The 68,794-nt window shown below is 43.0% G+C and overlaps 2 protein-coding genes across 3 annotated transcripts; one reads left to right on the top strand and one right to left on the bottom strand.

Annotated features, from left to right (window-relative positions):
• The first annotated feature begins 14,942 nt into the window (after positions 1 to 14,942).
• Positions 14,943 to 21,629, top strand: TMEM254 (transmembrane protein 254). The gene is made up of 4 exons (XM_059477298.1): positions 14,943 to 15,078; positions 16,613 to 16,716; positions 17,902 to 17,961; positions 20,085 to 21,629. The coding sequence occupies exons 1-4, from the start codon at positions 14,977 to 14,979 to the stop codon at positions 20,203 to 20,205; spliced, it is 387 nt and encodes a 128-aa protein (XP_059333281.1). The 5' UTR covers positions 14,943 to 14,976; the 3' UTR covers positions 20,206 to 21,629.
• Positions 21,630 to 28,949: 7,320 nt separating this feature from the next.
• On the bottom strand, positions 28,950 to 58,501 carry LOC132076386 (L-threonine dehydratase catabolic TdcB-like). Of its 2 annotated transcripts, none has more exons than XM_059477436.1 (12): positions 58,344 to 58,501; positions 54,150 to 54,176; positions 50,674 to 51,016; positions 46,417 to 46,533; positions 45,281 to 45,522; positions 41,114 to 41,279; positions 40,591 to 40,687; positions 39,631 to 39,706; positions 38,880 to 39,005; positions 37,494 to 37,661; positions 37,124 to 37,181; positions 28,950 to 29,473 (listed from the first exon to the last, which is right to left on the bottom strand). In XM_059477436.1, exons 1-12 carry the CDS (start codon positions 58,442 to 58,444, stop codon positions 29,375 to 29,377), a joined length of 1,620 nt encoding a protein of 539 aa, XP_059333419.1. In that variant the 5' UTR covers positions 58,445 to 58,501; the 3' UTR covers positions 28,950 to 29,374. The 2 variants fall into 2 exon arrangements, with proteins under 2 accessions (XP_059333419.1, XP_059333418.1); XM_059477435.1 differs by having other exon boundaries at positions 58,150 to 58,460.
• Between the last annotated feature and the right edge of the window lie 10,293 nt (positions 58,502 to 68,794).

The raw sequence follows: 68,794 nt of genomic DNA, 5'->3' as shown, positions 1-68,794 counted from the left end.
CGTGGCTGTCACGCTGTCACAGGGGAGGAGGCGGCTGGGAAGAAAGGAATGTGATTGCAGGTTCCCGCATCAGGAGCTCGGGACACCCTTCAGTGAATTAGCCCAGCCTGACTAACAGTGACATTGGTGAATTTGGGTCCTCGCTGTCTCTTTGACAAGCTATGTAGAAAATACTTTTTTCAATATTTAGCGTGTAAAATCCTCCCTTCTTCTGTAAACAGGAGTATTTTACAGGCAGTAGAATAGTTCAACTGCTGAACACATTTGGTTCCTGCCCCAGCATCACCTGATCATGACAGCAGAGATGCTGGCCAGTCCAGGGGAGGCTACTATACCATTGCTGTGGAAGTTCCTCCTACGTGTTGAATAAGCATTCTCATCAAGAAGGTATTATGAGGGAGAAGGTATATGTAAATAAATAAGTCTTAATACTTTTTTTTTTCAAAAATTTACTAAAAGAGTCATAGATACAATCATGAATACAATCATCTCTTTGTCCTTCATTCTCAAATACAACTTGTGTTCAAAGTGCCTTGCAGCTATTGTCTGAAGCCATACAGCTGTTCTGTAATACATGAGTTTGTTCCAATCCTTTAGGTCAAAGCAGAAAAGTTATAGCCAGATAAAAATTACTGACAAAAGTGTGGACTAATTTTCCGGACTTCTGTGTACACAACTCCAGAGACAAGTTTGTGCAGGGATATCAATTTTATTAATAAAATAATGCTCTGTGATTAAGTTTTATTGTTACTCTTGTTCAACAAACAAAATAATTGAGTTAATAACAAATGTATTACATTCTAAGCATACTTTAAAATATTCCAGAGCCACATTTTAAACCCAAAAATAGATCTGCATGTAGAGTTTTCAGCATCCTAGGCCTAATACTGCTTTAACACACACCCATGGCAGTTCTCCAGAGGTACACATGAAGAACCTTTCCATGATTACTGTGGTCTTCTGGACAACCATGGATCTTGAGAATTCTAAAAATAGGCTCCATGTACAAATGCAAAGATGAAACACATTCTTCTCTCCTCTGAGTGCAATTCTACAAATTCATGAAGGTAAAAAACCCTTAATTTGGCAACTAGACAATCACAATTAAAAAAACCAAAAAACAAAATCCAACAATTTGCAAACAAATTACACAAAAGAAAATCAGAAAAATATTGCCTTTTGAAAGACTGTAGTAATTTTTAAATGAAAACACTATAAATTAAGTACCCAGGAAAAGACCATTAGTGTTCTTTCTGAGGAACACACCTAAAATGCAAACACACCCAGTGAGATGTCCCCTGCCACCACCAAGGCTACTTTTCACATGCTTGTACCCCTCGTGTCAATGCTTTCTCAACTAAAAGCTATAAATAAGTCTGTTATCTAAGATTCCTTAAGTTAAAATAAGTGAATTATGACCAGAATAGAAACAAAACTCAGTAAGGCCACAGAAACACCACTATAGTGCTAAATCTCCTGGCAGAACAAATCCAGCACAGTCTGAGCACAGAGAGCTCTTCAGTGCTGACACAGCTGTGAAGGTCAGTCTGTGCAGGCAGGTTAGTGTCAGGCTGCCCATAACAAACACGTGCAGGAACACTGCAGGGGTGGTGACAGATGGCCTGGGCTGGGGAGGCACCTCAGGCAGCCCTTGCTAACATGGCTGATCTTTCTTTCCCTCCCATACAGGCTACAAAACTCAGAGCAAGCACTCTGCACACCTAGGCCTGCAAAACCTCTGGCCACTTCAGACGACACTGGCAACTGAGAAAGAAAATCCCATTCATTTTCCATCAGGCAAGTGGACCCACTGCCAGTTTCATGTCTGACCCAAATGACAGACTGAATTCTGGCCACCAAAAGCAGAAAAGTAACTTCTTGTCTGACCTTGCTCTGCATTTTGCTCATTCTCAAGCAGCCAATCTAACCCAATTCCCAAAATTTCATTTCTCATGCCCAGCCAATGAGAGTCATAGTCATTTACTGTCTCCAGCAGCTGCTGCTCATACAGTGGGGCTGGAGTGCCAAGTGCCCTTTGATACCCCCCTTCATGCTTTGGAACTACCAAAGGAGGGCTAGCATTGCTAGCTGCAGCCAGAGGTGAGCTGTGCCTCATCTGCTCGGGCTCGAGCTTGGGTTCCCCCCCATCAAAACTGAAAGTGGAGCCATTCCCAAAGGGAGAAGTGCTTGACTTGGCATACAAACAGTTCTCAACACCCAGGCCCTGGTTAGCACTGAAGTAGTTTAAGACAGGCTTTCTGTACATGTTCTCTTTAGGTGCTGGGTACTGGTGGTCTGTACAAGGCTGGAAAACATCTGCATCTGAGTAGTAGCCTTCAGGGAAGGATTTCTTCAGGTGCGGATACTCCTGTGCCTGCTGCACAGGGAGCGAGAACGGGGCGGCACTCCCCAGGCTCCCCGCCCCTAGCGGGACCCCTCTTCCCGAACAGTCCAAGCCGAAGTCAGCCGGGGTCTGACCCAGCGCTCCAAAACTGTTATCCAAGCTCCTGAAATGCATGTCGAGCCTTGAGTACAGCTGCCCCGAGTAGAACGGCGACTGCCCTCCGAAGCTCTGGCTCCCTCCAGGCAGGCCCGGCTGCGGGCAGAGGCGGCTCCGCTCCGTGCCCGGGCCCTGCTGCGCCCGGGGCCGCTCCTGTCCGGCGCACCGGGGTGGCTTCGGCTTGCCCGGCCTGGCGTAGGCGGCGGCCTCGCTCTTCTTGTGGTTGAGCTGCCGGGCTCTCCGGTTCTGGAACCACACCTGCGGGACCGGCAGACACTGAGCACCCGAGCCGCCGGGGAAGCCGCTCCGCCACCCGCCCGTCCTCCCTGCCCGGAGCGCCCCTCTCACCTGGATGCGGGACTCGGGGATGTCGGTGAGGCTGGAGAGCTGCTCCCGCACAGCGATGCCGGGGTACGGCTCCTTCTCGAAGGCGCGGACCAGCAGCTCCAGCTGCGCCTTGCTGAAGGTGGTTCGCTTGCGCCGGCCGCCCTCCCGCCCCGAGCTGGGGCCGCCGGGCCGCGCCCGGGGCTCGCCTGCGGGGAGAGAACGGGAGCGGCGGTCAGCGGGGCCGGGCAGCGTCCTCCGGCCCCAACGCCGCCAACACCGCCACCACCAATACAGCCAACACCACCACCAACACTGCCACCACCGACACTGCCACCACCGACACTGCCACCACCGACACCGCCGCCACCACCAATACAGCCAACACCGACACCGCCGCCACCAACACCGCCACCACCAACACCGACACCACCAATGCCGCCACCACAAATGCCCGTCCGGCGCGGCTCACCGGTGGCTCCGGGGCTGGGGGCCAGGCTGGCGCTGGCGGGGGCCAGGCTGGCGGAGGGGAGGCTGGCCGGGGGCAGGCTGGCGAGCTCCATGCGGGCCGAGGTCTGCGGGCGGTGTAACGGCACGGGCAGCTCCGTGCCTTAAGAGCCCTCCACCCCGGCCTTTAGCGACCCCCACCCATCGGCCCGGCCCCTCTGCGGCTCTGAGGGTGACTCAGAGCCGTCTCCAACACCTCCATTGTCATCCCATCACCAAAATACACATAATGAGGGCTCGCCCCATCCAAGGAGCCAAAGTGTCTCCCAGCGAAGTCCCCGCTGCTGCCGCCAACCCATCCACCTTTCTTTAATTCAAATGGAGAGAAAATAATTTAATGAAGAAATCTTCTGCCTTTGGTTCATCCTTCTGAGGGTGCTCCCCTTCTCTCTGCACTGCAGGCCTGGAGCTCAGCTGGAAACCCGGTGCTCCCCCAGTGCAAGGAGGCCTCCATAGCACCCTTCTCCTACAGCCAAGCCATCCCAGCGCTTCCTGCACCCAGGCGACAAGTCCTTGTCTTCCCCATTTGGTTACCCTGCTCCTATTCTTATCCATGGGACATTTCTCATTAGCTTTACTGCAGGAAATAAAATGCTGGTGGCTTTACTAGACATTGCATCAACACCCAATGTTCACAGCAAAGGACAAAGCCTCCCCCAGCACACTCAGGTCACCCGGGTCAGATGGAGCAGTCTCCCTCCGGAGTGCATGCTGAACAGCTCAGCAAAGGTTTTCCTTTCCTGGGGCAGCTTTCTTTCCCTCCAGACAGCTCTGCTCATCCAAGTCAGGTACAGAACAAGCAAGGTCTGTGCTATCAGCCCAAGGTGAAATCATGAACAGCATATTAATTCAAAAGAGTGGCCAGAAATATCATTTAAGAGAGCCAAGAGTGACATAAGGGACTTAGAGTTGCAAGGGAGCAACAGTTGCAATTGAAAAGGATTAGATGTTAGAAGAGAAGCAAATCAATTAGTCAGTGTAATAATTTGTCAAATGAGGCCACTAATGGCTGTCACTGAAGATGTTCAAGAATAGCAGCATCATTACATCATTTGTTTTTCATCTCAACTTATCCCCATTCATTTTTCAAGCTTGGGACCTGCTCCAGCTTGCTGTGAATCTGAAGGGTACAGGGACAAAGTGAGTGTGAGCTGGCACACACTGTTTGCATTCTGTAGGGACCAGTGCACCCATCATCCATGCTGCCACTTCTGGGTTGAGCTGCACAAGGGTTTTACCATTACATACACCATCACAGTCCTTCACAACAAAAATGAATGTCCTTGCACACAGGGATGGCAGTCAGCTCCTGTGAGTCTGGTACTCCAGAGACCAGATTCCTTTAGCAGCTTGGTCCATAAGGCTCAGAAACCACTATGCCTAAATGACATCTTCAAGCAGAAGGGCATGTGTATCTGAGTGCTCACATACAATAAGCAGACTTATAAAGCTTGGGGTGTAGTTTTATTGACAGTGTTCACTACAGCAAATTCAGCTTCAGCTGTGAATTCTTGTTCTAGGCATGCAGCCTCTAGCTGCCATGAAGTCCTCACAGGGCTTTGCACCCAGTCGAGTACAAACCATCTCCAGTGCACTCTGGGCTAGCAAAGCTCATGCAGCTGCTCCTTCAAAAAAAGCTGATCACTTTTTCTTTTTTTTTTTGGCCAATTTAGTTTTTGGTGAACTTAATACAAGCATCAGCATGGGACAGGGATGTACAGGGGCAAAGGGAAAGAGATAATCAGGGAGCCTCAATTTGAAGTGGCTCAATAAACTGTGGAATTGCACATGACATTTCCATCTCTGCAATTCCAACAACGGTCCATGGGATAGATGCTACACTGGATCAAGGATACCAAGGAAGTTTGCAGGGTACCAAGAGAGATTACTCATTCAGTCTGGACAGAGGGAATGCTGGAACAAATGCTCAAAATTTTCTTTCTGGATTTCCAGTTTTTATGGCAGAAAAGATCATCTCATGGCACGAAGTACAACACAAAGCTGCCCCTGTAGGCAGCCTGCAATATTGAGCTCAAAAGAACAGGGAAACCACCTCCTCCAACACCCGCATACACACCTTATAGACAGAGCCAGTGCAGAAGAGATAAGAAGGAGCCAGCAGAGGCTTGCACAGACTTGCAGTGCTTGCTAACAGTGCCTGTCCATCAGTACGAGCTCGGCTCAAATAGAACAGCTTTTGTTAACATCCCCTAGCATAGAGAGAGCAGTTCACACTTCCCGGAGTTATTGTTTGAGGAACTCTGCCAGGCAGCCTCTTTACACCCTTCATTTCCAGAGATTTTCTTTGCAATGCTAATCGACAGAGATTGCGAGTTTTGTTTTTAAGTCAGATTCCAGGAAAGAAGATGACAATCGTTGCCTCCCCCTCCTTTTCCTCCTGTTCTGCTAAGGCATATGGACTTGGCCTAACATAAGAGCTAATTTCTGCCACAGCTGCAGAGGAAAAATAGTATTCTGACCCCTACTTTTGATTCATTTCACAAATAGAGAAATGGGAGAAGTGTGGGAAAAGAAGCAGGAAAACCCAAAGCAGCATGCTTAAAAAAAAAAACAGCATCTCTTTGGTTCACAGATTGTCTTCAGACTTCCACAAAAATCCACGGAATTTTGCTACAGTTTTTTTGCTAGTAGGGTCCAAATGTGGAAACCCATTCTGCCAGGGTTCCTTTATGCCCTTTGTGGTACAAGTGCATCTACAGAGGAATCCAAATCACAGGTGGGATATGCTGAGAATAGAACAGAAATGAAGGATACGTAAGTAAAGTATATTTAGGAGCAACAACATTATTATTAGACAAGGACTAGCCTCAGTGCTCTTTAAAATGGCTCTCGAAAAAAGGTTTGCACCAATCCTATGCAGGCTACGGGACGCAGCTCTGTTCTCTCCCTCCTGAGCAGCCCTCATGTCAGAGCTGCCAGGCAGCCCCAAAGTCGTGCCAGCGTGAATGGTGTGCTGAATCACCCAGTGCAGCACGGCCCTGCCACCAGGCGCCTGCCTGGGGAGTCCTGGGACAAACACCCTTCAGAAATCCCTACATCAAACATTTTCCAGGGCAGTACAAAGCTATTGATGTTTGAGCAGAACTTTCAGCCCGGAGGAGTCAAGATCAATTTCACTAGTTGGTCTTCGGACATTAACACCTCATAAAAAGGATGCTCATGCCGTGCTTATCTGGAATGTGTCTTTAATTATCTTCTGGTATACACCTTTTGCAGCCCATTACTTACCAGTCAACACTGCTTTAATTATGGGCTTGGCAGTAACAGGCAGCTTTTACATCGTTGAAATAAAAATGCCAGAAAGCAACCCCGGGAGAAATGCAAAGAGATTTCATGTTCCAATGGAAAACGGTGGAATTCAGCAAAGGGACATGGATTCTCATTCACAAAGATTTCATACCATGAGCAGGACTCTCATGGCCAGGGGCACCCAGGAACCCTCCAGAGAACATGAGCAGACAAGTGCTGGTTGTGCTGTCCCCTGTTCCTCAGGGAAAGGAGCACTTCCAGCAGCCCCTCTTGCTTTGAAAAGTAGTTCAGTGTCCAGACAGGTCCAGTTCCATGGGGTGCCAGCAGGATAAGCAGGTCCATGGGGTGCCAGCAGGATAAGCAGGATGGAGGCACATTTTGCACCTTGAGCAAAAAGAAGACAAAATTTATGACAATCCTTGCTTTTCAAGAGTATTCATTCCCCTGTCCAGAACTGGCTCTTGAGGGAGCTGCCACCAACACTGAGCTTTCCCTAACAGTAAACACCTTTGTTAATCCAAGGCATTGCTCTAGATTTTTCTCCTACCAGAAATAAATGTTGCTTCTAATGCTTGAAAGTGGAGGCAAAAAATATTGCTGAAAACACCATGCACTTTTGGGACATACCAGTCTTGCTCTAGTTCACACTAAAATCTATATGTTTCAAGATGAAAAATGCATTAGGCCCATTTCAGCTAACTTGGAACAATATTACACTTCAATATTTCTTATATTTAAATAAATAAAATAAATAATTTAAATAGTTTATGTGACTGATTGTAATGCTCTGAAATCCAGGGTAATTATAAAAAAAGACTGGATGTCTGTCTCACCTGATATTTAACTCTTCACCAATGATGGAAACTGGATACCTGCCACAGGAAGGTAGGAATCTATAACCAGCTCAGTAAATTACATACTGGGACTTGAAAATTATGATGAAGACCTCAGTCATTTTCAGCCCAGAGTTTCTATTTTGTGAACTTACTCTGTGATTGTCTGAATGTATGTAAAATTTTAGCTTCCAGAGCATCCTTTCACTAGGACTTGTCACATGAAACAGCATTTAGTTTTCTGTGTTCCGAACATGTAACTTGCTAAAATCATTTGGTGCTTGCTGCTGCCCACCCAAGAAAATGGAGTGACCTTCACTGACTCTAGCAGTTCACACTGACCATTTTTTCATACAACCCCTTCTCTCTCTACCTTCAGCCACCTCATTTCCAGACTGAAGACTCCCATCTTATTCATGCTAGCTGCTCCATGCCTTCCTCATTCCCACTGTCTTTTCCAGAGCTTTTTCTGGCTATCCTGTATCCTTTGTGAAAAAAGAAGATAGAGTGACTTTCAGAATTTAAGATCTAGAGGAATAATAGGGTTTTAACTATTATGAAGGTAATGTGCAGGTTTTTTTCCCAATGCTTTCCTAACAGCTAACATTTGCTTTCTCTTTTTGACCCTCACTGAGCTTGCATTGTCATGGAATTATCTATCCAGCTCCAAAATCTCATTTCTGTGTTGTAATGGTAATCTGCTGTGAAACCTGCAAGTTCCTTACTTGTACTGGATGCTGCCTACTGGTGAGTTTTTGAGTCCTGTGGCAATCTAGAAAGAAATTGTCAACCCTGTCAAAGAGAAAGCTGCCTTAAATTTTAAAGGAAGCAAAACCCTAGATAATACCAAAGGTAAAGTATTTGTAAAATTGTGTATTTTATGAAGTGGTAGCCCAGCAGTACCCAACACTGTTCATTTTTTCTGGGCAGTAGGAAAAAAGTTTTAGAAGATGGATGTAGGATAGCTAGGAAAGTGGTGATCAGTGCTCCCAGCCTCGTGCAATAGAATGTCTCCTCCTCTGGTGGAGGAAAAATCTGTGTTCTGTGGGATAGGCCTGCCTCCCACAGCCACACATAACACTGATCTGCAGTTTGGACAGGCTGAGCCTGAGTCTGTCAAGGGTTAGGATGACCACAGGGAAGGACAAATCAGCAGAGCAGAGTCTGCCCCAGTGCAGGAATGGGCTGGAGTAGGATTTCCCTGTTCAATAAGCCTAATGAATAGATTATCAGTATTCTTGACCCCATTGAACACACAGTAGAAAAGCCACACAGCCATGCAGTAGGAAACCTGTAGTCAGTAAAATCCTGCCACAGGAAATATTAAAAAACCATGGATAAAATATCCTCCAGAAATCCAGCCTGGGCCTCCAGAGGTTACTGAGCACCATTCAGTCTGGGAGCCCTCACTTGCTGCAGCACCACTGAGATAAAGATGATTCCTTTAAATGTCGTGGTATTTCATGCCCAGTACAGTCAGGCTCACAGGCTACCTTATTTTATGGTAATCCTTCTCCCTGTGCTCTGTGCCATGTCCTTCCCTGTCTCCTTTCCTTTGTGACAAACCGTCTGTCATCGTCCTCACCCTGCTGTTTATGTAACTGCAGATCTCTCCTGTGACTGATCAGCTCCAGAAGCACTGCTGGACTCAGACATGACAGGATCAGACCTCTGAGCTGCAGATGTCTTAGGAAAAGGACTATCTTTTTCTTGTGCTGACAGAATCCAAGCACACCACATGATAGTATAGAAATACAACAGATCTCAACATGGCAGTCTGCTGAACTTGATTATGATAACTAGTCACCTAAGGACGAGTGAATTTGGCCTTCAGGCTAGTCTGCTGGGACTGGAGACAAGTTGTCTGGAGTCTCCTCCTCCCTGTTTAAAGAACTATTGCTCTAACCTCCCCTGTCAATCCTACTCCTCCTCATCTCCCAAATAACATCCCCACCCATGTGGCTGTAGTGAAACATGCTTCCCACCTATCTCACCATCTGCCAGTGAGTTACCCCATTTCTTGGCTAGATCTGTGCTGGCTTTTTTCTACTGCATTTAGTTTTTCCATCACAAGATTCCTATTCCAGACACATAGGAAAAAATATTCAGGACTATAAAACTGTGTCAATTGATATGACTTGTTCATTAACTGAGGAGCACAAAAAAGATCCATTAGTTGGTCCCAATGGACCCTCAAGAACAGTAAACTAAATGGAAACCTTTGCTTTTTCTCAACACTGCACTCTGTGCTTACTGCCATTCCCCTTGGCAACACAAGGCAGCGTCTTTCCCAGTAGGAAGCAGTAAAAAAGAGTTAGGAATTCCTTCAGAGAGACAGAAGAAATAGTGTCAGATTCCAAACACTATGTATTAAAATACACATGCACTGTCACGAAGTGGTTAAAGGCCACAACAAGGCATCAAAATGCTGAGGGTTTGCTGGATATTTAGTCCTTCATTCTGTTATAACAGTGTATGTGCTGTAGGATGCTGGTGTGCAGAGTCACAGCACTGGACCTGTAGGAAATATGTTTTTGAATAGTCTAAGCTGCTCAGGGTTTTCCAACATGACCAATATGAATAAGGCTGTCTGTCACAATTTATCCTTGCAAAGTACATTCAGTTTTATTATTAAATACCCTCCCCAAATGACATAAAATCTTTCTTTGCTCCCACAGCTTCAAAAAAAAAAATCTTGTAAAATGCTTGTAGTCCATTCATATCCAATTTTTAAAATTCCATCAGATCCATTTAGCATAAATCCAACATTTATAAACTGGGATTTCAAATGGACTTGTTACTTGTTAATACTTCATTTTTAAAAGCTACCTCATAATAAAAAAAAGACATCAGAGATGTCCACAAAATATTTTCAGTAGGACTCAAGTTACTGACTCCCAGCAGATATGGGTGAAAACAAGTAGAGGACTGTAAACTGCACAACTGTGGTCAAAACTGAAGCTCTCTGTACAACCTGGACTTCAAACTGGTGAGCCTTGGATGTTTCTTGACAAAGGCTTATTAAGGCAATGTTGGTTGAAGCACATCATGATAAAGATGGCTGTTTCACCTTCCTCTTCCTCTTTAATAAGAGAAAAAAACCCACAGTGATATTGCTAGGATGAGCATATGGAACTCTGACATAAATTCACCTCTAAAATGCACAAACTGAATTTGTAGTAAAATCAGTGAGAATTTCATATGTTTATACTTTATAGGTGTTACCTAGTTCTAATCTTTGCAAAGAATAAAGGATTTAGCTGGGACCTTTATAGCTGACAATCTCCAAGACTTGAATTATGTTCATAATTGTGTTTAAAATATGATAGAAGAGAAGCAGTTTTATCGAACATCCAAGAAATCCAATGACAAATGAGAAGGATACAACAGACATATGCAAAGGTTACCTCACTCCAAGTTGCAAAGGCTATTCACCACAGTATCAAACAGAATTACTATAGCACATTGTTTCCTATTATGCACATCTCATTACACTCAACATTTCCTGTAAGTACAGGAATCTGCTGAAAATCTTGTCCATTAACCCAAAAATTTGATGCTTGTCAAATTGCAACACAAAGTATTTTAAAAGACCATATACTTTTCCTTAGCTTCTCTAATCTTAGAACTAAAAGATTAAGGTGATACAATTCTGAGTCCCCACTAAAAATTAGAAATGACAGGTTAACTAGCTACATTAGGAACCAGACATTGCTTGCAGTGGTTTCATTATAGCACTGTGCCATTTAGCTCTGATTTTAAAAAGAGTCCTGTTGATAATTCTATTTCCTTTTCCCTGAATGCATCCCATCTCTTTTATACCAGCTTCAAATCCAGTTTAAAATAGGCTCCAGTTTATTTCCAAGTAACTTCCTAAGAAAAGTCCAGTCCCTAAATCCTGACTTTTAAAGAAAGTTACTGTTTAAAGAACTCTAGCATGATGACTCATGCCATAAAATTTGTTCTGAATTTGACTAATCCTCCCTCCTCCCTCTCCTCCTTTTTTTCTTTTTAAGGAATTTTAAAAGACAGGGAAGAGCTAACGTGTCTCTATCTATTCTCTGGCATCCACGGAGAACACCAAACAAAAGAGGCCGACTACCTGGCAAATACCCTTTGTACTTCCCGATGGAAGTGAGATAGCCAATATCTCTAAGTTAGAGATAGCAAATGTTTCTAAACTGAAGAGGCAACAGTTTCCAAAGTAGAAATCTCAGAAGTTATGGTAAAATAGTTTTATTTTCTGTAAACTCAAAGTGAATTTGTTCTGCATTTTTTCAATAATTCACCAGTGTTTGGGATTTGTTGTTTCCAGTTTAGATTATACCTGTCAATAAACGCAGTTCACTGACAAATAACATTCCCAATGTTGAAGCCACAAAGATAACTAATCTGTCAAAAATATGAGGGCAGAATTGCAAACCTTTGCAAAATATGATAGAGCAAGCTTTTCAGATACTCTGGGAAATTACTCCCTCAAAATTAGTCATCAGATGTATCTAACAACACCTAAGAAACACAAGAAAGATTAATCACTGAAAGCTGTGGACTTTCTGTTTTATGACACCTTGAAAGAAAGACAAAATGCCCCTTGAAACGTGTCCTGTAAGTGCAAGTCACTGACCTCTATTCAGAGAAACAAGCTAATATTTAATGGCGTGTGCTGGCCAGACTAGATGATGCTACAGGTCTTCTGCCTTGAAATGATTACAACTGGAGCTATATTCAGCTGCTTACATACTCTAAAGACTCATCTCTTTGTCAAGAGAAACAGTCTGTTTTAAAAAGTCAGGTCAAAGACACTGCTCTGGATCAGAAATGGAATCTCTGAATGCCCAGCGCCCAAGAAAGGCCTGAGCAGGGAATTCATGAGCTATTTCACATTCAGGTCCAAGGCTGCCGAGATGCCAGGGCTGGTAGAGCTGCCCATGACAGTCAACAGGGCTGGCAGCGAGTGGGGGCTGCTGCCCCACGTGAAGAGTATCACTTAATAAAAATATAGATCAATTATTTTTGGCAACAGAGAAGCAAAAGTAAGCCAGCTCCCTGTCCTCTGCCCACGGTGCGGGCGGTCCTCACTGGAGAGTGGCAGTACGGGTGACAGGACACCGTCTCCGGCCCCACCTGGCCACCCAGGCCGGTCTAACGAGGCTCATGCAGCAAGCCCGTGCCTTGGCTGTGAATCCACTGCCCTCTGCAGCCACCGCCGCGCAGCGAGAGCAGCCCTGCAGCGAGAGCAGCCCTGCAGCGAGAGCAGCCCTGCAGTGAGAGCAGCCCTGCAGTGAGAGCAGCCCTGCAGCGAGAGCAGTCCTGCAGCGAGAGCAGCCCTGCAGCCCCGGCCGCCTTTTGGCCGCATTCCCAAGCAGGGACCGTGCTGGGACCGCGGGGATGGTCCGGTCCTGGGCCGGGCACGGTGGGCTCTCCTGGGCCGGGCACGGTGGGCTCTCCTGGGCCGGGCACGGCGGGTTCTCCTGGGCCGGGCACGGTGGGCTCTCCTGGGCCGGGCACGGTGGGCTCTCCTGGGCCGGGCCATTCCCACGCTCTCCTGCCACACAGCTCGGTCCGGATCAGGAGCTCAGCTCCACCTTGGCAGAAGCAATTGTGTAGAAGGTTCTAAAGAGGAAGAAATTAACGAATGGGTTACTAAAAACAAACCAAAGCAAAGCAAACCAAACAAACCCGGGAGAAAAAAAAACACAAAAAGTTTAATTTCAGAAATTTCTCCCAGATACTAAGATGTACGTGGGGCCACACGCTCTTCTCTCCTGCATCAGCAAAGCAACACAGGGAAATTTATGAATCAGGTTTAAGTTCACATAGCCAACCTCACTGGGTTTTGTAGATGGGATTCCCAGCAACAATTTTAGCACAGAAGGATTTTTAACCAAATTATCTTGTAATCCCCAAAGAACACCCCAGAAAAAGGAGGAAAAAAAGAAAAGGGTGGGGGGGGGGGAAAGCACAGGTATGTCATTAACACATAATTAACAGAGCAGTGTGTTTAGCCTTCTTGCAAAGAGAAACGAGAGCACAGCCAACATTTGACATTGTCTCTACACTGTCAGTCATGCCAAGCAAACAAGTAACAGAGCTCAAAGGAAAGCAGAAACCCGCCCAACCCACCCCCAGCGTTTCTACCCCTGAGCACCTTTCCCAAGGCCTTGTTGACTCATCACCGAGACCACATTCCCAAAAGGGCACAGGATAGAAAATGCTGGATTTAATACGCTTTGAATCGCCAGTTTTCAAAAGGGAAGGCACTCTGTAATGTTCTAGATAAAGACTGAACTGCCCAGTGGTGGGAAGGTCAGTAGCTGTTTATTTCCCCCAGGAGCGAGCGCCAGTGCAGTGTGCGCTCCGGGTGTGCTGCGGCCGGGACAGCGCGGCGTGCCCGGACAGTCCGGGGGCACCGGGGACGGCCGGGAGCCGCCTCCGCCCCGCGGCCACGAGAGGGCGCTGCGGGCCCTGCGGCGTGGGCCGGGCCGGGGCTGCCCGGGAGCCGGGCGCGCATCGCGGGCCCATCTGCTGCGATTGATCCCCTTTGCCTGCATTTCCTCACCCCTAGGCAAACCCTGCAGGAAAGCAGCAACGAGTCAAGCTGAAAAGCTCACTGCAACTTCTGTGCTGTTCCACGCTGCGTTCGGTACAGAATCGCAGAATCGATTAGGTTGGAAAAGACCTCTGAGACCATCAAGTCCAATCTGTGACCGAACACCACTTTTTCAACTAGACCATAGAACGGAGTGCCATGTTCAGTCTTTTCTTAAACACCTCCAGGGACGGTCTTTTCTTAAACACCACCTCCCTGGGCAGCCCGTTTCGGTGTCTAATCACCCCAAACTGCCCTAGTGTGGTTCTGGACTATGTCCTCTTGTCCTGCCACCGACTGCCTGGGACAAGGGACCAATTCCCACCCGGCACACCCTACTTTCAGGCAGTTGTACAGAGTGATAAGGTTTCCCCAGGCTAAACAACCCCAGCTCCCTCAGCTGCTCCTCACAGTGCTTGTGTTCTAGACCCCTCAGCAGCCTTGCTGCCCTTCTCTGGACACATTCCAGCAGCTCAGAATCCTTCCCAAACTGATGGGCCCTGAAGTGGACACAGCACTCGAGGTGTGACCTCACTGGTGCCATGTACAGGGGGATGATCCCTTGCCTGGTCCTGCTGGCCACACTTTGCTGATCCAGGCCAGGATGGCATTGGCCTTCCCGGCCCAGCGGGCACGCTGCTGGCTCCTGTTCAGCCAGAGCCGAGCAGCACTCCTGCTCTTTCTCCGCTGGGCCACTTCCCAGCCACTCTGCCCTGAGCCTGGGTCTGCAGAGGCCAAGCACAGGAGGCGACACTGCGCCACACCGGGTATTGACACTCGGTCACACACATCGGTGCCGGGCCGCCCCCCGCCCGGGCCCGAGGGCAGTGCCCGCCCGGCGCTGGGCGAGGCCGCACTCCGCCTCCGCCCGCCGGGCCCGCCCCGGCCCCGCCTCCCCCAACCCGGCCTTAGCGGCGGCGGCGCGGCCTCCGCTCACAGCGCGGCCCGGCGGCATGGCGGCGGCGACGGAGCGCGGCCGCGATGGCAGCTGCCACTTCCAGCGCTCCCGGCTCATCTGGATGGTCGCCATCATCTTCGGCATGATCCTCCTCGGCGTAAGGAGCGGCGCGGGGAGGGAGGGAGATGGGTCAGAAACCGCGGGGTGCGTGGAACAGGTGCCCTGCACCGTCCCCGTATCCGCGGAAACGCCGCTCCCTAAAATAAACGGGGAGAAAAAGGAAACTGGAGGTACTGCTTGGGCCAGGCGGGAGGAGGCTGGACAGAGCCATGCAGGAAGGCCAGAGGGAGGGAGAAAGCAGCTGGTCTGTAAAGGGAAGCAAGGCCGTGGCGCTGCGGGCGCGTCCCGGGCCCGGTCCGAGCATCCCGGGCGGCAGCGGCGAGGGCGTGCGGGGCAGGTGCCCGGGAAGGGGCTGCAGCATTGCCAGCGCTGGGAGCTGCGGCACCGAGCAGCAGCACAGCTCCGGGACAGCTGGGGGACATGTCAGTCCCCAAGGGGCATTTACAGGGGAGGACTTTGGGCACAGGCTGTGCGAACTGGTGGTGTTGGAAAACACACGCATTCGGTCACCACGGTGTGTTAATTTCCAAAACCAGACTTCAGCTAACTTAGTTTGGATTACTGGAGCAGGGATATTAATGGCTTTTTGATGTATCTGGCAAGTTTATGAAAGTCATCCCTTGACTTTCACATGTTGTGATTTTCTTTCTGTTTGCGCAGATTTTCTAAACTTGGGAACCACCACTGTAAAAATGATAGTCAAGGCACGTCAAGCCACTCACAAAACAATTGTTGGGCTGTTTCAAAAGAAATAAGAATGAGCTTTAAGCAGATTCCCTGTTTAAAATCATCACCTCACCACATCTTTGGCATAGCTGAATGTACATATAGTGAGAAACTGCAGTGTTGATATACCAAAGCAAGATAAGGCAGTGTGAACTTTGGCCTGGTGCTTACCTTATGTCCCCAGTGGCCTCTGAAGTGCACAGCTCATCCCTCACTGCCTGCTCTCCTCCTGGCTTGTGGAAATCGGCGTGCACAGTGCTAAACACTGCGGACAGCTCTGTGACAGGAGAGAAACCGGGAAAGGAATTCTGCATCTCTGGTCTTGGGATTCGTGCTCAGCTTTCTTCTGTGCCCTGTTAAAAATAAACAAAAATCTGACATTTTCTTTTTTAGGGGATGGAAAAAGAAAGACTGATCCCCTAGTTTTAGATAGCTATTCCTCCTAAACAGTGTACTCATGGTTTGGCCTCCTCAGGTCACTTGCCTCAGATTAACTTCTTCAGGACAAAGACAATGTAGGTTTTGCAGCTTCCATGTCTAATAGGTAATGAGCTTACAACCTAAATACCACTTAACGTGCACATGCACTCTTGGTCCCCAGACAGCAACCTTAAACTTATCCCATTGGCATCTGGTATGTCAAGGCATAGAAGTTTCCTAGTTGGAATCTTTCAAAGGCTACTGGAAGAATATGGTCCTTGGACAAGGTTAATGGAGTGGAAGAACTTAAGCACTATGAATAAATGAGCTCTGAACTCATGGGGCTCAAAAATAAAGCTATATTGAAGGTTTAATTGATAGTACTTCTACCTTGAAGTAAGATAACTTTATTTTTTTTTTCCCAGTGGGTAACACTTTGGCCTTCAACTATACCTTATAGTTACTTGGGATTATTTGGTACCTTCCTCAATTATTTAGTGGAACACCACCACAAATGGGTATGCTACGGGTAAGTTATATTTGACTGTATCATTATTTTGCCTCTCTCTGACTCCTGTACTTAGTGTGTATTAGCAAGCTTTCCTGTAACCCAGTTGTTAATTAGATTTAAAGAGCTCTCCTTTCAAGCTCATTACAATTAAGGGTGTGGGGTAATAAGTATGTAGAGGACTAGACAGGCTAAGACCAGGTTGATAGTTTAAAAATTCAACTTCGAATTTGGCATCACTGATGGTTTAACAAGAAAGGGAAAAATGTTAAGATACTACTTTTGGTGACAGTTATTAGTCCAAAGTTATACTTGTACCATCTACTGCAAGTCTTTTTCTTCTCTAGTTGTTACTCGGCAGTCCAGTTCTTTCTTTTGGAATCTTTTTTATCCAGCTTCAGTTAAAGAACATTTTCTACCCTGGTCCTCACTTCTCCTGATCTACATGAGAAATAACCTGCTGAACAAACTGCATAATGCTGTTTTGCTGGGTTACAAAACTAAGTTTTTGCTACTGTAATTAACAAAAGGGCCAGAAAATATTTGCTTGAGCTCACTGGCTTCCTGTAAAGACAGAAATCAGTAGGGCTTTCTTGTTTATTTTATGTATCATGTAGAACCTTCATCTTTTCTCAGAGCATCTTTTGCTTTAGCAAGGTATTTAATTGATCCTAACTGAATATATTATTTTTTTTTCCTACAAAAGCATCTATATAAAAATTTGTAGGCCAAGTGTGGCTTATCAAGTCACATTATATGTTCTGCATCTATACACACAGTTGTTTTCATAGAACTAAAGCTGTAAAAACTTAAGTAGCTCCTTAGGACCACTAAAAATACTTATTTTTAAGTAAGTAAAAGGATAGATTTTGCATGCTTAACTAAGATTAACTTGTACTGTTTTCACTAAGCATTTGCTTTTTGGCTTAATCTGATTGCTGAAAATTTTGGAAGCCTAGTGGATGTTTCAAATAGCAGGTTAAGGCTTATTGCACAAGTTACAGTTGCCCTCATTTTCTCAGTGGGCTTCAGCTCCTTTTAAGTGTACACTTGTGGGGTTTTTTCAAGATGAAAAACATCCTTTCTAGGTTAAAATAGGTTGTTGCTTCAGTGCTTCCAGATTTATATTCTCTGCATAATGCATCTTTGATCCAACGGTCTTCTCCCTGATTTTCAGCAACATAAACCGTGTTTTCTTTCCGCCAGGTTCTGGATATCCTGGTTGATTCACATAGTGGAAGCCCTCTACGGTATTAAGTTATGCCAGTAAGTTGTTCCCTCCTCTCACTCCAACACAGGTTCTCTGTAAGGGGTTTCTGAATCAAGTAACATAGGCTACAGACTGATTGTGGTGGCTCTCAGCAGCAGTGAATCCAGAGGATGCTGGTAAAATTCTAGCTGCAGTGATAGCTTGCTGTGCTCCACAGTTGGTTGCTGCCACCTCTCCCAGTGGTTGCTGTTGTGCAGGGCAGCAAAACCAAGGGCTGGCACCTTGCACAAGTGGCAGCAGCAGGGTTTGCCAGAGCTTGTGTGGCAGCCTCTGAACTCCCTGTTCACTGGGTGACACTGCTGCTCAGGAGGCAGAGGGAACAATGGACAGTGTAGAAATAGTCTGATAACTTCAGGTGTTAGAATTTTATCAGATCTTATCCCATCAGGATTGCGATACTGCTAATTACACACTTAAACAATCACACTTGTATTGTGGGAACACAGCTGGGCACTTTCATTTGGGGACTCTTTCAGATCTATTTGCATCTGCAGGTCCCTGGGATAAAATCCTGGAACCAGTCAGACCATACAAGCAAAGCCATCTGAGTCTTAGGTTAGGATAACCACGTACCTGGAAAGGAGTGCTGTCCAAACACATCTTTCTGTTCACTTGTGGTTGCAGTAGTTCAGAACAATGGAGATAATCATTGGGTTCCCATGCTCTGCAGAGTCAGGCCAGTCTGTTTGCCATGATGGGTTCCCACTCCATTTGGGTCATTCACTGCTGTCTGTCCCAGGCTTCTCAGGTGACAGCTCTTGGAAGCAACAGGATTTTGTTTCATGGAACGCTGCATAAGTTGTTTGGTTTTTTTTGGTCTTTTTTTTAAATAGTAGAATATGGATGAAGAATTTCTGCCTTCAGATTGAGAGTTAGTAAAAACGTCATGTTTATCAGATTGCTGTTTTAAGACTGAGTGTGCAAATAAATGGGTATCTGGGCCTAAGGCAATTCTTTCTAGTATGAGGAAACTTGACTACCAGTGAACATACCAAATGAGTGTATTGTAATTAATTTTACTAATGAAGTTTTACAGAGCAGTGTTAAAATGCACAAAAAAAAAAAAATCAGAGATGGGCTGCCCATCATCATCTCATCAGGAGTGCTGCTTTAGATTACCTAACAGTTGTACTTCTGTGAGCACCAAACACCATTTATTTTTACTTATGTAAAAGTTGTGACTACCTGGCATCATCACAAAGGAGGCACAAAGAACAGTGTGAGGACTCAGATACAAATTTGTTAATCAGCAGTAGTACTGTCATTGGCTCTTTGCCTGTATTGCTGCACATGGTCTATTCATTAAGCTTGTCTTGTAGTAACAGGTAAATTTCCTAAGCCCTTGTTCTCCAGGTTTTGCACTAATTTGAAAACACTGCAGCTGAGGTTATAAACAAAAAACCCACAGCTATGGAATTGTTTACAGGAAATGTGAAACCCCTTGGGTTTGCTGTTGTGTTTATACTTGTTCCTTTCAGTAGGAGTACTTCTCAAGAACAATGGAGGAGAAAATGACATTTTCTGTAACATACAAAAAAGATCATGTATGTTATATTCAAACTAACTAACATAGAAAGGTCTCTTCTTCATAAATTAAGTGAAGTGCCTTCAGCCCTGTTACCTGTCTTTGTCTAGCCACAAACTCAGGTAGCAGTGTTTTTCCATCCTCCATCACACAGTTACTGTCAGGTCTCTGCCCTGCCAGCATAGTCTCCCTTGACTAACACAGTCAGCAAGAAATTATATTCAGACTTGTGTATTAAGATCAATATTAAGCTACCCCAGTTTCTTGCTTCTTTGTACACAAACTTCTGGGATAAGTAATTTCAAATAGGACAGATGGAGATGGCAATTTATATATCATTGAGGAAATTGCACGTATAGAATGTCTGAAAGAACTTTTGTTCAATAAATAACTTAAAATCCTAAACCCACAAGAACTGGTGTGTTTAGTTAGCACAAAAAATGTCTCAGTAGATGGAAACGAATGTGCTGAACTGAAATGTTCTAATCCAGTCTGAATCTCAAGGATGGGTAGAGATAGCTTACCTTACTTTATAAGTACCAGTACAGCCTGCAGGAGCATAAGTTTTTTGACACATTTTGTGTTTTGTTACAGAGCCAAAGGAATCACTGACCCAGCTGTTCAGTTTCAGTGGTTTGTTCAGACCCTTTTATTTGGATACGCTTCCTTCGGTCTCCTGGTGTCTTACAAGCCTGCAGACAAGAAGCAGTACTAGAAGACAATGCAAGAGGTCACCTCTCGCATACCTAATCTCATTTTTCTGAAAAGACCCCCACATACATGTCTAGGTGCTATAATTAGCTAAATTACATTCCTGTTGTATGATGCAGTGCCCTTCTACCCAAGCAGCTCTCCTCTTACTAAGCAACACCATTAAAATTCACAGGGCCCTGTGGATAGTTCAGTAGAAAATCAACTCTTCAGTCTTAGCACTGCCAAATTTTAATCCTATTTGTTATGCAAGAAGCCAGAAGTTGCTCCTCTGCAGATTTTGACATGTGTACTCTGTCACTGACAGCTGGTAGCAGTGGTTGATAAATCACCTTTTCATTGTTCTACAACAGGGAGGGTTATTGACAGCCACAAGGCAGCTTGCACCTGTTTTGTAATAGGATTTAAATTTACCTGTATTTTCTCTATGGGACTGACATTGTTGTTAAAGCCTGCTCTTTGCACTTTGTTTTGTCTGCTTACTTTGTTCCACAGAGGACAGACCACTGTACTGCTGCAGGCACATTGAAAAGACCAGGTCTCAGCTCAGGATGAGGGACAGTGAGCTTGGATACATGAAGCACTTTAACTTGGTTTAATACAAGTGCCTTACAATTCATGCAGCATGACCTCATCTTTGTAGTGAAGATTTTAAGTTATGAGTTATTATCGTATAAAGTAGCTTTGAGGGCAGCTTTTTTGAGAAGTTATTTATTACCTAAAGGAAAAAAAAATCAATCAAAAATCTAGCTGAAAAGTTGATATTTGGCAATGAAATTAGATGAATAAACAGTGAATAAACATACACCACTGGTTCCCAGATGCTGGTCTTTAAAACCTAAGGTTGAGAGACCATCATAAGCACATCTCAAGAGTATTGCCTGTATGTGTAGTGAGTCTTCCATCAGACTGTCTTTTACTTTTGAATATTTGAACAAGAATTTAGCCTGTGTAGTTTTAGCACTTTTAAAAGGAATAACTATTTAAAGTACTAACTCTGGTGTGGGGAGAAGTTTTACCATGCCACTTGCCATGATACTGTTGTGGAAGAAGGGGTAAGAAAAGGTTGTTCTTTAACCTCTAAGAGCTCCACAAGGTGGTAACAAGTAACTTTGTGCAGTACCTACAGGCTGTAACACTTCTATACGGGAAGCCTTATTCAACCACAGATACATAAAGTTTTTGCTTTCAGTGGGTACTAAAAGCATGGAGAACTGAAGGGTTTGAAATGGTGGTTTGTTTGTCTTTTGGGTGGTGTTGTTGTTGTCTAATAGCAAACTGTTTAACTTAAATATTTTATAGAGAAGTAAAAACTCATTTAGTGACTAGAAATCCAACAGGAATGTCAAGAGCCTGAGCTACGTTTTACTGTGTAACCTTTTGTCTTAGTCTGTGACCCTGGAATAAAGGTTTTAAAAAAGTGAAGAAGTTGTTTTTAATAGCCTAGAAATAAAATGCTCATACAAAACACATAGACACCTTCCTGACACCACTATCAGTGTTCACACTTGGAACATGCAGGATCAGCTTTCCAGAGTAATTCCCATCACTGATACTACACAGCCTTCCCCTCCCAGGCCAGGCTGCACTCCAGGCACTGCTCAGGCTCACTCTCAGCCCTTTCCACTGGGCTCTGGAGTGGCTACAGGCAAATCACAGCTCTGAGAAGTTATCCACATCCTGTCAGACTCCCCCTAATTAGACTTCCTTTAGACAGGCAGTGGCAAAGCTTCCTCAGTGCAGCCCAAGGAAGCTACAGTAGAAAAAAATATCTACTGCCTTAGTTGAAAAAAATTACCAAGTTAGAACAAGTTTTAGCCAGGTACTGGCATCAGCTCCATTTTTTGAAGCCTCTCTGGGATTTTTTGTTTGGCATGACAATTTTCAGCAGCTTTCTCTGTGGAGGTTGCTGGGCATTGCTTACCAAAGCATCTAGAAATGCAACTCCCAGGTATTCACCCACCTTCAGACACTTTCTCTCCCCAGCCTTTGCTTCACAGCAGTTCAGTTTTAACATTTGGTTAAAAAAAACACAAAATACTCCCAAAAATAAAAGCCCAAAGAGAAACCAACCAGTGTTTGCTGTCAGCCTCTGTCAGAGCTGTAAACACAGATGCCTGTTTGCTGCAGTTTTGGAGGCTTCACAATGCAATTCCAACTGCAAACCTGAGGAACCTGGGATAGGTAATGCTGACTGGCCATGAGGAAAAGGAGCAAACCCACAGCATGACAAGACTGAAAATAATATTGAGATATCATTTCTGAGTAAGTGTTTATAGTGCCCTTAACAGCACAGTGAGATAAACATACCCTTAATATGTGACAAAATTATTTTTAAAAGCCAGTAGGAGCATGAATACATGCTCACTCATGTAGGTACCTCACTCAGCTCATAAAGACACATTCCTGGCTTTGTCAGGCTCCCTGGAAATGCTGCTGGTTATACCAGGCATAAGCATTTCTCCAGGCTAGTTCTAGTAATAAAGGATTACTCCTAATCACTTAGAGCAACTCCACTGCAATCAAAATGTTCTTTCCACAACAGAAGGGCAGAACAACCCAAGTGCACCTTCTGTTTCCAAAGGCTGGGTGTCAAATCACCTTCATCAGCACCCAACCCACCCTGCTTGCCAAAGGAAAATACTTGCAAATTCACTGTAACAAAATATTTCAAAATATTGTTTCCCATTGAAAGGAAACCCCAGTGAAACATACAGAAGAGCTTTTACTGTTGGAAAAGACCACTAAATAAGAAGGTAAATCACCAGGAAAGCTAGGATTAATAAAGGTTTTTCAGAACGGATATTTCTGCCAATTTGGCTGCTCACAGGACTGAAAAAATAAACACTTTAGACATCCATTTCAAATTGGAAAGAAGAAAAAACCAACCTTTGCTATGAAAGCTAAGTGCAATACTGGGTATGCATTATATTAACAACGTAAAGTACATGCCAAGAAAATTTAAAAAGCAACCATGCCTGTTTTTTCTAGACATATTAAAAACCACCCCCATTCTGTATTTATTTGGCCTGCATTGGTGATCAAAAGGAATAATTTCATACAAGTCAGAACCACCTCACTTAAAAGAGCACTTTTATGCTGTGATTGCTTGGCAGTTTTGTTGCATAAGACAACAAATAAACCACCCAGATCCATTTCACCCTTAAATCGTAATATATGGAAACGAGTGGCATTTACTCCTTACAGTCAGGTTATCCAGATCAGCATGTTTGGCAAATCATTGCTCAAATCAAGCTCTGTTGAGGAGATCTGGCTGGGTAGATCAGGACATGCAGCATCAGCTCAGAAACACTGCAGAGCCTGGACAGAAGCAGTGAGGGGTCTCCCACCCATTTTCAAAAACTATTTCTAAAGCTTTCAGGGCTGTAGCTCATTTTTGTGAGGGAGTGACGAAAAACTTTTCTCAGAATCTCAATATGTTGTCTTGCTTTGACCCTTTTTCATGCTGACCTAGCATATTCTAAACACAACAGGAGTTGACTGAGGCAGACTTTGGAAATACCAAGTGCTGGTTAATTAGGGACATTTAATTTGCTCTGGGGCTGGGTCCCCTGCAGAGCAGCAGAGCCTGGTGGAGCTGGGGGAATGGCCCCCTTGGTCACTGCCATGGAGTCTGCAGGGAATTGGAGCCCTACAGGCAGGTCCCACAGTCTGATGTCTGGGGGCATTCTGGTACAGTCTCTCTGTGCAAGATCTACATGAACAGCTCAAGAAATGACCATAGGTTGTTGAAAGCAGAAGAAACAAAATCCCTCAGTATTTCCTTTCCTCCTGCTTTTCAGAAGAGCAGTAATAATATAGCACAATCCACGTACTGTGCCAGACCTTACACAGCCCCTGCAACTCCAAACATACCTGCAGCACATGCATGAGGGGAAGGAGGAGGGGAGAGGAGAAAAGAGGTGTAAGGAACATTATTATATCATGTATCAGCATTCTTTGAGACCATTTTCACAAAGGAAAACCACTCAGGTGCCCCTTGTGGGAATACACAGGGTGACCAGTTTACTAAGTTTAGCAATTACACAATTTAAAATGTCTTTCTAAAGATACTCTAGGTCTCTTATCAAAAGGAAAACCATGTCCTTACCAAAATTTCAGAAGTGTGAAGGATAGGGCTTTTCACAGTTGCAATCTGCCCCTGCACCCCCCACACCAGGCAAGGAAACCACAAGTAAATCAGAGTGCCTGCATTTAGAGGAGCTGTCAGACATCAGCAGCACAGGACAAGCCCCCTGTATCCCTTGTGTGGGTGCACTGAGATGTGACTGACCTGGCTCTGACCTTAAGGACTCCTGGTTCCTTTAGACTGACAGGCTGTATGGGATGTTGATTATTATTGACATACTTCACAACATTCGTATTTGGTTAGAATATTTTCCAAATACTGGCACCAGTTTTTGTTGCAGCTTTAAAAAAATAAATAAGTGCTTTTGAACAATGGGAAATTCATCAGCTCAGGAAGGCACAACGTGCTGAAGGATTCCTCCTCCTCTGAGATGGAGCAAAAGTTTGGGAGCACATGAAAGCAAAGATTTGTAATAGAAGAAAACTCTAAAAACTTTAACACCCTATACATGGCAGAATGCTTGCAGTTAAACAAACTGCAGACAAAGTGACAGGAGAACCAAAGCCATCCAATAGATGACTGTCAGGAATTACAGCCCAACCCCAGAGTGTTGCAGTTTACTTTTCCATTCAATAATCCACGTGCCTGTGTTTGGGTCTAGCAAAAGTGAAAGAATAACATGCCAAACGCACTTACTGTGTTGTAGGATGGGGAGTTTGTGAATCTCCCAAAAGCTGCAGGCCAGAAGGCAAGGTGCTGCCTGTGAGGACATGCCACCTGCATGGGAAGATAAACTGCTCCTGGTGCTGCAAAAACATGTACTGGCAGAGATTTAGATGTTAATCCCCAGCTAACAGGACCTGGCTGAAAAAATTAGGGAATTAGTGTGGGAAGAGATTTTGTTTCAATTTCAGATGCACCTTGTTTGCAGCAGTCCTGGGAAGCAGTTGTGCTGTGCCCCTGACAAGCAGCGTGTGCCTAGGACAGCTCCCAAAGGGGCTCAGCTCCAGTGACACACCTGGGGCAGGGCATCTTGTGCCTCTGGAGACAGGACTGTGCATTTCAGCCAGTGGCACCCTGGAAGTGAAGGACAGGTTCCCCAAAGTTGGTGATGACTGCAGTGAGAATCGCAGAGAGCTGACTCAGCTGGTCCATGGACTTCAGTGACCCACCTGAGCCCAGCCCAGGACACGCTGCACCCACACCCTGCCCACTGCCCAGGAGCACAGCCAGGGCAGGGAACAGCTGCTCCATCTGTGCCACTGAGCAGGGTCTGGGCTGGAATGAGCAGGGTCCATGCTGGAATGAGCAGGGTTTGGGCTGGAATGAACAGGGTCCATGCTGGAATGAGCAGGGTTTGGGCTGGAATGAACAGGGTTTGGGCTGGAATGAGCAGGGTCTGGGCTGGAATGAGCAGGGTCCATGCTGGAATGAGCAGGGTCCGTGCTGGAATGAGCAGGGTCCATGCTGGAATGAGCAGGGTTTGGGCTGGAATGAACAGGGTTTGGGCTGGAACGAACAGGGTTTGGGCTGGAATGAGCAGGGTCCGTGCTAGAATGAGCAGGGTTTGGGCTGGAATGAGCAGGGTTTGGGCTGGAATGAACAGGGTTTGGGCTGGAATGAACAGGGTTTGGGCTGGAATGAGCAGGGTCCGTGCTAGAATGAGCAGGGTCTGTGCTGGAATGAGCAGGGTCCGGGCTGGAATGAGCAGGGTCTGTGCTGGAATGAACAGGGTTTGGGCTGGAATGAGCAGGGTCTGTGCTGGAATGAGGGCAGTCCATGCTGGAATGAGCAGGGTCCATGCTGGAATGAGCAGGGTTTGGGCTGGAATGAGCAGGGTCCATGCTGGAATGAGCAGGGTCTGTGCTGGAATGAGCAGGGTCCATGCTGGAATGAGCAGGGTCTGTGCTGGAATGAGGGCAGTCCGGGCTGGAATGAGCAGGGTCCGGGCTGGAATGAACAGGGTTTGGGCTGGAATGAGCAGGGTCCATGCTGGAATGAGCAGGGTCTGTGCTGGAATGAGGGCAGTCCGGGCTGGAATGAGCAGGGTCCGGGCTGGAATGAGCAGGGTCTGTGCTGGAATGAGCAGGGTCTGGGCTGGAATGAGGGCAGTCCATGCTGACTCCCACCCAGGGCCAGAGCAGCCATCCTGCCCAGCTGCTCTCTCCTCCCTGCCAGCTCAGAGCTCCCCCCTCACATGAACGATGTGGGTTTTGAGCCAATGTCTATGACAGATAAAAGAAAAATATTAACTCTGATTTTTTAAAGTGAGGCTGCTATCACTGTGACATGAGAGAATGACAAATCTTTCATTGCTGAGGTGGCGTAGCAGAATTTTAATTGTTTTTCAAATAAATACAATGCTTAGATTTATATTTTGCTCATTTAAGCATTAGTGAAATTTTAAATAATCATTAAAGTTATTTTTCAAGGTATATAAGAACACTCTATATAAAAATACTTCTTTAAATAAAACATTCAAAACCGCATTATTAAATATTTGAAATGCCATAGATCTTATTATATTTCATAATTCAAAAAGGAAAAGGTTAGCAGCACAGGTATTTAATTATTCTTTCCAAGCATACATTCATTTAAATGTCTCATTTTGAGGTTTTTTTTTCCCCCCCTTGGAAGATCTTAATTTTGTCTTTTAAGCCAATGAGACTTCAATGAAGGCAATATAGAATGTAAAATACCTCTGGTATTATTATATTCACATATAAAGTGTTTATTACTGAAGAGTGATTTACACTTTAAACTATGTTTATACTTAAAACAATAAAAATAAAACCAAACAGCAAATATAATGTTCAACATTTTAAGAACCTTCTGGACATCACCTTCCTTCCCCCCACCCCAAACACATTTCCAAAATCTTATAGTGATTTCAAGTGCATTTTTGGTTGCTCTATCTGCTACATCTACTTGCCCCAGGTTTGTGAAGACTTGCTAACTGCAGTCCCACTGGTTAGGAAAAGTTGTTAATGCTCTGAGCTTCTAAAACAATAAAGTACCGGGTAATCCAAAATTTTTAATCCAAATACCCAGACAGCAGAACATGTTGGCCACTACTGAGAACTTTGGTTATAAAGTTCCATTTTCTTCTCATGTAGGTACCTGAAACATCCTCAAAATTTCCTAAGAATATTTTCAGAAAACACAAGAGGGTACTTTACCTCACCAATAGTGGGTTTTCATCCCCAAATCTGCTCTTTGATGATGTGGTTCATTTCTCATTCCAATGGAAGTAGCAAATATGTAATATGGACTCTGTAATCTATTTCCATAGAGATTTTTAAACTCTCCTGACAGTGGAGAGAGTTGTGTCTGATAGGACATAGCTGTGATTTATAGAACCAAGGCCTATACCCATCATTCTGGATGGCAAGAAGGGAGCAAAACAAACCATTGGGGCATCAATAATTTTTAGTTCCATGTGCAAACCAATATGGTCCTTCCAAAACCAGACCAAACCTGTAAACTTCTATTTTTTGTCCACCATTTGTCAGACTCTGTACTCCTGCTCCTCTGTGAACTACAACAAGAAGGAGAAAATAGATTATTTCTCAGAAAAATTCTACTGCAGAGACAGCCACAATGCTGCCCTTCTCATCCCTTCTTGCCTGCACAAGCTACAGGGGGAGATGGATCACGGAACCACAGAATGGTTTGGGTTGGAAGGGACCTCAAAGACCATTTAATTCCAACCTCCCTGTCATGGACTTCTGCTCACTGGACCAGATACCTCAAAGCCCCAGCCAACATGGCCTTGAATAATTCCAGGGATGGGCATCCATAACTTTTCTGGGCAACCTGCGCCAGAGTCTCACCACCCTCACAGTACAGCATTTCTTCTTTATTCCTAATATAAATCTGCCCTCTTTAAAGCCTTTGCCCCTTGTCCCATGCAGCTTTCCTGGGGGCCCTCTTTAGGTACTGGAAGGAGCTGTAAGGTCTTCCAGAGCTGAAGTTAAATTCTGCCCAAATGAAAGGCACAACTGTGTTGTGTGCACATTCAGAAGAGGGCCTGAACTCCTCTTACATTTCTTGCCATCCCACTCTGTTATATTATTAGTTGGTCTCTGCCTGTAGTGATAAAAATGGTATTTAGGTCAATGTGTTCTTTGTTAATTGCATTAGCCATGTGCCTAAGACTTAGGCTTCCTCTTCTCCCAGCACTGCCTTTGGCTATTAACATGTGGTCTTTAAATATATGTCACTATTAACAGTGCACTCAATCTGTCAGGTGAGATGGATAGAGCCTGTTTTAGACAGACTAAGATAATCAGTGGAATGCTATTTACAAAATTTACATTGGTAGTGAGACTCCTTTTTATACTGAGTCTCCAAAAGCAGAGGGAAGAAATACATTTGTTTTCTGTTTATGAGCTCTAATAATACTCTATACTTTTTTTCAATTTCTGCAAAATATTTTGGAATTTTATTTTGCAAATAGGATCATTTTCCCTTGGGAAAAAATTAATATTATATTGGCTTTTATCTTCCAAGGGTTTTTCTGTCTGCATTTAAATTACCTTCTATTAGCAGAATTTTTCCTCACATGGTAGCAAAGATCAGAACATATTCATGTTCAATCCAACACATCTCCTGAAGCAGATTTAGCAAACAGAAAACTGCTTCTGGCTTGGAAACAGAAAATTTCTGCACTTGTAATGTGGCTAAGTCCAGCAGAAGGAGCTGCATTACTTCAACAACGGGTATCAAAATCAGAAGACCTTTGTGAGGTCTATATCCAGATGTAAAGAGAAATGCCTTCTCCTTGTTTATGGAATATCATTGGGTTCTACACACTAGCTAAAATCCAGGCAGCCAGCTGATAATGAAATGAGGAATTCCAACACCAGCAGACACTAAGAGCTTCCCTTAGCTAAACTAAAGTTTTGAGTTGAACTTTTTTTTTCCCAAAGACATTTACTACATTTTGAGCAGGAAATCAATATCCTGATGCTATTTGCTAACTGTTCGGCTTTGAAAGATGATATTTGTTGTGACAGCCTCCAGGCTGGGGCTCTGCAGAGTCCTTGGCAGAGGCCCTGGTGCCCCAGCCGCGCTGTGCCCGTCACCGCTCCGTCCAGGCAGCTGTGGGGTAGCGTTCCAGGAGTGCATTCCTCAGCTGGGCTGTGTGGATCTTGTCTCTGGTCTCCACAGTGCAGATCACCTGGAAAAAGAATTAGGACCATTCCTGATGGCATGGCAGCAATCTCAGACAAAGCCATTTCCAACTTAAACCTAAAATGCACTCATAAAAACAACCAGTTCAAAATAAAACTCTGTCCCTCACATCCGCTCTCTATGCAGGTAAGAGAACTGACATTGCAGACATCTGGGGCTCTTCCGGCCCATCTGCATGACCATAAAACCTTCCAAAACCCTACTTTATAGCCTTCAAAGTTTAAATAAGACAGCTGATCCTCTGCTGGCTCTTGGGCAAGGTACCTCTCTGCTCTTGGCCTCCCTGAAGACATCTGTTAGCAGCCTCTCTTTTCCTTTCCCTGTGCGTGGCATTGCTGCCACCTCATGCACCTATGACTCTTACCTCATCACATTTCTGTATTCCTGGCAAGTGTTTGTTCCAGTATTTCCATCCTTCAAGCTTTTTGCATTCTCTTTCTCTTGTCTGTCATGGAGTTATCCCCCAGTTCTCTATAATCTCTGCAATATTTTGGCTGGTTTCACTTCTCACACACCTTCTTGCTTAATTCTGTTTTTTGTTTGCTTATTGCATCACTTCTAGTTTTCTTTTCTGGTTGTTCCACTGCTAAATAAAACAACTTGGGCAAAACTAATCTTGATAGTTTTTTTTTATTTCTTCACTTTCCTCCAAAGGTACTGTTGAAATCCTGTCATGTAGACACTAAAGATAATAATTTGAATGGCATTTTTAAAATTTTTTAATTATCTCTCTTTTTTGCATACTCACATCTCTGCTCCCATCACTTGAAAGCCTGGGCACTAGCAAAGATGAGGCACCAAATTAAAGACACAGAAGGAAAATCATACTTCACAATTTGAGGCTCCTAACTTCCATTACTGATAGTCCTGCTGCAATTATCACTGGTGTTGAAAGTGCCACATGGGAAAACAGAAACATGGAAATCTAGCAAGGAAAGGACCCAAGATGAGTCACAGTGCAGCTACAGAGAGTTCAGTGTAGCAGCAAATCTACAGAGAGCAGAGAAACAAGGAGCCATGAAAACCTGGTGGTGGGCTGCCCCAGACATGCCCTGTCAAAATGTTCCTATCAGAGCTGCATCCCTTTTAGAAAACAAAAAATACTCTAATTTGTTTACAAGGACATTTCTAAATAAGAACTTAGAATTCATGTTTTCTGGAACTGTCTTAAAATAACAATAAACCTTTAGCAAAAGTGCTGAATGAAAATACAAAACACTAACACTCCAAGTTAATCTAAATAGCCATAGCTCACTTAATTAGAAAACTGGCTTCAGTTTCTCAAATACCCACCATGAAATAAGCCACAATTCTGATCTGGTCTTGTAATTCTTCACCTCTTGTGCTGCACATAGTTCTATTTGTTTGGCTCTTTGGAATGCAAATTAGATGCTAATGTTTTCTTCTTCAAAAAAAGTGGGATTTAATCTCAAGAGAAGGACAGTCATAGAGGACAAGAAATAATGAGGAAAGGGGAGAGAACACAATGACTGGGAAAAGTATCTGAGAACACCGATGTACCCAACACCCATTATCCATTCCCTGCTTCATGTAAAATCTCCAAAGCTTTGCAATCATATCTTCAAGGGGACAGACACATCTCACATGGAGTCTGTAATTAAAAAAGTAAGATTCTTCCTCTTCCAGAGTAATCATGCCTGTTTTGTCCTGAGCAAATCAATTGCTGCTCCTGGAACCAGTCTGCATGTGAGAGATTCAGCCTTGAATGTCTCGGTGCAAGCTGTGGCTCTGCCCTGGGAGCAAGCATGGGGAAGCATTTTGATTTATGGCTAATTATCCTCTCTGCCCTTTCCTTTCTGCTCATGATGGAAACCAGGCAGACCTCAGTAGACTGGAGCCAGAGAGAGAGCTCTTTGCTCACAGAGAGCTTGTGAGCAGGCTGGATAAACACTGTCATTCTGTTCTAAGCATGCACCACAAGCAGCAGCTGATAAGGGAGACACTGAGCTGCTGTGTGTCATAAAAGTACTAACAGCAACAGCAGTGATGAAAAACAACCCCAGAAATTCACCTGATTTTTCACAGTTGTCAAAGAAAGGAACAGAGAACATTTGGCCCCAGCAGGAGTGAAGAGAGAATCACACAACACCTCGGGGCAGCTCCAGATCTCAGCAGCACGGAAGGCAGGAATTTACTTTCTTGCTTAGATTAAGCCAATTTACACTGCAGTTATACTTTCACAAACTTTCTCTCTTGCTTGCTTTGCCTGGGACACATAATTTACATGAGTAAAGAGCAATCCTCACATTCACAGGGAGTTTATGGGGTTATATTTTGTGTGGGAAGCAGAAGCACCCCAATACCTATAGGAGGTTGCATAGCTATTGATGACCTAAGAGTAAGTGCCCCAAAATGGTCTCATTTAAGAATAAATGACAAATCCTATTGCCTGATATTTCTTGTACACCAGAAAAGTAACTTATGACAACTAGAGAAAAATTTACCTTAAACTTATTTCATACTGATAAGCCTCAGAACTATACATGGGATTTTGGAACCTGCAGAGCTCTTATTGGCTGCAGGGCCAGCTGTGCACAGCACACCTTGCTTTTCTCTGTATCAAAAACCCCACAAAACCACCAACAGAGTGCATTTTACAAATTTCTCTCCTACATATCATATCTTTGCTGGATTAATTAATTAAATAATTGTCTGGTCCAGTAAGACCATTAAAATAACCAGACAGATAGACCTTTTACTGCATTTAGGTTCCATTCCCTGTGACAGGTAATCTAAAGATATATTTCAGCCAAAGGGTTAAGTCAGCCTGTAAGTTTTTTTCAGAGCAGGCCTACAAGTTAAATTTAAGACAGAAGAGATTTCACTGAATACTGATGGCTTGTGGGGTTTATTTTATGACTGGAAATTATTGAGGAAGCAGGACAAAAGCTGAAAAAGAATTAAAGGAAAAAAATTATAAGAAGTTATTGCCATGCAACACCAAAATCCAGATGCATAAATCCAAACACTCTTTGGAATTACACTGACTTCAAAGACAGGAAATTTCATAACTTCACAAAAGGAAGAAATATGCAAAATTCTGTGCTGAATAGGGTGGACACCTCTACTATCTTTTAACTGCAAGATCTCAGTGGGGACACTTCACCTTTTAGATCATATTTTCCTAGATTTTAAAAATTAATTTGGCATACCTATCAGCTCCCTTATGTCTACTATCTGTAGGCTGTGTGTGCAAATAAAAACAGTGGGTGGACATGCTAAGACAATGTTAGAGAGCAGAGGAAATGTGAGTAGTACTGCTGAATCAAGAGATTTCAGTCTTTTGTGCTTTTCCAGGCTCCATGCACAGCTAATCCTAAATAACCAGTGCAGTCCTTTATGTCTTTGAATCATCCATTGAACCTTTCTATTCTGCTTCTTTAATTCTAGAAATCATATTATTCATCTTAAGTATGAATAACTTAGTATTCATGATCTAAGTCTTAGTATTCAGGCATCTAAGTCTTTTTGCATAACTCAGTATTTATGATACACCACATTTAGCAACATTAGAGGTTTGCTTGCATGAAAGTCAAGTTAAGAAGGAAAACTTGATTTTTATATATACTGGTTTCTGTTCTGTATTTAGAAAAAGGGGTTTCTTTTAAAATAATCAACAGCTGGGCAAGTTTGTGAATTATTTGGTAAACACCCAGTGTAGATTACGTCACATTACAGATTATTTGGTAACAGCAGCTCAGCTGATGGTTTGGGATCAGCTGCCAGATTGTCCCCGTGGTCAGAGCACTGGAATGCTTGAGAAAGAGAGCAGCAGCTGTCAGCTGGTTGTGCAAGCTGAGCCCTTATCTTTTGGCACTTGGGGCACTCAGGTGGGTGAGCACGAGCAGGAACAAGCTGAAGCCATTACGTAAGGCAGGTAAGAACCCACAGGAACACTCAGACCCTCCCGGGGCAGCCTCTCCTTCTCACAGGCTGCCCTGTGCCGCAGTCTGCTGGAGAATGCCTTAAAGAACAGCACCAAATTCTTCTGGGGAGCCTCAGAAGAAATGGAGTGTTGAGCTTCCCACTCCCAGTGTCTCCACTCTGCAGCTGGGGATGGAACATGGAAGCAGAGCCTTGCCCAGGGTCATGCAGGGAATGCTTTGGGAATGATAGCACCTTTCTGCACATGTGAGCTGCACAGCTGCCTGCTCCAGTGTATCTGCTTCACAGGGCAGTGACAGGCAATATGTTGGCAACTGGGGACTCTAATCCAAAATATTCCCTTCCATCCTTTACAGAATGCAAGCTGGCCCAAAATAATTTATTCAAATTGACCAGAGCAGACTAAAATAATTTATTGAGTTCTGGCCTGAGGTGAATGAACTGCTTGAGAAAAACAGGCACTATGCCACACAAAGCCAGGAATTTCAGCACCACTGGGAGAATGTGCAATATTACTGAAAAGAAAAGGAAATATTTGATCTATGATTTAGCATTTTTATGCACAGACAAGAGGGAGAAGTAGTGTGGTGGATGTTCTTTTCACAGGCAGTCTCTTCCAAGTTCTCCAAAACCACAGCACAGTGAAGCTCCCAAGAGGCCTGAAGTGAACAGACCAGACAGCCCATAATGCCAGACAGGAGTGAGCTCAGAGGGAGCACTGCCACCCACTGAAAAGCTGCTGGGGCAATTCACAACCTTACAGAACCCTCCTGGACCTGCCAGTTTGACCATGCTGGAGTTTCAGTGGTGAGAAGACTTTTCTAGAAAATGGATGAGCTCAAGGAAATTTTTTTCAACTAGGTTGCCCGAGTCCAAAAATTATACACTCATGAAGCAGGCAAGCTGCTGAACTACTTCATGGCAAAGAATGTCCTTACCTTATTAAGTTGCTTATTGATTTTTGTTCATTGACTTCTCTATGAGCCAATAGTATTATGAAATTAAAGGGACTTAAATGGTTTTAAAGAGGTTTACATATGGAAGCAATTTAAATGATAAATTGTCCCAATTGAATCTGAGGAATATTACTGATGGAGAACAGAGAAAGTTCACAGAAGCAAGGTGTAGCTTCCTCCCATGAATTGGGTAGTCCTTTAGATATCTGTATCCACTTAACTGGTGATATCAGATGATTATTTCATTAGCTCAGATCTTTTTTCTGCCGAGATATTCCCTGTCATCTAACCTCCTTCAACAGGTGTAAAATGTGAAGCTTCCCAGACTGGTTATTTGTCTGATTTGCTAAGAGTTATCTATTTCAATACAGGGACTTTGGAAGTAGTTTCCTAACCAGTCAGGTAAGACTGAATAAGGGTGTATTCCTCTGCAAGAAAGAAATCCAGAATGAGTCACAAGGGAAGAGAATCTAAACTGGAGGTATGAGCAGGCAGAATCCTAAAGAAACTCCCATAATATTCTATGAAACACAAGCAGCTGATCCCTCTGCACAAGGCACTTCTTACTCTAATATAGACATATTCCCATATTTCTTCCTTATTCTTTAGTAAAGAAAAAAAAATCTTATTTTTGCCACTAAAATGTTCCAAAAGTTTTTTTTTCCAGAAGTGAAGATTGAACACAAAATTTCATTTTAGAAAGTCCTTACTTTTTCATGAAACTAGACTATCAACAAGGATCTTCCCACAGAGTGTTCCAAGTGTGCACTAGATGAACAAGCACTAACCCAGAAAGGCATTTCACTAGAATGAAAAAAACCCAACCAAAGCAGCTCTGTCAGCCTGATAAGTGACTAGAAGCCAAGTTTCTCTCTGTTAGAAATAAAAGGGTACATCTAAAAGGATGATTAAATACTGAGGCAATAATCTTGACAGGACAGATTTAGTGTTTCAAATCAGCATCTATGCTCTCTGCTCTGTCCTGTCAAACACCTAATCTACATCCACAGTCACAAGCACACATTAAAGTCAGAATGAAATGGGCATAGCTGCAATGCCTTTCTTGTCATTACTGCCAGTACAGCACAAGGTGGTAATTTTGGTTCTTGATCCAGGTCTAAATTCATACCTTATTTTATGTGCGGTAATTTATATTACAAATGATTAAAATGTTTTGATGACACTGGTCTTTGGCTCTTAGAAAAAACAAAGAAAAAACCAAAATACTCTTCATAGATATTAGCTTTACTCTGAAAATAAGTATTTTTTCCTTGTACCTGGATAGAGCAAATTCATTTTGATGCTTTCCTATAAACCCTTTTTGACTACACATGTTTTAATTTTCAAAGAAAGCTTCACAGTTCTCTAGATATCACCAGATAGAGCTGCCTGCAGAGGTCTGTATGTCTGGGCCACTACTTTGTACTTCACATCTAATTATGCAATAGCCTCTCCCAGACTGGTTGAAAGCCATCATGCAAATCCAATATCCAATTAAATTATTCAGGGATGCAAATTCCTCCCTTCACCCTTTTTGTACAACACTGTCAGATTCTTGAAGTGAAATTACACTGTTTAAAGTGCAGAGAATACTATATAGCACTGTTTTCATTCAGGGCCTGTATTTACTAAAAACTAAAAAACCAAACCAAACCAAACCAAACAAAAAAAAGAAACACCTAAGACAGTAGATTTCATTTGATTTGCCTAATAGCATTAGTAAAAACTACAAGTCTCACTCCATAAAAATGGCATTGAAAACTTTATAAGAGTTACAGGCTTTATTGAATCTAACCTTCAGTGAAAAGCATTTCCAGAGCTAAGTTGGTCACTCAGAGGGGTTTATCCACCTCCTGCACCTCGTGCAGTGAGTGTCACATTATCTCCAAATCAGCCAAAGCTGGCCTATCATTATGGCACACTGCAGAACAATGTGGGTTAAGTGCTTGAGAGTATTGATGATATCATGTACCATAGTGATCTTTAATCTGCCTCTTCTTTATATCTGCAAGTGAAAATATTGAGGAGGCTTTTGCATCCAGGCGGGAAATTAAATTTAAAGGCAAAAATCAACGAGATTGCTTACCCAGTAACTTTTCTGATTAGCAAAGATCTCTAATTTGACTTCCACCTGGGGTTTCACAAACTAAGTCAGGTTGGACCTGGACAGCAATAGCATGAAATCAGTAGGACCACACCTTTGCCAAACCAGTTGAAATAAGAGATGCATCATGAGAAAAATGGTCCTTTTAAGAGACACCATTAGCTGGTAGCACCTCTTCACTCTTTCTGCATCCAATACTCAACAAAGGAATAATGGCTTTCCTCTGTGCTCTGGGTGGCTAAGAAACAAAACTGAGTGCCTAGTTTACAAGGAGAATTCCTTAAGAGTAAGGGTGTTCTCTGCATTGCTTTAAGGCAAACATGTCAGACAATTACAGCCAGCCTACACAGCTGGCTCTTCAAGTTCTGGATGGATGCTGCAGCTTGCTCACCTCCTCCAGCACCTGCCACATGTGTCAGGAGGGTTCATACCAGCAACAGTGCCATGCAACACCTGGAGTACCTCACCACAGTGTTGCAACAGCAAGTAAAACTGGTCCTGTGTTATTTATAAGCCTGCTAAGTGTTTGGCAAGAAGCTGTGCAACACAGAGGAAATAATCTCTGACACTCTGCTGGACTTTTTCAACATAGGCATAAAGAGACAGGGAAACAGAATAAACCAGGGGAGGCCAGTACTATTAGAGAAACTGAAATTGCATCTCATCTTACCTCAACAGTGAAAAGCTCGGATGTCACAAATGTGCGTTCTTGTTTGATATCCAAAACTCTAGATCAAATAAGGGACAAATTAGAGATCACAACAGTCCCCTGTCATTGCAAAACAGTTCCTGAAAGTGTTTGGAGAGTAAACATATTTCCTTCTTTCTGAATTAGACGCAATTCTATGGCACAAAGGTGTTTTCAGACTGGAACAAAAATCAAGGAAATAAAAACTTCTCTGCAATATAACAAGGAAAAAACCTTTGACTAATTAATTACTTACAGACTTGGCTTCAAAGATGTTTGGAAACGCTTCCCAATCTTTAATAATCTTTGTGCTAATCTGTGATTATATTTCCCAACTATTAGTCTGATTTACCTTGCTTCCTCCCGAGCCAAAAGCTCCAGTATCTTTGACATGTCTCCTGGGCAGTCAGAAATCACAAGGGAAAATCTGCACACTCTGTTATCCAGGGTCAGGGCACGAGCTATGCACTGCTGCAGCAAATGTAATTCCAGGTTTCCACTGCATATAACAACTGCCACTCTGAAAACAGACAGAAAAACCAGAGTTTTGATTAGCACTTGCCTGTGTAAAGGAACTATAAATCATAAAGACTGTGCCAAAATCAGCCTAAGGTCTGCTAGAACCTCCCCTCAATAAATATTACAGATTAGAGGGCTCCTGCCTCAGTATCCATTGTGAGCAGGTAGGGGAGGCCTATAATTTGGCTGCATTAGTTGGTCTGAAATGTTGTTTTCATTTCACATTTCCTGGAGATTTGAGTTTTATTAGCGATAATTAGCTGGTGAACTGTAGGTCTAAGTTGCAAGTTTTAAGAATTTGACATAATTCTCACCTGGAAGTTCTAAGTTTCAGGCTCTTACTGATCAGACAAAATGTATGTTCAAGGTTTTCTGTAACCATTGATTAAATTCATCACAACGCTGAAAAATGAGTGCAGAAATGTTTGAAGTGCAAGTGAAGAGCCACAGGATTAGTCTATGAAAATCTCTCTGCAGAGTCAAACCTACCCTCTTTGCATTTTCCCTTTTATTGTAGCTGTACTGAAATGTGTTGCTGCTCTGTGTGCACTGCCAGCCTCTTCTGAAGAATTGTCTCAGCAGTATTTTAGTGTGCAATCCTCTGCACTAGAAATCTTATTTTGTCTTGAGGGCATGTATGTTTAAATACATTCTGGACTATGACCTGAGCCAAGGCCCAATCCACTTAAGTGCTGAGTCCTCAGGCTGAGAGGCCAGGCAGCACTGGGCCACACGCTGAACACCAGGCACAAGGATAATCCCTCTGAGTGTGTGCACAGCTCTCAGGAGGGGAGGCAGGTGCCATGGGTCACTGCAGCAGGCAGCCCAGCTCTGTCCCACCACAGACAGGGCTGGATTCCACAAGTGGAACAAAAGGAGACAACAGGCTGACAAGGGCAGGACACTGTCCTGGCAGGTGTGACGATGTCTTGTAGAGCTGTAACTGCCTTTCCCCAGATATCTGAGAATCAAGGCGTCAAGGAAAGGGACAAGATGTGTCAGGTCTCCATGCTGGCATCTGTCTGGTTCAGCACAATCTTACCACCTGTGGCCAGTCCAGTCAGGCTGAAGTTTCGGCCACCAATGAACCCCCTTGCCAGTTCAGGGGCAGGAACTGCCTGGTCACCCACAGAACAAGGACATGGTCACTGTTTTCTAGGACCAGGGTGCTCAGTCCCATGTTTCTGCCACAGTTCCCTGTTTGCAGTAGCTGCTGTACCTTTTACCCTTCAACTCAGGCAGCTTCCCTGCCACCAGTGCTGCAAGCCCAATGGCCCCTTCTGCATCAACCGTGGCTCGCTCGTACTCCAGCAGCCTCAGCATGGAAATGAGGATGTCCTCCTCCCTGAAAGAGAGACCTGGGTCAAAACAAATCAAATCAAAAGAGCTCCCAGAAGCAGAAGATAACACATTTATGGGTAACTGGGTTCTTACCATCCACCCAGATACATGTGACCCCAAGGTGCTGTGCTGCTGGGGGTGAACGTACATCAGACTCATTATTAACTGAAAGACAGAATGGCTTTTTACTCGAAATATTACCCAAATCCTAGTAGCAAGTGTATTCCACAAATGTGGCCTTGTGAAGATTTAGAAGAGGTTTGCCAAGGGCTGCCTTCAAGTGTTGTAGAACACAAGGACAAGTTTTACATCCAGAGCATGACCAGGAAGTGGTGGCAGGTGAAATTTTGGCCAAAGGGTGAGTTTGGACAACACTTTCAGTCATATCACTTAGTTTTAGGTAGTCCTGTGAGGAGCTGGGAGTTGGACTTGATAATCCTTCCTAGATCTCTTCCAATTTGAGCTACTCTGTGATTTCTATGGTTTGTGGGTCTGGGTTCAAAGCCTTCAGTGCCCCTCTTGGAAGGAAAGGTACCCCATGCCCACACTCCCCTAGTCTGCATGTTGCATTTTTCATACACAACAACGTGCATCCAGAGTTATTCATTTCACTGCTTTTCTTCACCCACCTCACAGTAACAACTTTATCCACAAGCTTCCCAGTCAGCTGCAAAGAATTGCTGCCAAAGCAAACTCCACTCACATCTGCAGATTTCAAAAGACAAAAAAATGAAGTTGGCTGCTTTAGACATATTCAACATTTTTTAGAGTCCTGGCTGGTTTGTGCCTTTAATGAGTGCAGCACACTGCTGTTACATGACCTTAAGTTACTTGATTTTTTTCATGTGACAGAAACGTGTTTGGCAATGAAAGAACAACTCTCACAAGAAGATTTTGCCATTTTGGACCCCTTCAAGAAACTTCTGATACTTCACTGGCATTGTTGCAATGTGAGAGTGATCCTGCAGCCCAGTGCTTTTCACTATTCAAGGAGGATTGAAGGAGAGGAGACCCAAGAATGGTATTGGGATTGTTAGCTCCAGCAGCACAGCTGGCTGAGAGTGCAGACACAGGCAGAGCTAACCAAGAGAAATTAGAAGTTTCTTACAAAACTCCCATTTAATCCAAAACTTCCAGAGATTTGAACATCAGGCAAACAGGATGTTCTTAAATTGCTTAACAGATGAGGTTTTTTGAGCAAATGATAAGGAAACAACTCTACCATTTACAAGCACTTTTGTTCTGAGTACAGTTTTGTGTCTAAATATTTAAGCACTGCATCATTTTCCTGCCTTTTCCACAAGAGCTTTCCCATTGACTTCACTGGTTTAGATGCTGTGTGTGAGCACAATGTTCAGACAAATAATCTCATATTTCTAAGTATTCATGTACGCTAGAAATAATATTTTACCCCATCAGGGTGTGGGGGAAAATGTGGCAGAATTTGCTCTTACAGCTTGAACTAAATTGTAACTCTTCAGAGAACTTCCTTAAAATACGTTTGAATTGAAATAGTAAGAAAATTATATAGTTGGAGAAATCTGTTACAACCTTTATTTTACCTCCAAAAGAATATTGCATTTTCTCACCTCCATAGAAGTGATGATTGTTGCAGGCCTGGTCGTCATTTGGGTGGCCAGCTTTTAAGGACTCTTGCAATACTGGGAAACTTTCAGATTCAACTCCCTGAGGAAGAGAGAGGTTGTCACTTTTTTATTGAACCAATTGTAACAGAAGTTACCACCAAAGTAGACAGCCAAATCTACAGAAATTTCCTCTTCAAATTAACAATCAATTTCAAGTGTCAAAACAACCATGCTACCACTAAACTTATTCTGTGGCTCACTTAGGACCAAATTTTTCCAGTAAGAACTTATTTCAAAACACAGAACAGGATTTTATTTGCTTAGGAGAAGACTTCCCATGCTTTTCTCTTAAATCCAGCCAAACTGCCAAGGGACAGGAACTTCTCGGGTTCTTACAGGGTCTTCTCTGAGGCAAAGCCCATGGGATCAGAGAGTTCCTGCCTCAGCATAGGCAGTCTCTGCAAGTGTCACTAGATACCAGTGTCTTTTGTAAACAGCAATGTTTAATAGGTGAAAGGCAACTTACAATTACAGAAATATGTGGGTTGAGGTGTTTGAGTGCAGCAGCTGACCCTGCCAGCAAGCCACAGTGGCCTCCTGCAGGGAAAATCACCGCGTCCAGCTTTGGCACCTGCTCGTACATCTCCAGCCCCACGGTCCCCAGGCCTGACAGGTACACAGCACTGTCCTCCCTGTGGAAGGAAGGGCACACATCAGCTGAGGTCAGGGCAGGGATAATAATTCCATCTACTACTTTCAAGATCTTGTTCAGCAGAAAAAGATAAATGTGAGTAAATCAGCAGCACATGAGGGGAGGAGGTGATGCAACAGGATGGTGCCATGAGGTGGACCACAGCCTGCTCCTGCCCACTGGGAGAAAACCTGTGCTAAAGACAAGCCCCTCAAAGAGTGTTCAGACTGAAGAGCACTGAACTCCCATTGTTATCAGGGGTTTACAGAAAAGGCAGGGAGAAGTCATATTTCCATTGCCATCACTTCCTTCTGCCTCATAAATTTTAAATGTTGCAGTCTAAACTACAAGCAAAGCCTCAAAAAGGAATCCTCTCTTTACTTATCAGTGGATTTAGTGCTTGTGATGAATGGAAATTTTCATGAGATTTAAGCAGTGTGTTCAACCTCACAAATATCAAGGAGATTGCTAGAGTTGTCTTTCCACAATCCACAGCCAATATCTGATACCTTTCCATTAAGCAATGCACTTAGTCATGCCAAAATATTTACTGGTAAAATACTTTCAGGCAAATGTAGTATAAATAATAGGGACAAGCAGCATCAAAAAAATGAAGAAAGCTCCAGCATACTGTCATGACTGACCTGGATCTATTTCTAAAAGCTGGCTTGCATTTTATTTACAAGTTAGCAATGATGTAAATGTAGAACTACATGTAAGAAAAGAAATACGAGCTCTCTGTACATTCTGCTTTTTATGACAAACAGAATTGCAAGTCAAATGGTTATACTTGATTTACTTGACCCAAGGATGTTTGGGTACTTTGAAACATTTTTTATTGCTGTACCTGTTAGACAGGCACAGAGAGGCTCAGTGTAGGAGCACAGAATTCCTGCAAGGAGGAGACCAAGGCCCTTGAGAAGTTACCTCACAGAAAATTCTTCAGGGCCAAGGTCTATATAACTACATAAGAAAGGTTTGGATTAATGAACTTCCACTCCTGTAGCACAGCCACAGACAAAGGCAAGAAGTCATAGTGGAATGAGTAACTGAATCCTTCTATTTACTGTCTTCATCAAGATACTGAAGGAGCTCTCTCCTCCTCCTTATATGTGACAAAAGATATCACTGGGCTCCTGAACAGTTCTGGAGACTTATTCCCAAATAAGGTTCAAATCCAAGTTTGTGGAGCTACCCCTGCCATAGTTCCATGGGGTACAAGGGGACCTGCAAAAATGAATGAAGGCTTGAAACATTCACTGAAGGAATAAAGCCTCTCTAACAACTGTCCAAATGAGACTGCTCTGAGCATGGAGAGCTATTAGCAATCTCAGATCACCATCTTTTCCTTGATAACATCCAGTTGAAACATGAGTTCACTGATCAGCCATCAGATTTTATAATAAAATGGGTGCATTTCTTTGCATTTGACTAATAACTTTTGCTTTTTGAAAGTAAAAAATATATAATATGCCATTGAGGCAAAATGAAGGAAGAGGGCAGATAAATCTAGACTGGAGACTGAAACAAGCATTTTTGAGCCAGGGCCAGAAACTTGGATATTTGCCTTTTGAAATGTGTGATACATCAGCAGTCAAAGATGGGCTGTCAGGCTGTAGTTTTCCAATGAAGTTTTGGTGTGGCAGCTACAAGGCTCTGTTTGTATCTGTTCCAAGGAAAGAACTCAGTTTGTTGGATAGAGTAACAGGCTAACCAGATCAGAAATAATCAGGTTTGATCAGCATTCAGATATGGAGTTACACAAGAAAGAAATGGGCTCTCAAGGATGGAAGGTGTGTAATTCAATCTGCAGCACCCTTTCCTCCCTGATTCACAAAGGAATGTTTCTCACATCCTCACAGAGGGACTTGGTTATTGGCAATAGTCACATTGCATTTATAATGAGGTCCTGAGCCCCTGTAGTTAGCAAAAATTTCAGGGCACCTAGGCAGCAATTAGGCAAAATAAATGATTGAATTCCAATTTGAAAAATCACATTTCCTTCCTGGGATTCCCCAGGAAGTTGCAACCGAGTAAAAAGTGCCCTCCATCTATTTGAATTCTTGCATGGTCATTTTCATGACATAGAATTTTAATTGCACCCAGCAATGGGAAGAGCTGACAGTGACACACCCAGCTGCAGGCACAGCCCAGCCCAGTCACGTACCCAACCCTTCTGCCTCAGGAAGGGCAGAAGGAATTCCTGGGTGAGGAGACCCAGAGACCAAATTGCTTGGGATTGCATCCCAGCTAGAATTAAACTGGAATACAATGACATTTTGCAAGTTACACTCTTGGGAGCTCAGCTGGTATTTTACAGCTTTGGCAAGTGTCAAGAATGTGTGTCAGACCCACACTGTCCATAAAGGCACACATTACACTGGGAAACCTCTCCAGGTCTATCTATACCTAACAAAATATTTTTCAGATATCCCATTATGAAAAGCCTCACAATTGAAGTGGGGGGTTTCTCCTTTTTTTTTTTTTCAGTGAAAAATTGCGTCTGTGAGGTTTTAGTTAAACACAGTCACAGATTGAACAACTTGTTTTTCGTAACCTGAAACCTGAAATAAATCAGAGTGCTTTAGTATTATTAATGGTAGTGTGTACATTTAGAGTTTCTCAGTGCTGGATGCTGAAGTTCTACACATGCATTGTCCCTGGAGCTTCATTAACCTGGAGAATATCTACCTTATGTAACTGAAATCATTATTTAGGGATGAGGGGAAGATAAAAAATCAAATTACAATAAAATAATTTAGTTCTTTTGTGTGAACGTGATAGTTGATGCAAGCCAGCTGGAGGTTAATACATCAATTGAAAAATAGCTGACAGAAATTTGGAAATCACCAAGTTAGGGAAAACTGTGGTTTTCAAAGGAGCTTAAAAGTGTTTAAAATTCACTGGGATTCAGGGCACCTCATTCCCCATTGAAAATCCCAGTCTGGGACCAGACTGTGCCCACGGTGGCAGACCAGGCCCATGAAGCAGCCCTGTGTGTCACTGGCTGCTGGCAGAGCTAACACAGGAGTTGAACAGCACAGTCTGTAGTACTGCCTTCCCAATACACCAGCTGGGAAAGAACTTCTATTATTCTGCTCCATTCTGGGATCTTCTTCCCAGGCAACACCCCTCACCATTACTGTGTTTGAGGCAGCAGTGCCTGGGAGCTGGAAGGGAGCAGGCACTCCCTGCAGGAGATACCATACAAACACCAGGAGTGGGATGAAGCCTACACAGAAGCAGCAGTGGTAGGGGAACAATAACATTCCAGCTCAGGGTATCAGAGGGACCACTGTTAATGATTCACCCCTCTGTGCTTTTGGAAATCTTTCTTGAAGAAAGGTAAAAAAAGAAAAGGGGCAGGGCAGAGGGGGAATGCATAAGAGGCTACAGATAAAAGAGAAAAGGAAAAAGGTAGGAGTTCTAAGAGTTTTTGCCTGTCTTATTTATGTTTTTGTTACATCTGCCTTGTCCAGTGACCTCAAATAGTTCAAATTTAGATTTGTGCTCATCCTTAGCTACTTTAAACATATGTATGAAGTAGACTCTCAATCATTGTTTTTCAAGACAGGATCAGTTTTGCTCCTCACACCAGATATGTGAAAATCTTAGAGCATTAACCTCTTCTTGCTCCGCATTTTCTCACTGAACAATTTTAAAGATTAACTTTTACCCATGTAACTTCAAACAGAGAGACCAGAAATGAACACCAGCCTAAATACTTTCTGATGGAGTTACTAAAGAATTAAACTATAGCCACTATCATATTAGCTCATAAAAATCAGAGTTTGCCTAACTGAGGGGCAGAGAAGTGTGTTTCATTTTGGTCTCCATCCCCAGCTGTTACAGAAAGACACGATTTGTGCCTGGGAACACGTAACTGTCCATATTCCAGGTAAGAGGAGCGTTTGGATGAGCTGTGATAATTTTAATGAAACTGTTTTTGCAGAGCTGTGCAGGATCTAGTGAGCTGTCTCTAGCGTGCCTGCTGTCACTCACTCCTCCAGGTAGAGGTATCCGTTCTCCTGTGCCAGCCTCCGCGCGTGCAGCTGGGCGTCCTTGCCCGTGGTGCCGTAGGAGATGACCATGGCGCCGTAGTCGCGGCACATCCTCACGCGGGCCGGGGCCGTGCTGGGGCACAGGATCACGAACACGGGCACACGGAGCTCTGAGGCGTGGTGGGCAACAGCCATGGAGAAGTTGCTGTCTGAGGCCACGATCACCCCTTTTCTTTGCTGCTCCTGAAAACAGGGTTGCAATTGCATGTTAGTGTCACATAGCTGTCCCATATGATCCTGGATCATTCTAATGATCTGGCTTCCTTTTTTCCCTTTACTAGCTGATTGAATTGTGATGTTATGGTACACTGTATGCATGGCTGGTGTGATCTCAGGATTTACACACAAAGCTAAAACAGCACAAGGTCAATCCCTGTGCCTGCACTCCTCTGGGTTCAATTCTTGTTCCATGGGAAAGAGCTGAAAAACTCCAACTAATCACAGAAGAGCCGATAGGTCCCTCAGAGTTTATATCTCTGCTCTGCCTGTATGAAATTATTTAATTTCTGCTTCCTTTTAATAGAAGATTTCATTTGTATTATTACGAAAGGCAGGAATAACCACTGCTCTGGGCTGCTGTCTCATGCCAATTTTAACAATGACTGCAGAGACTCCTATGACAATGGCAATAACCTCCTATGACAAATGATAAACAAGCTATTCATGTAAGAAAACTGAAATTCATTACAAAATCAATTGGTGATCTAGATCTTTGTCATCACTTATTGTAATTCAATTTCATCATTGCTCATCAGTTTGGTGGTTTCAACACATCAGAACAACAGTACACATAAAAACACTTGGATCTTAATGCCATAAGAAAATGCTGATGTTTCCATTTTGCAAGCTTTTGTTTCAAACATTAAGAATTTCAGCAGCAGACCAGCCAATTGTAAATAAAGTAGTATTCTACATTCAGACCAATCTCTGTTCACATGCTATGTTCAGTACAATGATTCTAAGGACAAGAACACTGTGATTCCATGGAGATTAGAGGCAAATTTATCTTCAACTCTACTCCATTTTCATGAAGCAAAGCTACTATGCTCCTTTTTGAATGCTGACATTTTGCTGTACCTGAGGCAATGACATCAGAAGGTAAAGTACACCTCGTTCCTTCACAGACCCCGTGTACTGGAGGAACTCCTTCTTCAGGTAGATGTCCATTCCATACTGCTTGGATAGCCTAGAGTACTGGAGTAGATAAATAATAGTATGTCAATATATCTACTGCTAAGAAAAAACTTCCACACCTCATGTTGAGGCATGAATTCTACTGCTATATCTGAGCTCTAAAAAGCAAAATTCATCTTCTGGTTCTTCATTCACAACAGAGTACTGTTACCTACCAGGTCCTTCTGCTTTATGGAAGTGATTCTCAAACTCACAGCAGTGAAATATGGACCACATGCCATTAAGAACTCTGAAAATAGCACTTGCTTTGGATCTTATTGTTCAAACACAGGCATTAAAATAAATATTTTCAATTATCTCAAAACCCACACTTCCAGCACTTGCCAGAACTGGATATTGACTACCCAAAAAATAAGCTCATCATCTAATAGATACAAAGGCCATCAGAAACTACCTCCTTGAGCCCCATTATGGCTCTGCTATGGTTTCTGCCACTAATTCCCCATTGAGTGTTGTCTATTTTGCATTCTAGGCCAGTAGAATATTAGCAAAGACATTTCTTACTCAAAGAAAAATGGAAACAATAAAAAACAATTTCCCAGGACTGGAAGTGTAAGCAGCAGCTGTTTGGAAAAGCTTAGTGTTTGGAACAGAAATGATGCCTGAGCTGAGGGGAATTAGCAAGCACATTACACGTGATGCACTGCCCAAGTGCATGATTTTAAAAAAAATTTAATGGAAAATATTTGTTAAGCTTTGTAATAAGACACTCCCAGCATGTATTAACATATTAATTTCCTATTAGCATATTCATTAAACCCAGAGTTTTACACAAGATAACTTGTGAAATAGAGCTGCAGTAAGCCTGTGGGTGCCAGCTCCCCAAGCTTATTGCAGCTCTATTTCAGAACTGGCTCCATCTCCTCTATTGGCTGCCAAAGCAAGTGAGGCCCTGGTGATTTAGGGGATCAAGTCCTCATTTAAGATAAGTCATGAAGTGAGACAGATCCAGAACCAGCATGACAAAATATTTCTCTCAAGCAGTATCTGGCAGTGTCACACATACAATGTATAGTGTACACACTAATAGGCACTGACACGGCTTTCAGACTGGAGGACTTTCCAAGTGAATTTATATAAACTAAATATATCTGAATCAGACACTTGCTTTAAAGTATGCAGTTAAACTACGTGTTTCAGGTGAACACTTCAAGGCTTTTTAGTGGATTTCCAAGCGTATGTTTAAGTTCCTCACCCATAGGTGGGGCCAGATTCTCTGTTTTGCTTCTGAAAATCCTGACATAGGAGCTACCCCTTGCTGCTCCTTTGCAAATCTGGCTGCAGAAACTGAAACGATTGAAAGTGCTTAGCACACTAATAGGATAATAGTTTATATCCTAAACATCCTAATCTATGGAGAATGCCTATGCAAAATAGAACAAGAACACCATAAAAGAAATGCTGCTAGTGCTTCACATGCCACGCTTGTTTTAGTAGACAATCTTGTATTCTAGAGCAAACAATCAGAAAAAGGATTTAAGGAGATGAATCCTGTGCATAATAAAGTTGCTAAGCCTCCTACATTTAAAACTGTGTCATTAAGTCACTCTTTCCCACAGGGGTGGTGTACTTTAGATTGATACTTGTCTTTAATTTTGATAGTCAGGATTTTAATTCTTTAGGTTGTCCTTTTTGTCTCTCTTTAACTGAGGATTTTTTCATATAGCCTAAATATAGCAACTACTTCTAACAAAGCAGGCATCAGTGCTATTTGCAGTTGAACTGACCTGATGTGTGACCTCCTAAGACTCATTGAACCAGCCTGTAAGATTTCCTTTGAGTCACTGTGATCTTATCTAAGGACTACAGATACCATGTGTAAGGAGCAGCACACAGCACATCCACCAAGCTAACACAACACAGCCCTCACAGCTCCTTCATCAGCAGCCAAGCCAGGTGTCCAGCTTGATGTCAGTTCTTCGTTTTCTTATGCCTACTGCCTCTTGGACATGTTACAATTCACTCATGATGCCACATCTCAGCTCCAAGGCAAACTCCTGCCTAAGGAACCATGCACCTCCATGTTCCATCCATGGTTTTGCCTGAAGATTAGGAATCACCCTCTGCAAAGTGTTTCTCCCTTAAATTAATTAAATGGATTATAGTCACACTCACTTTTTTAGTCTAAAGAAATTTCCCTGAAAGGGGCTCTTACCTCTACATGATGAGTTAAAATAAAGGTTTTCTGTGTTTTTCTTGACACCACTCTGTGCTTTTGAAACAGTGCACGAAATGCACTAATAACTTCTGCAGGAACATTACTTTGAATAACAACAGTCATAGGCTATTTTCACAGTAAAATATACAGGTTTTTATATGGGTATAGGCTTTCCACTATTCTGATAATTTTTAAAGCATAGTTAATAAAAAAATACTAAAGTGAGACTGTTTAGCTTGAAACAGTAAATGCAGAAAGGGGATACAACTGGGTTGCATAAATCTGCCAGGGATAACCAGGAGCAAGGAGCTATTTAAGTTGAGGGGTGTCATGGTTTAACCTCAATTGGCAACTAAATATCATCCTACCACTTGCTCATTTCCCTGCCCCTGTGCTCTGGGGGAGATGAGAATTGGAAGGGTAAGGTAAGAGTGAGAAGTCTCATGGGTTGGGATAAGTATACAATATACAATTAGTAAGAACAAGCAAGCAAGCAAGCAAACAAACAAACAAACAAATAAATAACAACAATGTAATTAAAAGGAAAAATAACAAAGAGATAAATAAGATCCAAGAAAGACAGCTTATGCAATTGAAAACAACTGCTCACCAAAAACCAGGCCCTGAGCCTCAGGCCCCCAGCCAACTTTCCCCCTAATTGTATTGCTGAGCAAGGTGTCATATGGTATGGGATGTCCCTTTGGTCAGCTGGGGTCAGCAGCTCCAGCTGTGTCCCCTCCCAACTCCTTGTACATCCCCAGTCTTCTCACTGGTGGGAAGGAGTGAGGAAGAGAAAACACCTTGGCTCTGTGTAAGAGCTGCTCAGCAATAACAAAAGCATCTCTCTCTTATCAACAATATTTTCATCACAAATCCAAACCACAGCCCCATACCAGCTACTGTGAAGAAAATTAACTCTACCCTAGCCAAAACTTCCCTGCATTCCAGCCAAATCTTTTGTGCCACCTTACAGCCCCAAACTGTCTTGTGTCACATCCTTTGACATAAGAGACACTTCAGTAATGTGCTACAAAAAGCACAGCTAACCTTATTTTGGGAATGCTAGGCTAAAAAACCCACACTGGAAGTAGTTATGATGTCTCTGCATCAGCAGGCATCATATGGGAACAAGGAGAACTTTGAGGGCCCAACCACTTCACTCCAGGGACTGCTAACCCCAAGAAGATTGCAAGGTTCTTACCCTGTGCATGCCAGAAAAACAATCCACAAGGATTCACTGAGAGTGTGATTTGGGACTGCTGCTAGAATTGCCATTTGGCAAGGACCCTCTTTTCACCCACCAAAAGGAAAAGAGATTACCCAGAGAGCCCAGAGTAGCCTGCTTGAAGAGCTCCCAATGGTAGAAAAACACAATGAAAAAGCACAGAAATACAGCACAGCTTGCCATTGTACTTCTCTTCTGCTTTAGCAGACCTTGCACATTGATGGGGTACCTCAGTCATTTCTATACCAATGACACGTGCACGTTTGTGTGCATCCTTATTTTGCTGAAGACACCTGTGGCAGAAATACCTGGCTACAGAACATATCCGGCCCTTCCTGGTTGGCCTGACAGAAGGCAAATCTGTACCTTCAAACCCTCCAAATAAGAGGGCTGGTTCCAAACCAGACCCTCCCACAAGAGTGCTTACCCAAGCACTCATAGTCTGCCACCTCCAACTCAGGTTCCTTCTAGCAGGAGTTTTTCACTGGGAGCATAATACCACAGTGCATTAGGTCTATGCCTAATGTGGTTTATCCTTTGTTTACAGGCCACTGCAAACTTTGAGGATTTAGGTTAGTGTAAACAGATAAGAAGAAAATTATTATTGACAGTCAAGTACAATTAATATGAACATGAGTCTTCTCACACAGATCTATCTGCTGCAATTCACACACACCCTTTCTTCATTTCTGATCGACTTTCATAAGGAAAATAAAAAGAAACATTGAGAGAATGCAAACCCATCAAGATTCCCTACCATGCAGGGGGTTTTCTGAACACCACACTGGATTTTGAAGGCTGCTGCACTAATGTCTTCAAACCGAATGAGCCTGTTGCAGCTGGCCAGGCTGGTCCTACTGCTTGGCTGGGGGATGCAGGAAAGGGCATCCCTGAGCAACTCCTCATTCCGGCTCACTATCTTCATTTCCCAGGTCTTCACATCCCCGTTCAGGTAATCCTCTTCACCAAAATCCTTCAGTCTCTCGGGGTTGATAGAGGGTGGCTTCTGCCCAATAAGGCCATTTCTTACAGGGACATCCTTACAGCAGTGAAGATCACAAACTGCTGGGATATCTTGTTTCTTTATTTTATTGTCATCCCTGAAAACAAATAAAAGAAACTTGTTAGAAAGGCTTGGATAATTAAAGGTTTGATATTTAGCATTTTGGAAGGATGCACATCTCAGTTGCTCTTTGCAAGCCTCAACCAAGCAGAGTGAGTTTGCTGCTGACATAATACCTACCTGCAGGTGCACTGAAAGATACTGTAACCTTCCAGCTGTTAGAAAAGCCACATAAATAATTCAACATGTGGGCAAACTGTGAAACTGTCCTACCCAAGAAAATAAGAATATATAATCTGTGCTGTCTGGACAGCCAGACCTTCCTTAGTACTCAGTATTCAACCAGAAACGATCCTAGTTGAGTGCTTCCAAAAATTTTGGAATAACTGGAACTGTATTTTCTGTACACAATTCTATCTTTTTCAAAAAAGGCAAGGAGCGTCTGCAGCCCATTCCCATAAACTATTAATAGCAGTCACAAATGCCACTATGTTGTACACATGCTCTCTGTCCTTGCATACTTGCAGAGTGTACTCTTGACAGCCATCAACTGCCTCGTGAAGGGAAGGAAATTACTTTGATAAGGTACAATAATTATATCCTCCTACAGAGCTAAAGAATTAGGTCTTCCGATCTGTGGGTTTACATTTCATGGGTAAATATCTCCATAGATACGGCAGAAATGTGATGGCACAAAAATCTCCTTTCCCAAGAAACATACAAGAGATAGCACTGCTAGAAAAAATTGATGGATTTGGTACCTTCAACTGCCTGACTCTGTGGTCCACAGATTTCAGTCCACAAGGAACACTGTACTGTAGTGCAGGGTTCTGCAGCCCTACTGACAGATAAATGCAAAGCTTCTAGGAATTTGGAGATTATTATGGCGAAAGGGAGCATCAAGCAGAAGATCAGTGATTTGGAAAAGAGCTGATACCACCCCTGGTTTGTGGCTGTGATTCGACAGATGGTATAAGCTCCTCTGCATGACTCACTATTAGTCTATTTGGCTGAAATGGTTTTTAAATCATGTCAGACATTCCAGCATTATCCCCAACAAAAAATATTTACCTTTTTTCTAAAATAATTTGGGTCTAAGTGTTGCAGCTATCCATCAACAGGACTGGCTAAAGCACATTTTACAGCAGTGATCAACACCATAATATACTTTGCAGCAACTTCCAAAAGAATTTTTAAATATTTAGAAACATCTGTTTTTTTGAGCAATTGCCCACTTTGGGTATCATCCATTCCCTTAATGGTATCAATAATCTGTGCCAGTAGCTCTGGCTCCTATTACACTTCCAATTTTTCCACTGAGGAATTCACATAACAATAGAGGCAACATAAAATGTTTTACTATTAGAATCAAGTAATATACCACAGCATCAATCATTCTGTATATCCTCATAGGACAAAATTTTTGTAGCAAGATCCTCTCTCTCTAAAATTAATGAGAACACTAATTTTCTAAGGTAAATAATGTATATATACATTTGTAACCTCTTTATGTTGAAACTTGTGATGTAAAGTATTTTCCCAATACTGTATCTTAAAGCTGATAGAGCCTAACACCAGGCATTCTGCTTTCAAACCAAGTAACTTATCAAGGAGCTCTGTTCCATACGTTTCTGCATCTCTGCTCCATTGGGGTTAGACAGCTGGAACACTTCATAAAATGTTAAGCTTTCAGTGTTAGCTCGGGTGCACATTAGTCTGCTTAATGCAAAGTTGAGAACCAGATCAGATTTCCTCCCTGTGAACTTGTTACAGCACAGCCCAAAATACAACAGCAGCATAATCCAGGAGGCCACAGTGCTGGTGGAGTTCATTCCTTGTCTCTCCCTTCCAAAAAATGTTTTCCATATCACAGACTCCCATAACCACTCCAAAAGGAAGAGCGGTCTTATTTCTGAGCATATTGTCTAAAATGTTTAGCAAGCATTAGCAATGAATTATGTTCTTACACTGGAAATGTTTTAAAGGGGTCTATGTAGGGTAAAAAAATTAGGCAGATCAAAAATTTGTGAGTTTATGGGTCAAATCTTTTATCCAGCTGGCATTTGAGATGGAAGAACAATTCTCATTTTTCATTGCATCTGTTGCAATCAAAAAGTCTATAAAAACACCCAGCCAAAGAAGTTTATCAATGAAGCAGGATTCTGTGAGAAAGTACAAGTGCATGGTAATGCCTCATCATACCAGTGCCATCAAATATTTGTATCTGCAAATAGACTAAAATGGTATATTGACTTTTTGCCCTAGTCTTAGTTTTCTCTTTTTGTGGCAGAAAAAGAAGGAGGAAAGTAAATCAGATTCTCAGTCCTTGATGTGCATGACCAGTGAGTATCTGCTCAGGACTCCAATGGAGACAACATCTTGTGACCATTGGAAAAGAGGAACAGAAATCAAACAGCTGTAAAATATGTACAGGATTTTTAGGCTTGAGTTTGGTTTAGAGCACATCTGAATTATTACCATCTCAATATTTAATACAAAAACTATCATACATTTGCATCTGAAAAGTCAGCAGCCTCTTCATCAAGGGGATAATATTCTATTGTATTTATATGTATTGTGTGTATTTATTTCAGAATTCCTTTGATTCTTCTACACCCACATGTCTCATTCACATTACAGAATGACATTTTCCCATACTGAGCCCACCTGGATGTGCCACAGACCCTCCTAGAGCTCTCAAACTCCCAAGGTAAACAGTGGGCTGAGGTTTGATCACATATCACAAATGGGCAACTAATGGCCCTGTTGGGTCAAAAGTACTTCTTGCCTCAAAAGCATTCCACATGCTTGGCAGAGATCTAGATGGATTTCTTCTACAGGCAGCAAAGCATGCAAGTGCTCACACAAACCCAGCTCGTGGCTTCTCAAGCACAGTCACAGAGCACAGCCCCCGCCCCAGCAGCCGTGCCCACCAGCTGAAGATCTGAGCCAATATAAACCCAAACCCCAGCATACAAAGCACTGCTCCTTTCAGATGGAGCTTTTCCTTTTTTGGAGCTTGCCACAAGTTTGCATTAAAAGGTCTGTTTATTTCCAGACATAAAACAAACACCCAGCTGGCAAGCTTTGTTACGTGGTTATAAATTACAACATTTTACCTTTAAAGTGATTAGTAAAAGCAAACATGAAAATACAGTTTATAAACCTACTTTTTCAAGAACAGCTGCTCAGCATAACTGGAAAAAAAAGGAGAAGATCCATATGCAGACTTTCCATAAACAATTAAAGCACAGGAAAAAATATCATTTGTTTAAGTAGAATGCTTTACATATTTTAACATCTCAAAGTCAATGCAAAAACAGTGTGTACCAAAATGTACTCCTACAATAATAAAAAGCAACCACTTGGAATGAATCATTTTTCTATTTCCAGTTTGTTTTTTTGAACATACTGATAATATTCATCAAGTTAAACAGCACTAGGGAAAAAAAATCCAAAAATAGCAATAGTAACAATCTAAGAAAATAATAAAACCAGCAAAAATTATTTTGGGAACATGAAAGGCAATAATGCATGCTATACCTAAAGACCACAACTGTTGCCTTTGTCAGGCAGAGAAGTGTCCAAGTGTGCAACGATGGACAGTTCCATGTGCCCATGGTGAAGCACTTCAGATTGCCTCCCTCAGCTCCCACAAAACAGACTAAACAGATTAAACTGATGCACTGGGATCTCCTCACCTTCTAAAACTGAAGGAACAAATTCTGTAAAAGCATGCATGTCCAGGCAATAGCAAAGTGTGAAAGACTATTCACCATTCTGCCCAGTATAAATGTTAGGGGGAGATGGTATTAAAGAATGAGGTAGAAAATTTAAAATTTCCCTTCTTAGAGAAAATAATTAGTTCACAGAACTCATTGCAAGAGGACTCTATGAAGAATGAAAATATAAACAGGCTCCTAAAAAATACACAGCTAAATGGAAGTAGTGACCAATACACACATTAATTCTTGTTCAAGAATTAATCTGTGATTCAGGAAGCCCCTGGGCAAACTCCATGAAAGCATGTGAGAGAAAGTGTCTTAGGTGGCTTTCATTTTTCTCCCAATTATGTTACTGGCCACCCCTAGAGAGAGGACACAGAGAGGACTGCTCTTTGGCCTGACCCAGTGCTGATTGCAGATGTACCCAGTTAGCCCATTTGGCAGCTTTTACACTTCCAAAATGAGTCACAAGAGCACATTTTGAGGCAGACATGAAGCTGAAATAATGGACATACATTCCCATGTACTGGTTCCCAGATGGAAATTCAACTGTCACAAGAGGAAACTAATTTTAATATAAGACTGAAAACTCAGCCTTTCTTTGTCATTTCTACAGCAGCTTTTGTTATCTGCATTCACAGTGATACACATTCACTATAAAGAGGGGCTGACAGTGTTGCAAAATGTGCAGTTGAGCAGTCACAAAATGTTAACCTTGAATACACTTCAAACTCATATGCACATCTTCTCTACATGTGGATTTTAATTTTGTCCTTTTTAATGTTTTGGGTGTAGGGGTTTCTTAAGGTCACCTTCAGGCTCCCTGAAGACTTTCCTGGAGCACACTGACCAAGGGACATTGGTAAGAAACAGCTTTAGACAGATTTGTCATCTGCTTTCAGGTAACTGGGCTAATATCTTACACCTGCAAGTTCAGAATACTTATTAAGGCAAAAGGTGACCCCACTTGAAGTCACTTCTGCCTCTTTGCTCAGTGTTGAGCAGAGGTGGGTCAGGTACAGGGGGCAAGGCAGGGCGAGCAGCCTGCTGCAGGTGCAATCTGCCTGGGGCTGGGATCTCCTCTTACAGGAGTGAGAAAGAGGCAATCCCAGGATATGACAGAGGGGGTCCTTTCCCTCATCCTAATCCCTTTTACCCAGAACCTCTCCAGCTCCATTAATCCTTCTAATTCCATGTCCCAGTGCTGTCTCCTCTGACCCTTCTCACCACTTGAGCTTCCCAGACCCCTCTGATACTTTCCTTGTTTGCTGCAATCTCCTTTTCCAGTAGCTCATAAACATTCCTGTTCCATCTCAACTCCTCTTCTACCTTTTTACCCTTTCCCAAATACATCCAAATACTACAATAGCAGCAATTCTTTAAAGCTTCTCGGCAACTTGAGCAAGTGCAACTTTATGAAAGAAAAATGGTAGAAAAATAGAGGGTTGCTGGGATAAAAGTATCAAGAAGGATCATAACAAATGTCATCTTCACTACCAGAAATTCCAGGTTATGCACTCAATAGTGTCTGAGTGCCCTGCACACCACTACAGGGTGACAAGTAAACTCCTGCAGGCACAGGGAAGGAACACAATAAATTTGACAATTCCCTCTCCTTGACAATAAATTCAAAACAGATCAAAGACAATACTGCACTCTAAATATTACTGTCTTGAATTATCATTATTTTGATATTGAATTATCAGTATTTTGTGTAACACTAGCACTTAGAAACACCCATTTGAGACTGTATCACTCCAACTAGTGGCACATACATGATGGAAATATAAAATGCATATCTGACCTTTATATATCTAAACCTTGTGCAAAGTGATTGCTCCTAAATCACATAGGAATCACCACCACCTGCCCCTAAACAGAAGGACAAGTTCAGCAAATTTAAAGTTCAACTTTATTGATGGAAACTGTGACACAGACAGATCCAGTGGCTTGCCTAAGACTTCCGCAGGGCTATTTATCAGAGTGTCTTAAAGACAACGAGGTCGGGGCATAGTAACCATGCTGGGGGACAAAAGTGTAAGCACTGTACCCATCCAACAGAGACAGCTACATAATAACCAAGCCTTGAGACTGAGCAGGCCTTGAGAGCTCTACTCACCGTATACAGGCCTGGCAAATCTGTGCGATGCTGCACCAGCAACACACACAAACAAAGTTCAAGTTCATGCAGCAAACAACCAAGCTGTATTATCACCTTTGATAAAATCTCTCCTTACATCTGGCAAGTCAGATTTACCAGAGCCTGAGCCTAGCACTACATATGCCTTCATCTGTGGTCATAATCTATTGCCATTCTTCTGTACACAGTATGCACATCTCATTGCTTACTGCTGGCAGTGGCAACTGGGTGTCAGCTGCTAAATAGAAAACACTCGGAACAGCAATCTGAAAGCAAGAGGAATTCACAACAGCACTCATGATGGAAATGTTGAAGCAGAGGTAACCAACTGTCCCTCAGACAGACCCATCCCTCTCAGAAGTTCTTGTAAAACATTCACTGATGTGAATGTCAAATTACAGCTATCCACCACTGCACAGAGTTTGGCAGCTAAAACTTATTAAGCAATTAAACTTTTCCCTAAGTTGAATGTATTCTGAGTCTAGAGGCTTTCTGGTGACTAACACATCTCCATAATTCACTTCCAATTAGGAATGAATAACATAACCCAAAATAGAGCAAAATAGAGCAAAGGATCTCCTTTCAGCACAGGCCCTGTGCTAAAAGGAGATCCACAGCGCACTGCAGAACAGGTCACATCATGGGTGACTTTGGGCAAGCCCTTTTTACAGTGCAGAAGACCTTGTCTTCCCCTTTATTAACAGCATCAGGCCCACTGAAACAATTTATATGTTAACAACATCTGTGACAAGGAGGTGCAGGAAATGAGAACTGTTCCTTGTTTGTACCACATCTGGCAAAACCAGAGCGTGATCTCAATAGTGGTGTCCAGATAATAAAATGGAGGGAAAAACAAACTATGGAAAAGGTTAAGAATGTGATTGCACAACACCACCATGCCATGTGTGTGCACAGCCTCAGCTCATGCTACACAAGGACTAGATGACTCTTAAATTCCATCTGCACCATCCAAGTCTGAAAACAGGAATTCAAGATCACCATAAGCACCATAACAAAGACAACCACAGAATTGTAATAACAGGATCTGACATGGGCTATCCCAAGATAAATTTTCAGCAGTCCATTGGCCTGTCTAGGGTTATTTTTGATTCTGTACTCTTGAAGAAATAAAAAAGCTGAACTCTGTGGGCTAAAAATATTAAAATCTCCACCACTTCTAGCAGATAACTCCAAGAGCAACCCACGGAATCCTGGGAGATTTTGAAAAATTACAAACAATTTCCTGGATTTTTTGTTTGGTTTGATTTTTTTAGGGAATTAAGGAAAGGAAAAAGAAAGCATTACCTATACAGCACAGAGACTAAATAAACGACGACGTGAAGCAAAACTCCAACTACGACAGCATAAGGAGGCAGGAGGGGTCCAGGGGTTGTCATGTCCATGGGCCTGGCCCTGGGGGGACCCCGAGGGCTGACCATGACCCCTGAGGGGGATAAAGGAGCACTCTAGCTCTAAGTCAGACAGCAATATTCTCCAACCTTTGCCAGAAAGGATCGTAGTCTTCGTCTTCCCTGTAGCGCTCCCTGGGACTTCTGTTTTTTAAGACCCTGAAGTAGATAAACTGTGCTGCAAAATTCATGGTAACTCCTGGTGCAAAGCAAAGCTGGGACACTGCTGGCAGGGGACACACTTGCCTGTGAGAAGTGTCAGCCCTGCACTGCTGGGTGGGAAATAGCAGGCAGTGTGCTGTAAGCAGCTCTCAGGGCTGGCTGGGGGAAGTGCCTTTGAAAGAGATGGCTGCTGCTATTTAAAGAGATTATTTCAGAGCCCAACCTGTCCCTGTCAATTTGAGTCAGGGCCTGGATTATGCCTGGGTGACGCTCTGTTAGCAGGACACTTGGAGCTTTAGTTACTTACTGCTTAGCTGTGGAGCATGATCCCCACCAGCTGCAGGGCCCATGAGTGAGCAGCAGGAAAGGGGTGCCAGGCTTGGGGTCTCTGCAGGGATCCTTTCAGGCAGCACCAAGGGACATGGCTCCTCATGGGACTGAGGCACAGAGGAGACAGCTCAGCTTGTGTGAGTCTTCTCTTGGCACAAGTCCCTGCAGCGGAAAAATACAGGCACCTAGATCATAAAGTACAGAAAACAGCATCTAGGGGAAGGACTGTAGCAAGTTGTCTATTTCTGTGTACATATCTGCTCTATTTTTATATATATAGGGTTTATATATCTATAAACTCCATCTAAATCTGGTTTTTTTTGCCCTGAGAGAGCACTAGCAAAGGCAGAGTCGCAGTTCCAGATACAGAATAGCTGTGCAGCAGGGATGGGGCAGAGGTCCTTTTGTGGTTCCTCTCCTCTCAAATATATTCCTGATGACTCCAGATTGCCTGGAGATGAACCAGGTATCTATTTCCAGGTATGAGTGGGCCCTCAGTACCCTCTGCTTTCTACTGAGACCATACAAAATCCTAATCTCCGAGACAGAGAACAGGCATGTCATGAAATCTAACCCAAGCTGTGACCTAACTCTCCCCACAGGATATAATGAGAAATACCATAATGAGATTTATATGGGAGAGTCAAAATAAATGCTCAAATAGTCTTCTGGGATCTCTGGACAGTCTGAGCTGTGCTGGTGGAGCCTTCCCTACACTGGTGTGCAGGCAGGCCCATGTTCTCTTGACTTCATGTTGATGAAGCTCCAGATTGACCATTTTTTCCAGTTTCTCACACACAGACCCCTTTTATTCTTTCTTTTCCCAGTGGTGGATGTGCAGGCTGTGGTGGTGCCCTGTGCTACGAGTGGCCACAGCCCAGCAGGAGGCTGCTGCCAGGGGAGATGAGGAAGGAATGAATGCACTCAGCTGCTGCCAGCACTTGCAGCCCCGCAGCCAAGTCACCTTCAGCCAGCTTCACTGGTGCCTTGAAGGCAGAGGGAAGGCAGGGGGAGTCACCACTCTGCTCACAACACAGCTGAGTGCAATGGTGGGCACGAAATGGAACTCTATAGCAGTGAAAATGGCAATTCCTTTGGCTCTTGGCTATCTGGGGGTCCAGATGTGCTCAAACCCTGACCTGAATTCAGTTCCTCACAAACAAGGCTTGATCTGTGACTGACACTTGGACCACATGGGTGAAGACTGCTGGGACCATTTGGTCAAGAAGCTGGAAAAAAATTCACCAAGCTGTTGCATGACATAAGTACATGAAGCACTGAATTGCTATCCCTGTAAACACTTCCAAACAAGCAGCCAGCTATAGAAAAAGGATCTTTGGGAATTTCTGCTGCAGATTTCAGCCCATGTCAAACATTCTTTCAAAGCCCTTGCCACTTCCAAACCTGTTCACAGTGCTTTTAAACATACCACAATTACCACAGGAAGGAAAAACTAGCTTTCAGTTTTGATTTTTTCTTTTGTATGGGTGGAAGGAAGGGATAAGTAAGATACAATTTCAGTGCTGCTACAGTTAAGTGATATCTAACACAATTGCCATGAAACTGTCAAAGACACTAAGTTACAGGTCATCCAGGAGATGACATTTCTTTTCAAATCTAGAGTTTCTTACTTCCCTCCAAGCTGCTCTTTGGTGTGTCCTAAGGGAAGGAAGCCAATGCCTCAGTGCTCTATAGCTTTCCAAAGGTTTCATTTACAACTTCCATGCTGCCACCAGTCACACTTTGTGTGTTTGTGCAAGGAAATCATCGTTCATCTCTGCCCAGCTGCACTGTGTACATCAGAAATGGCAATTATTGGGAAGTGGTTTTATCCACATCATAATAAAACATTATCTTGTACTTAGACAATTTTGAGTCCAAAGAAAAAATAAACCACACAGTTTATCAACAGAGAGAATTGAAATACAGTGCTTATGTGCTGGTGTGTAAGAAAAAACAATGTTTAGCACTGGAAAAAATTGGAAAATCCAAATCTCAGAATAACAGTTTTATACTCACTAGGTCATATATAACTGCCAGTCCTCCTCCCTCAGTCCCTGGTGCAAGCCCCATTAAGAACAGCATAATGTGGAGAGTAACAGCTGCTTCTTTTTCTAGAAAACCTTTTAAACAAGGTTATGCTGCACTTTTCCTGAACTAAAAAATAAAATAGAACCATTTTGCTGTCAGAACGGAAAAGAATGCCTCATTCTCTTGTAACCAGAGAGAACTCACTTTGGACAGCACTGAGAAAAATAGCTATGCCCATTGTAAATAAGGACTTTATTGAATTACAGGACTTGAAAGATTGTTTTGAAGGGTTAGCCAACTTTTTCTTACACTAAATAAAATTAATAACATTTCCAACCTCAGTGAGAACAGCATGGGTGGGAACTGACAGTCTATCAAAAGCAGAGAATTCTTTACAGAATTTGATCACTTGCAGAAGGAAAGAGGGTGGAGACAGTCTGCAGTTAAGCCAAGAAAAACAATAAAACTTTCTCAGAGAATAGCAACTCAGAAAACCAAAATTATAATTGAGGATTATGCAACATATTGATGCAAATGTGGTGGTAAACCAATGTGATAATCAGTATGGATAAAAAAATACAGGCAACTCATAAAGAATTGCCAACTAAAAAAAAATAAACCAGAAAGAAGAAAAAAAAATAGGCACCAAAAAGATGCTCGTTTCCTTCTAATTAAAGATACTAATTTAACTCCCATCTCAGTTTCTTCATAAATCAATATTCATAGAGCAGACTGAAGTTTCGGTCCCAAGTGTTTATATTTTTATTTGTTTACATTTGTCAGCAGCTGACCCACAACAGTAAAATATCACATTCCCATTTACTATCTTTAGGGATCTCAGAAAAGGCTGAAAAGGTAGATTCAAATCAGTGGAAACAGAAGTAGCTTCCCCAAGCTGGATTTCACAGAGCCTGAAACAAAGAGCAGGCATCAATTCAAAGAACATATTTGCTGGAACAAGAGGCAACAGGGAAGCCTGGATGCTTTATCTAAAGTTTTGGGACAGACTGTATCTGTTAATGTGGGACAGACTGTATCTGTTTTATGTAAACATTTTGCAGAAAGGATGAGCTATTTCTCAAGGCAAAGAGCAAAAGCTTACGTTAGAGTCCAAAAATTATCTCCTCAAAATAGTATCTATATCCATAAGAGGTCTAACACTAAGATGCTGAACCAATAGCATTCCATGAGGAAAAACTGGCAACACAAAGCTTGTGCCTTGCTGTAGCAAAAAAATGTACATTCTCTTCTTCTGAGACTAAATAACTGGTAAGAACCAGCAAAATATTTTGCACTGCTATTTAAGATATTTAACATCTTGCTTATCTCAGTTTCAAGTGGTAGGATAACATTTATAATACAGGCAGAGGCAGCAGATTAGCATTGCAGATGCATGAAAGTACCCAGGAGTCTATTCTAAGCCACATCACAAAATTATATTAATGAACAAAGACGGTATCCAGTTATCTTTGAATAACATGAGATCCCTTATGCTGTCACTGGCTCCAGGGGTTTTGCCCATGTGGGTCTAAGGCACTGGTCATGCAGTTGTGTTCACACAAAGTGGAAGTGCCCTGGCTGAAGCCCACACAGGGAATCGCTGAAAATCCACATTTGCTTCTCTGTTCAGAGAACAGCAACTGTGATCAGCTGTTTGACTTCTGCTTTTCCAGACACATTAGACCATCAGAGTGGCACCATATAATTTCAAAGCACTAATGCAATAATTTTTTCTCACTAACAGAAATCATCAGGCATTCAAATGGCAAGTGAACGTGAGCTGAAGCACAATTAACGCTGGGGGTTTCTAACAAACTTGACTCCCAAAGGGATGCTGATTTGCCACAAAACAACCACTACACGATGCTTTCAGAGGCTCACGATGGCTCGGAGGATGCAGGACCCGGCAGCAGCGCAGCACAGACGGTGCTGTGACCTTGTCCGAGACACTCAGGGATACAATCCTCTGCCCTGCCCTGCCGCTGTGCTAATTAAAACGCTGAACTCCGGGCTGCAGTTCACTGTGCTGTGCCGGAGACCAGCGCACCTGGGCTGCGGGAGGAGGACAGAGGAGCAGCCGCCGGAGTCAAAGGAGGGCAGGAGAGGGAGCGGCCCCCGGGTAACCTGGTGGCCAGAAACGGGTCACCCCAGTGCCACCTGAGGGGCAGCTCCCCGGCTGCCAGGGGCCGGGCACACGCGTGTGCCAGCCCGCTCCCCACGCTCTCCTTCCAACAATCCCAGCAAAGCTGAGCAATCAATTCCCTGCCAGCGGCCCCAGCAGAACACTCTGTGCACCCTGGACTGATATAATTTCCGCTAAATTCAAACCATAGGCTTTTGCCCCATCGGCTTCTCCTAATTCACCTTTTTAATGATGAAGAGATTACTTCAGAATTATTTATAGTATCCTGGTGATTCAATTGACTCCTGCCCTCACCTTTGAGGCTTCTTATTCCTCGAACGCATGCAATGAGCCCTCCATTTCCCTTTGACTTTTTTATCCTCTAATCTTGTATTTCCTCTTTTCTCAGGGTTAATGAGAAGAGACGCTAGAGAGTCACCACTGTCAAAGTCATACCTTCATTGTTCTGTAGCTAGCAAAAGTAGTATTCAAAAAGATAAAAACAGATAGCACTTACAGAAATTAAAACTACAGCATGACATAGACTAATATCTGCATTAAGACATAATCTTTCTGTTACTCTTACAAAGAGTTCCAGTGGTGGGTATGAATTAAAGAACATTTGGGACAGATAATCTAAACCGTTTTACTGCATGAGGACAGAACACTGTAACAGATCTTTTAACTCTGAGCCAACTGGTCTCTTAAGGCAAGGAAGGCTGTCCTAAAATCTGACATTGGAAACAGCATCCATGCTATCCCAGTTTCCTACATGGATGCTGCTTCAGGTGATAACTCTTCCTCCTACTTCTTTCATCCTTAACACAACCATTCATGCAGATACAGCAAACTAATAGCAAGTGTAGCAACCATCGGGCTCCCTCCTAAATACATGTGGAACCGATTGCACTTTGACGAACTCATTAGAAAAAGATTTAGAAAAGGGGTGGAGGACAATAGTCAAGTTCACATCTGTTTTCCAACAATTGGAGCCAATGTTCTGCCTCGGGAGTTTGTAGAGTGTGCTAATCTGTTCATTTGTTCATCTGCTCAGAAGGTTTTTCATGTCTTGAATCAACTTTTAATGGAAATCTTTTAATGGGCCCTTTTCTTCCTTCTAATGGTTATACTATTTCCCTATGGCAACTACCACACATTCTCCTGCCAAGTAGTGGCATTATGAAACTATTTGTCTTTTACTGCAGTTTTTCATCTGGAATTAAAGAGGTGAGAAGCCATCAGTACCACACAGTAATAACTAGCTGTACTGTTGGGGAATCTTGTTGGACAGGATCCATCATGTGATTAACTACACAGGCAGCAGGATGAAAAAAAATTCATACACATTCTTGTTCACTCTCTGCCTGGAAACATGTATTGGAAACGTGTTTGAAGAAAAATTGCAGCTAAAGACATAAGGGATCTATAATAACAAAGGAACTACTCTCATCCTGCTTCAGTATTGTATATACACTCACACACGTACTCTAAAAGGAATTTTAACCAGGGATTTTTACTGCATTGGCTTTAAAATTATACACATACTGTAAATTTTCAGAGAATTTGCAGTAGAATGATCAACTTGGCTTCTCCCTCTGGCACGTCATTCTTCCCCTTGCAAGTCTCCATGACCTTGTGGCAATTAAGAGGAAAGGAGACCATGCTGAGTGGCAAACAAAAATAGGATTTATTTCCTGCTGTTTCTCTGTTTTGTTAGGTATCTCCACCCACATGGCAAACATGACTTATATTCAAAGGCTTCACATACATGGCTGATGCCTCCCCTACTGGAGAAAGGTACACAGGTGTTAAGTAACAGACCTTTGCCATTGTCATGACTGTGTTCAGCAAGGTGCTACTCAACACGTGAGTAGCTTCTCAGGTATTAGCAGGACCTTAAGAGAAGAAATTGTGGCTTCAGTTTCAAGTAATTATCTCATTTAATTGGTGTGGTTTGCAATACTGATCTGCTAAAGACACTAGCTGAGTAATTCTAATTGGGGAATAATCAAGGACTTCCCCTGTATTATTTTCCCCAGTATTATCCACCACACACTCACAGATCTATTTCCACTTTTTACGTGACGCAAATGGGTGCACATAAAGTTACAACAGCAAAGGGCCACAACCTTCTGCAATAGGAAACAGAGCAAATATCAGGCCACCATGTGTGCAATACAAGACTGGGAGTAAAGAGTATATTCATGAATCACTAATTTTGCTGGGAATATAGTTAATCCAACTTTCTAAGGTTTCTTTTAAAGAAAAGAAAGGTTTCTTTTCATTAAAGTGGGTGGGTGCACTGCGTATCATATTTCATAGTGTTCCTGAGGCATGGCCAGCCTTCATAAAATGCGTGAAATGTGTCAAATGAAAGGGCATATCTTGTTAAAATACAAAACAAACAACATAATTCACTAATATTCCATGTGACCCACCTTTTCCTTCAGCTTTCTGATTCAGTTTCCTTGCGGATCATTGCTCAGGAAGCTGAAGCCACAGACTGCAAACAGCCTGAAGCCATGGGATGCTTACCTAATGCTGGCAAACAGAATCCAGCCTAGTGTGCTGGCACCAAGATGACACCAGAGAGTCAATTCCTGCACTGACTCACTGCTGGCTCTAGGCGTAGCACAAAATGTATTGTTTTGAAGAAGGCTGGATCAGAGTAGTTTGCTCCATGACACACAGGCTTGTTAACTTCTCCAGGGAGGGCAGAGACAGAGCTGATCTTCACAGTGCTTCACACTATGAACCACATGATATGGGATTTTTAACTGCATCAGAAATTATGCCTTCATGACAATAGCAGGAGAACTTGACATTTTTTTATGTCCCCTGCAAATCGAGATAACAAACACGAGTACAAGCTGATATGCAGCAGACCAGAGAGGGGCTTGCAGTGGCCAAGGGAAGGTGAACACTCATTCAAGGTGATCACTCACTCAAGGCTGCAGACCTGTAACTCCAACAGAGGCTGCCCAAGAATGACAGAGGCATGGAGGCTCTGTGGAGACTGCCAGGGATGGGTGCTAAAAATCACCACTATCCAAAGCTTTCAATGGCAATGTTTACTTCATTCTAATGAAATCACCACTGCAAGAGGCCCTTCATCTGTTCACCAAACAGAAGTACTGTTGCAGAGTGAGCTTCTGCTTCTCTGAGAAGCAGTCCCAAAGCTGCATGCCCGCTCTGCACAAATCAGCCTCCCCAGGTAATAAAACTCTGCTCCTGCATCTGTTCAACAAGTGCTCTGACCCAGCAGTCAGAAACCAAATGAATTAAGAGAGTGAAAGCAAGTGACCTCTTCCAAATGGGTCATGTAACAAGTCTCAATTTACATTAGGTATTCAACAGCCTCCAAGTAGCAAGAACTTCTGGTCGTGAGCAGCTGACAGAAGTTAAGCCTTGACAAGAGCCTAAGGTACCTCCACAGTCCCTAATGGAGACAAATCTTCTCTCAGGGGCAGGTAGGCAGACTACACAAACCTTGCACAAATTTCATCATCCACCAGTATTAAATCCAGGGTGGTGATTATACTCTTTCATTTCCTTTTCTTCAGGGTAAGGCACTTTCCTCTCCCTACAAGGATTGCTTTTCTACTTTATTTTTGTCTCCTGAAGTAATCTCCACTTAATTTTCTCTGTGTTTCACATAAGGTCCTGTTTTTCCCAAGAGTGTGCTCAGCTATATCTGTTGTCAGCCCATGCTGCAGGATTTCATGTCCAATAGCAATGTGATTTTTTCACATGGCACATATGTCCTCTGTCAACATATACCCTTGATTTAGTCCATTCCTTCTCCCTATGTACCCTGTGGGATCACTGTGCAGTTATTTATTGCTTTTGCCAAGCATTTAACTAGTCCAAGAAAGAGATACAGAAAGACTGTACCAAAAACAAACAAAAAAGCACCTCCCAAAATAGACTTAGTCCTTATGTTTGCTCTCCCTTTCACCAAACTGCCTGCTGGCATAAATTCACATCCCTATTCACTGGTATGCTTTTTTTGGCTGCCAGTGTCTTGGGAACATCTCAACAGCTGGATTTTGTGCAAACCTACATTCATATGATCTCACTGTGTTCTCATATATGGCCATTCCAAAGATGAATGTGCTAAAGAATGCTCTCTCTGATGGCAATCAGTTACTGACTAAACTTCTCAGAACACAAATATGTTTGCATCATATTCTTTCTTGTACTCTCACATCCTCTGTCTTCTGAAAAACCTGCTTTACAATTTAATGGGCATTGCCACATACCCAGATTTTTTGTACTTTAGTTGCCAGTTGTCTTACCCTGCAGCTCCTTTCTGAGTATTTATAAATTACAAAAGCAATCTGAGGTAATTACCCACGATGACCAAAAATCTCAGGACAGGTAGTCCTACTGCAAAGCAGAATCCCACTTGGCAGAAATATTCTTTCTGGCTGCATTTCCCTGCAGTGGAAAAAACTACTCTCTGATTACAGAAACAACCCCTGGAGGATAATACTAGAGAAAACCCACACTATTTTGTTTAGTTCTCCATGGCTATCAGACCAGCACCTCACTATAGTCAAACATAACACAGTATGCAAAAACATGCAGCAATTGCCTTAGAGAGACTGAACTGTTCCTGCAGTCTGAGAGCAATTCAGGAGGAACCTCAAGGAAACGTGCTCTAAAGGGGGTGAGTGGCCTCAGCAAAGGTGGTCTGGAATGGAAATTGCCATATTTTTTACAGTGTGCCAAAGAGAAAACTGTTTCAATGAATATTCATTGCTTTTTAGTGTGTGGCACGGAGGATGGCAGAGAGAGCTTGCAGAAATCCTCTATGAACAGGCTCCCTTTGAAATACAGAGATTGCATTGGGTGATTCTGCTTTAAAAAAGGACAGAGCCAAAGGACAAACACATTCAGAAAACAGCAGCCAGCTATTCATAAATATTCTTCTTGTACTCCCCAGTCCCCTCTCTTTAAAGCACAGACAGCACACAGATAACATCTCACTTCAAAACTCACAGCCTAACACATCAGCATCTCGTACAGAAACACAGGGTACAACTGAGGCTGGACTCCCTGTTACCTTTTGCACTTCCCCTCTCAGGACCTGTTAATAAGAAATTAAGACTTATGTAAGTTTTCAGCAGGCATAATCAAATTTATTCTCAAAACAAGAATTTGAAATAATTGCAGTACACTACATAGTGATTCAAGCTAAAACACTGCTAAAAACACTGCCACTCCAATTTTCATAGCTAATTTAAATTTTTATTTCTTAAAAACGTTAACGTATTCAAACCAAGCCTGAGGGCTTAATAAACATGGAGGTTGTTCTACGCCTCATCAAAGTTATCTGATAAATTCCAGTCACAGAATCTGTTATTATTTTACCTTGCAACTGAGCTTACAACCTAACTTGTTGTGGAAGTCACTAAGAACAATTATACTTTGAACTCTAGGACAGCATCTCTACAGGACCATTTTCAGATATTCAAATAACTTGATTTTTTTGACTGCTAGGGGGTTGGTAAAGACCAAGGAAATCTGTTCTAGCTTGCAGGGGTTTATTTTCAGTGGTTAAACCACTGTCTATCCTGAACAATTGCCTTTGGGATTAATTAGGATGCCTTACTGGTCTCTCATTTTTTCTTGCAGTAGTTTGAAAAAAGGTAACTCAAATGAACACGAGGAATAATACCAGGAAGTAGACACCTTAAGTGTTTTAACATCAGCCTAGAGGGGTCAAAGACTGATACTTATCCCGTCAACACCCAGGAACCTGCAAGACAATGTTCAACCAGGATCCTGTTAAAAATCACACACATTGCCAGTGCTATTTTTGCGTGTGATGTTACCAAGCCCAAGCAATTTAGAAACCCTGCCAAACTGAGAAGAGCTCAGATGAGATCAG

This window comes from Ammospiza nelsoni, chromosome 8 (assembly GCF_027579445.1).
Source record: "Ammospiza nelsoni isolate bAmmNel1 chromosome 8, bAmmNel1.pri, whole genome shotgun sequence".
Classification (NCBI taxonomy): Eukaryota; Metazoa; Chordata; class Aves; order Passeriformes; family Passerellidae; genus Ammospiza; species Ammospiza nelsoni.
The sequence above is the reverse complement of the archived record's forward strand: the minus strand, read 5'-3'. Positions and strand labels throughout refer to the sequence as shown.

Coding starts and splice junctions, on each gene's coding strand:
- TMEM254 (XM_059477298.1), top strand. CDS start 14,977: ATGGCGGCGGCGACGGAGCGCGGCCGCGATGGCAGCTGCCACTTCCAG. Junction 15,079..16,612: donor TCGGCATGATCCTCCTCGGC/GTAAGGAGCGGC, acceptor TTTTTTTCCCAG/TGGGTAACACTTTGGCCTTC. Junction 17,962..20,084: donor TACGGTATTAAGTTATGCCA/GTAAGTTGTTCC, acceptor GTTTTGTTACAG/AGCCAAAGGAATCACTGACC.
- LOC132076386 (XM_059477435.1), bottom strand. CDS start 58,283: ATGGTCAGCCCTCGGGGTCCCCCCAGGGCCAGGCCCATGGACATGACA. Junction 45,523..46,416: donor TTCTGATGTCATTGCCTCAG/GTACAGCAAAAT, acceptor CCCTGTTTTCAG/GAGCAGCAAAGAAAAGGGGT. Junction 39,006..39,630: donor GATAAAGTTGTTACTGTGAG/GTGGGTGAAGAA, acceptor TCTCTCTTTCAG/GGAGGAGGACATCCTCATTT.